General features: G+C 42.8%; 1 protein-coding gene across 2 annotated transcripts; it reads right to left on the reverse strand.

Annotated features, from left to right (window-relative positions):
* Positions 1–26,319: 26,319 nt before the first annotated feature.
* On the reverse strand, positions 26,320–54,321 carry HAVCR1 (hepatitis A virus cellular receptor 1). 2 transcript variants are annotated; one of them, XM_032155990.1, is made up of 8 exons: positions 54,269–54,321; positions 51,561–51,893; positions 49,136–49,342; positions 45,820–45,927; positions 39,160–39,215; positions 34,036–34,150; positions 29,671–29,704; positions 26,320–26,641 (listed from the first exon to the last, which is right to left on the reverse strand). In XM_032155990.1, exons 1-8 carry the CDS (start codon positions 54,312–54,314, stop codon positions 26,533–26,535), a joined length of 1,008 nt encoding a protein of 335 aa, XP_032011881.1. In that variant the 5' UTR covers positions 54,315–54,321; the 3' UTR covers positions 26,320–26,532. The 2 variants fall into 2 exon arrangements, with proteins under 2 accessions (XP_032011881.1, XP_032011879.1); XM_032155988.2 differs by lacking the exon at positions 29,671–29,704 and having other exon boundaries at positions 26,331–26,641; positions 54,269–54,314.
* Between the last annotated feature and the right edge of the window lie 17,768 nt (positions 54,322–72,089).

The following is a 72,089-nucleotide window of genomic DNA, read 5'->3' on the forward strand; positions in this document are numbered from 1 at the left end:
GAGTAGCTGGGATTACAGGCACCTGCCACCATGCCCAGTATTTTTGTAGAGACAGGGTTTTGCCATTTTGGCCAGGCTGGTCTCAAACTCCTGACCTCAGGTGATCTGCCCACCTCAGCCTCCCAAAGTGCTGGGATTACAGCCTTGAGCCACTGCACCTATCCAAAAACCTTTGCAGTTTATCCATCCAACCAAGGTGTAATATCCAGAATCTACAAGGAACTTAAACAAATTTACAAGAAAAAAAACAAACAACCCCATTAAAAAGTGAGCAAAGGACATGAGCAGACATATCTCAAAAGAAGACATTCATGCAGGCAACAAACATATGAAAAGAAAGCTCAACATCACTGATCATTAGAATCAAAACCAAATCAAAACCACAATGAGATACTATCTCATGCCAGTCAGAATGGCCATTATTAAAAAGTCAAGAAACAATAGATGCTGGTGAGGTTGCAGAGAAATAGGGATGCTCTTACACTATTGGTGGGAATGTAAATTAGTTAAACCATTGTAGAAGATGGTGTGAAAGAATGATCAAGCAAAATAAAAATTAAGAATACTTGTTTACAAAAAAAAAATTGTGATGATGGAAAGGTTCAACACTATACTGTTCAACAGGGTAGCTCCTAGCTATCTGTGATTATTGCACACTTTAAAAGCGGCTAATGCAACTGAGGACTGAATTTTTAATTTAATTCCATTTTAATTAATTTTAATTTTAAAATAGCCATATATGGCTAGTGGCTGGCTTAGTGAACAGCACAGCTCTAGAATCAAAATGAATGTATCTACAGCCTATTTCCACCACTTTCAAGTTATTTAAACACGAGAATATTTCTGAATGCCTCAATTTCTTCACCTATGGAATCTGGATGATAGGAATATTTTACTAGCAAAGTTGTTGTATAATCTCCTCAAAACTATACTTATATATTTATATAATTATTTCACCTCTTATTTAATACTTTGCATACTTTTTAAATTTTATATAATAAACATGTATTTCCTTTGTAAGTTTTATAAAATATATTTTTGAAAGCTAAAACTTTACTGGTTTTGTATAGTCTTTCTTCCATGAATAGAAAAAAATTCAATTTGAGTCCCACTTTTCCCTCTACCCAGTCACAAGTTAAGGCTGACATTATTAAATGGGCAATGGTGTAAAGTCAGAAATGGCTGACCTGTGGGTTCCTAAGAAGTCTGAGACTTCTCTGGCTTAAGCTCACATTTTTGCAGTGAGGCACTACTGGATACCTTCCTGGGCCTCTAAGGCTACTTATTTCCTTGAGCTATTTTCCTTCCCCTCTCACATACCTGAGATGTTCCACCCTTTAGAACTATCATGACCTGCTGTGTTCATGGAGCTTAGCATCTAGAGGTGGAGAAAGAGAAAACAAGTAATCAACTGATGTTGTAACAGATGCTATGAATAAAAAAAACAAAGCTGCAGATTAAAAAAAAAAGGTTGGCAGAAATATTGATCAGAAACGGTCTTTCTGAGAAAATGGCTATGATGGTTAATTTTATGTATCAACTTGACTTGGTCACAGGATGCCTACATAGCTAAACATTATTTCTAGGTCTAGCTGTGAGAATATTTCCAGACAAGATTAGCATTTGAATTGGTGGACTGAGTAAAGCAGGTGGCCCTCCCCAATATGAGTGGACACCCTCCAGTCTGTGAGGACCTGAATAGAACAAAAAGATGGAGGAAATTAACTCTGCCTGACCACTTGAACTGGAACATCAATCTTCTCTGTCCTCAGTGAATCTGGTTTGCAGGCCTTTAGGCCCAGACTGTCATCTACACCATCAGCCCTCTGTCTTTCAGGCCTTTGAACTACACTACCAGTTTTTCTATGTCTTCAACTTGTAGACAGCATACCAAGGGACTTCTCGGTCTCCATAATTGTATGAGCCAATACTGTATAATAAATCTCTTCCTTTATAGGTAGAGAGAGAGAGATGCCATGAAATGATCCAAAGGCATAGCCTTGCAGGTAGAGGAAACAGAATGTGCAAAGACACTAAGTCGAGAAATAACTTGGAATTTCCTAGACATATAAAGAAAGCCGGTATGACCAGAAAGCAGTGAGTGAGGGAAAGACGGTGTGGACCATATTTGAATTACTACCAGAAAAAAAGCCATGACACAGGTCAAAGGAAGAACTGGGGGTTTATTCTAAGGACTATGTATAGATGGATTGAGTAATGTAATTCACATTTTAAGGATATTGCTTTATCGGAAATGGAAGAATAATGGCCCTATAGTGCATCAAGCCCTCCTCTTGTTGGCTATTATTAAAAATGGCATCAGTGAGGATGGGCATGGTAGCTCACATCTGTAATCCCAACACTTTGGGAGGCCAGCAGTTTGAGCAACTGGGCAACAGGCAAGATCCTGTCTCTACAAAAAAATTTTATAAAATAATTTTTTTAAATGGCATAAGGGCTCTTTTCACTCTAAGGGGTCATTTCAGTTACCTATTGCTACATGCAAAACACATCAAAACTTAGTGGCTTAAAACCACATTATATTATTATCTCTCATGTTTCTGAAGCATTCTCATTTGGGGTCACTTATGCAGTTGCTATCAGATGATGGCTGGGACTGCAATCATCTGAAGGCTTGACTGGGCTAGACATCCAAGATGGCTCCCTCCCATGGCTTGCAGTTGATGCTGGCTTTTGGCAGAAAACTCAGCTGGGCTGTCAACTACAGTATCTACCCAGCCTCTTCATCTGGCACGGGCTGCCTTCATTATGACAGTTAGGTTCTGAATAAGAGCATCAAACAGAGAGCATCTTAAGAACAAGTGTTCCAAGATGTCCAAGTGAAAGCTGCAAGCCTTCTTTTTTTTTAGACAGAGTTTCACTCTTGTTGCCCAGGCTGAAGTGCAGTGGTGTGATCTTGGCTCACTGCAACCTCCACCTCCCAGATTCAAGCAATTCTCCTGCCTTAGCCTCCCAAGTAGCTGGGATTACAGGTATGTGCCACCACACGTGGCTAATTTTTGTATTTTTAGCAGAGACAGGGTTTCACCATATTGGCCAAGCTGGTCTTGAACTCCTGACCTCAGTTGATCTGCCCGCCTCAGCCTCCCAAAGTGCTGGGATTACAGGCATGAGCCACTGCACCTGGCCTGAAAGTTGCAAGGCTTCTTATGATCTAACTTCAAAAGTTCCCATAACATCACCTCTGCCGTATTCTATAGGTCGAAGATCACTGAGGCTAACCCAGATTCAAGGTGAGAAGAATTAGAGTTCACTTGTCAATGACTGGACACTGTATTAGTTATCTACTATTGGTAAAAACAAACAAACAAAAAAAACCCCACACAACTATACTGACTTTAAATCACATATATTGACTCATAGTTTCCATGGGTCAAGAATCTGGGCAGGGCTTAACTGGGTCCTCTGCTTTAGGGTCTCTTACGAGGAAGCAACCAAGGTGTCTGCCAGGGCTGGGGTCTTATCTGGAGGCTCAACTGGGAAAGGATACACAGCTCATTTGCATGGCTGTTGGCAAATTTTAGTTCCTAGTGAGCTATTGGACTGAGGGCCTCATCTTCTTGCTAGCTGTCACACAAAAGCTTCCCTGAGTTCCCTGCCATGGGGGTCTCTCCATATGATGATACCTTACTTCATTAAAGCCAGAAAGGAAGAGAGCTGTTAGAGAAACTGGTAGCAAAACAAAAGTTGCAATCTCATTTGCTTCATTCTGTTGGTCAGATGCAATTCACTAGGCTGGTCCACACTCATGACTAGGGGATTTCACAAGGATGTGAATATCAGGAGTGTGAATCATTAAGGACCCTCTGAAAGTCTGCCCACCACAAGTACAAAAGAATGCAGGGCTGTCTTTAATCTACCACAGGAGCTTCCTGCTAAAGACTAAAAGGAGACTGACAAATACTAATATATTCAACAGTGTTTACTGAGTGCCAGCTATGTGCCATCCAGGCATCAGAGCAGGCCCAAGAAATACAGGGATGAATAAGACATCACAACTGCCCCCAAGGAGGTAATAGGCCAAAAGAAGAGAAAGACCTTTAAGGAAATTGCAGCGTAATAAATGCAAGAATAAAAACACATGCAATGGAGCTGGGCATGGTGGCTCACACGTGTAATCCCAGCACTGTGGGAGGCCAAGGCAGGAGGATCACCCGAGCCTGGGAGTTCAAGACTAGCCTGGGCAACATGGCAAGACCCAGTTTCTATAAAAATAAAAATAAAAAACACATGCAATGTATAGATTGGCAAAGAGGATGATATAGAGAGGTCTGTCAGGAAAAGATGAAGCCTGACCAGGGTATTGAGAGGTGAATGGGAGTTTATGAGTTAAACAAAGTTATGCTAAGCCATGGAGCTGGCATTGCAATAGAGCAAAATGAGAAACAGCATTGTGTATGTATAGGATAACGAACCTTTTAGCTTGTCTGGAGGATAAAGTGAAAGAAACAGGAAGAACCAAGAGTGGACAGTGATCCAAGAAAAGGTGTAGTCCTAGGGGCCACATTAAGATGCATCAATTCTCTAGGTCATGAGGTAAAAGACAGAATCCTCAGCAGGAGAGAAATATGACACATACGTACTTTAAGGTCATCTCTGCAGGGGTTGCGTGGAGAAATAGCTGAAGGGAAGCGAAGGGAGCGGGAGAGTAGACAGGTGAGGCTAATGTAGTAATCTAGTCCAAGTTAACCAAATTAGAACTGAAAGCACAGCTGTGGGGAATGGAAGGGTAGTTATGGATTAAAGGCAGTCATGGGATATAATCAATAGGCTGAACTTATTGCTTGTAGTGGATGGAGGAAGAGCTTTGGGAAAGAATGAAGCAGATGGAAAAATCCAGGCTACATCTGGTTTTTGGACTCAAAGCTGTTTGTGGAAGAAGGAGGGGCTTAAAAAGGCTAAGTTCACGTCTGGACATAGAAGGCTGCAGCTGACTGTGAAATACCCAGGTGGAAATGTGAAGCTAGCAGTTAACAACTGGTTCTGGAGCTCAGGAGAGACATCTGACTGCAATAGAGATTTAGGAATCTCCAGTGAGTAGGGAAAAGATGCCTAGAAAGAAGTATGCAGTAGGTTGAGTCCTGAGGGACATAAACATGAAAGGACAAAGAAAAAGAGGAGCCAGCCACCGCTGCTAAGAAAAAATGTAGAGGATGTGTTAGTTTGTTTTACGTTGCTATAAAGGCATAATTGAGACTGGGTAATTTATGAAGAAAAATGTTTATTTTGGTTCACCATTCTGCAGGCTGTACAAACATAGCACCAGCATCTGTTTAGCTTTTGGTGAGGCCTCGGGAAGCTTTTACTCATGGCAGAAGGCACAAGGAGAGTAGGCATGTCACATGGAGATAGAAGGAGCAAAAGAGCTGCCAGCCTCTTTTAAATAACCAGCTCTTGCATTTACTATTAGAGCGAGAATTTCCTCATTACCACAAGGAGGGCACTAAGCCATTCATGAGTGGTCTGCCCCTGTGATCCAAATACCTCCCACAAGGAACCACTTCCAACATGGGGATCACATTTCAACATGAGATTTGGAAGGGACAAAAATCAAAATGATATCATTCTGTCCTGGCCCCCCAAACGTCATGTCCTTCTCACATTGCAAAATGTAATAATGCCTTCCCAATAGTCCCCCAAACTCTTAACTCAATGCAGCATTAACTCAAAAGCCCCAAGACCAAAGTCCAAAGCCTCATCTAAGACTCAAGGCAAGTTCCTTCCACCTATAAGCCTGTAAGTTCAAAAACAAGTTATTTACTTCCAAGGTACAATGGTAGAACACGCATTGGGTAAATATTCCCATTCCAAAAGAGAGAAATTGGCCAAAAGAAAGGGGCAACAGTTCCCATGCAAGTCTAAAACCCAGCAGGACAGATATTAAACCTTAAATATCCAAAGTAATCTCCCTTGGATCCATGTTTCACATCCCGGGCACACTGGTGGGAGAGGTAGGCTTCCAAGGTTTGGGCAGCTTAACCACTATGGCTTTGCTGGGTATAGCTCAAGTGGCTGCTCTCATGAGTTGGAGTCTGATGTCTGTGGCTTTTCCACACTAGGGTTGCTGTCTGCTGGTGGTGCCACCATGCTGGAATCTGGACAGTGGCAGTCTTATTCCAACAACTCCACTAGGCAGTGCCCTACTGGGGACTCTGTATGAGGGCTCCAACCCCACATTTCCCCTTGGCATTGTCATAGTAGAGGCTTTTTGCAGGGAAGGGCTCCATCCCTACAGCAGGCTTCTGCCTGGGCACCCAGGCTTTCCCATTCATCCTCCAAAACCCAGGTAGAAGCTGCCAAGCCTTCTTCACTCTTGCATTCTGTACACCTACAGGCTTAACACCACATGGGAGCTGTCAAAGCTTATGGCTTGTGCCTTCCAGGCTGTGTGCTCTGAAGTGGCAGCCAGAGCTGAACTTGCAGCCCTTTGAACTCTCTTTTAGTCATTCTAGTCTCTCTAGCAAGCCATCACTTTGTAGCCTGTTTGAATTCCTCTCCTAAAAAAGCTCTTTCCAGGGCCAGGCATGGTGGCTCACACCTGTAATCCCAGCACTTTGGGAGGCCAAGGCGGGTGGATCACAAGGTCAGCAGTTCGAGACCAGCCTGACCAACATGGTGAAACCCTGTCTCTACTAAAAATATAAAAAATTAGCTGGGAGTGGTGGCAGGCACCTGTAATCCCAGCTACTTGGGAGGCTGAGGCAGGAGAATCACTTGAAACTGAAAGGCGGAGGTTGCAGTGAGCCAAGATTGTGCCACTGCACTCTAGCCTGGGCAATGAGAGCAAAACTCCATCTCAAAAAAAAAAAAAAAAAAAAAAGCTCTTTCCTTCTATACACATAGCCAAGTTATACATTTTAGAAACTCTTACACTCTGCTTTCAACTACAAATTCCCACTTTAAGTAATTCGTTTGCTCCCACATCTGGTCATAGGCTGTTAGGAGCAGCCATACCACCTCTTGAATGCTTTGCTGCTAAGAAATTTCTTCCACCAGATGCCCTGTCATCACTCGTCATTTTAACCTTCCACTAATCCCTAGGGCACAGACACAATGCAGCCAAACTCTTTGCTAAGGTGTAACAAGGGTGACCCTTGCCCAGTTTCTCATAAGTTCCTCATTTCCATTTAAGACTACATCAGCATGGCCTTCACTGCCCATTAATTCTATGAGCATTTTGGTCACAACCACTTAACAAGTATCTAAGATGTTCCAAACATTCCCTGGTCTGCCTGTCTTCTTATGAACCCTCCAGATTCTTCCAATCTCAACCCAGTACCCAGTTTCAAAGCTGCTGCTACATTTTCAAGTGTCTTTATAGCAACACCCCACTCCTTGGTACCAATTTTCTGTGTTAGTCTATTTTGTATCATTATAAAGGAATACCTGAGACTGGATAGTTTATAAAGAAAAAGGTTTATTTTGACTCATGGTTCTGCAGGCTGTACAAGCATAGCACGAGCATCTCCTTGTCTTCTGATGAGGCTGCAGGAAGCTTTTATTCATGGCAGAAGGCACAGAGAAACAGGCATGTCACATGACAAAAAAGGAAAAAGGATTGAGAGAGATGCCAGCCTCTTTTTATAAACCTGCTCTGACATGAACTAAGAGTGAGAACTCACTTATTACTGTGGGGAGGGCACCAAAGCCATTCATGAGGGATCTGCCCCATGACCCAAATATTTCCTACCAGGCCCCACCTCCAACATTAGGGATCACATTTTAACATGAGATTTGGAGGGGACAAAAATCCAAACAAAGGCCAGGCATGGTGGCTCAAGCCTGTAATCCCAGCACTTTGGGAGGCCAAGGCAGGATTGCTTGAGCCCAGGAGTTTGAGACCAGCCTGGGCAAAATAGGAAGACCCTGTCTCTACAAGAACATTTAAATAAAAAGTTTTAAAAATCCAAACTATACTAGAGGGGTAGAAAGAAAACCAGGATAAATGGTGTCACTTCATGAGAGCAAAAGGGAAGAGACAGTTGAAAGAAAGATGGTGTGGTCACTGGGATCGAATGCTACTAAGAGATCAAATATAACAAGGAATGACAAATAGCCACTGCACTTATACTGAACTTTTGTTGGAGGGCTTCACTGGAAGGGGAGAAAAATTTTTAAAATCCTTTCTCTTATAGTGCCTAAGTCACATATATCCATCTATCAATCAATGCAAGTTCTTTTCCTACTCTTAATTTTGTTGAAATGCAAAAACCATAAAATTCACCAATTTAAACTGGTTCTTATATATCATAAAGTTGTACAATCATCACCACTATCTAATATAAAAATGATTTTATCATCCCAAAATGAAACTGCATATCCCTCCATATTTCATTAACAGTCACTCTTTATTCTTTCCTCTTTTCAGCCCCCACAAGCCAGTAATCTTCATTCTGTTTCTGTATTTTCCTATTCTGGATATTTTATAGAACATAACATATACTACATTGCCTTCTGTGTCTGGCTTTGTTCACTTAGCACAATGATTTTGAGGTTCACCTATGTTGTGGCATAAATCAGTATTTCATTTCATTTTATGGCTGAGTAATATTCATTAGATGGATGTACCAAGTTTTATTTATCCATTTATCAGTTTTGGACATTTATTTCTGTTTTTTTCCTCCTATAAGTAATGCTGCTATAAACACCTATGTTCAAATTTTAATGTGAACATATGTTTTTAATTCTCTTCGGTATATACCTAAAAGTGGAATTTCTGGATCATATGGTGACTCTACATTGAACTTTTTGAGGAATGACCAGACTAGACTGCTTCCCAAAGTAGCTGCATCATTGTACATTCACAACTGAAATGTACAAGAATGTTGTCTTCTGGTTTTTGTTTGGTTGGTTTTGATTTTCCTTAATTACAGCTACCTTAGCAAGTGTAAAGTAATATCTCATTGTGGCTTTAGTTTCTAGTTACCTAATAACCAATAATGTTAAGGAGTTTTTCATGTAATTATTGGTCATTAGTTTTTTGGTTCAGTTTTGTTTTGGTTTTGAGGCAGAGTCTCGCTCTATCACCCAGGCTGGAGAGCGGCGGCAAGAGCTCGGCTCACTATAACCTCTGCCTCCCAGGTTCAAGTGATTCTCCTGCCTCAGCCTCCCGAGTAGCTGGGATTATAGGCACCCTCTACCACATCCGGCTAATTTTTGTATTTTTAGTAGAGATGAGGTTTCACCATGTTGCCCAGGCTGGTCTCAAACTCCTGGCCTCAAGTGATCCACTCGCCTCGGCCTCCCGGAGTGCTGGGATTACAGGCATGAGCCACCATACCTGGCCTGGTCATTTGTTTATCTTTTTGGAGATACGCCTATTCAAGTTTTTGTCCATTTTTAAATTAATTATTTGTCTTTTGTTGTTGAGTTATAAGAGTTCTTTATATTATTAATTAATTAATTAATTTTAAAAGTTGTTTTCTTGTGGAGAAAAGATCTCCCTATGTTGCCCAGGCTGGCCTCAAACCTCTGGGCTCAAGCAATCCTGCCACCTTAGCTTCCCAAAGTGCTAGGATTACAAGCATGAGCCACTGTGCCTGGCAAGAGTTCTTTATATATTTGGGATAATAAACTCCTATCAGATGCCCTCTCTCACCACTCCTGTTCAACATAAGGTTGGAAGTTCTGGCCAGGGCAATCAGGCAGGAGAAAGAAATAAAGAGTATTCAACTGGGAAAAGAGGAAGTCAAATTGTCTCTGTTTGTAGATGACATGATTGTGTATTTAGAAAACCCCATCATCTCAGCCCAAAATCTCCGTAAGCTGATAAGCAACTTCAGCAAAGTCTCAAGATACAAAATCAATGTTCAAAAATCACAAGCATTCGTATACACCAATAATAGACAAACAGAGAGCCAAATCATGAGTGAACTCCCATTCACAATTGCTACAAAGGGAATAAAATACCTAGGAATCCAACTTACAAGGGATATGAAGGACCTCTTCAAGGAGAACTACGAACCACTGCTGGACAAAATAAAAGAGGATACAAACAAATGGAAGAACATTCCATGCTCATGGATAGGAAGAATCAATATCGTGAAAAATGGCCATTCTGCCCAAGGTAATTTATAAATTCAATTCTATCCCCAGCAAGATACCAATGACTTTCTTCACAGAATTGGAAAAAACTACTTTAAAGTTCATATGGAACCAAAAAAGTGCCCGCATAGCAAAGACAATACTAAGGAAAAAGAACAAAGCTGGAGGCATCACACTACCTGACTTCAAACTATACTACAAGGCTACAGTAACAAAAACAGCATGGTACTGGTACCAAAACAGTTATGTAGACCAATGGAACAGAACAGAGACCTCATAAATAACACTACACATCTACAACCATCTGATCTTTGACAAACCTGACAAAAACAAGCAATGGGGAAAGGATTCCCTATTTAAAAAATGGTGCTGGGAAAACTGGCTAGCCATATGTAGAAAGCTGAAACTGGATCTCTTCCTTACATGTTACAAAAAAAATTAATTCAAGATGGATTAAAGATTTAAATGGGCCGGGTGCAGTGGCTCACGCCTGTATTCCCAGCACTTTGGGAGGCCGAGGTGGGTGGATCACGAGGTGAGGAGATCGAGACCATCCTGGCCAACACAGTGAAACCCCCCTCTACTAAAAATACCAAAAAAATTAGGTGGGCATGGTCGCAGGCACCTGTAGTCCCAGCTACTCGGGAGGCTGAGGCAGGAGAATGAGTGAACCCAGGAGGCAGAGCTTGCAGTGAGCCGAGATCGCGCTGCTGCACTCCAGCCTGGGTGACAGAGCAAAACTCCGTCTCAAACAAACAAACAAACCAAAAGACTTAAATGGAGCTAGGTGTGGTGGATCACACCTGTAATCTCAGCACTTTGGGAGGCCGAGGCAGGTAGATCATGAGGTCAGGAGATCGAGACCATTCTGGCCAACCAACATGGTGAAACCCCATCTCTACTAAAAATACAAAAATTAGCTGGGCATAGTGGCGCACACCTGTTGACCCAGCTACTTGGGAGGGTGAGGCAGGAGAATCGCTTGAACCTGGGAGGCGGAGGTTGCAGTGAGCTGAGATCGTGCCACTGTACTCCAGCCCAGGCGACAGAGTGAGACTCCATCAAAAAAAAAAAAAAACAAAACAAACAAAAAAACGTAAATATAAGAAACCCTAGAAGAAAACCTAGGCAGTACCATTCAGGACATAGGCATGGGTAAAGACTTCATGACTAAAACACCAAAAGCAATGGCAACAAAAGCCAAAATAGACAAATGGGATCTAATTAAACTAAAGAGCTTCTGCACAGCAAAAGAAACTATCATCAGAGTGAACAGGCAACCTACAGAATGGGAGAAAATCTTTGCAATCTACCCATCTGACAAAGGGCTAATATCCAGAATCTACAAAGAACTTAAACAAATTTACAAGAAAAAAACAAACAACCCCATCAAAAAGTGGGTGAAGGATATGAACAGACACTTCTCAAAAGAAGACATTTATGCAGCTAACAGATGTATGAAAAAATGCTCATCATCATTGGCCATCAGAGAAATGCAAATCAAAACCATAATGACATACCATCTCATGCCAGTTAGAATGGCAATCATTAAAGTCAGGAAACAACAGATGCTGGAGAGGATGTGGAGAAATAGGAACACTTTTACACTGTTGGTGGCAGTGTAAATTAGTTCAACCATTGTGGAAGACAGTGTGGTGATTCCTCAAGGATCTAGAACCTGAAATACCATTTGACATAGCAGTCCCATTACTGGGTATACACCCAAAGGATTATAAATCATGCTACTATAAAGACACATGCACACATATGTTTATTGCAGCACTATTCACAATAGCAAAGACTTGGAACCAACCCAAATGTCCATCAATGATAGACTGGATTAAGAAAATGTGGCACATATACACCATGGAATACTATGCAGCCATAAAAAAGGATGAGTTCATGTCCTTTGCAGGGACATGGATGAAGCTGGAAACCATCATTCTCAGCAAACTATCACAAGGAGAGAAAACCAAACACCAGATGTTCTCACTCATAGGTGGGAGTTGAACAATGAGAACACATGGACACAGTGTGGGGAACATCATACACCGGGGCCTGTCAGGGGGTGGGGGGTCGTGGGACAATAGCATTAGGAGAAATACCTACAGTAGATGACGAGTTGATGGGTGCAGCAAACCAACATGGCACATGTATACCTATGTAACAAACCTGCACATGGTGCACATGTACCCTAGAATTTAAAGTATAAAAAATAAAATATAATAAAATAAACTCCTATCCGATATGTGATTCATAAATATTTTGTTCCATTCTTTGGGTTGTCTTTTCACTTTCGTGATGATGTCCTTTGATGCACAAAAAGGTTTACATCTTGATGAATCTTAAATTTAGCTGATTAAAAAATAATTTAAAAATAGGCTGGGCATGGTGGCTCATGCCTGTAATCCTAGCACTTTGGGAGGTCAAGGCAGGAGGATCCCTTGAGCCCAGGAGTTCAAGTCCAGCCTGTACAACATAGGAAGACCCTGTCTCTAAAAAAAAAATAATAATTTTTTTTTTAATTTTTAAAAGGTTTATATTTTGATAAAGTCAAACTTACCTGTTTTTTTCTTTGGTTGCTCGTGATTTTGGTGTCATAACTAAGAATCATCTCCTGTATATACCCAAAGGAATATAAATCATGCTGCTATAAAGACACACGCACATGTATGTTTATTGCGGCACTACTCACAATAGCAAAGACTTGGAACCAACCCAAATGTCCATCAATGATAGACTGGATTAAGAAAATGTGGCACATATACACCATGGAATGCTATGCAGCCATAAAAAAATGATGAGTTCATGTCCTTTGTAGGGACATGGATGAAGCTGGAAACCATCAATCTCAGCAAACTATCACAAGGACAAAAAACCAAACACTGCATGTTCTCACTCATAGGTGGGAATTGAACAATGAGAACACCTGGACACAGGAAGGGGAACATCACACTCCGGGGCCTGTTGTGGGGTGGGGGGAGGGATAGCATTAGGAAACATACCTAATGTAAATGATCATTTAATGGGTGCAGCACACCAACATGGCACATGTATACATATGTAACAAAACTGCACGTTGTGCACATGTACCCTAGAACTTAAAGTATAACAAAAAAATTAAAAAAAAGAAACTAAATAATTTCTAAAAAGAAAAAAAAAAAGAATCATCTCCTATTCAAGGTATTGAAATTTTACACTTATGTTTTCTTCTACATAAATTCTTTAAATGCCTTGCATGGCAAGTGCATAATAAAGACTTGTTAAATTTTGAATGAAAGATCAATGAGTGGGGGAGGTTAGAAAAATTAATGTAGGCCAGGCATGGTGGCTTATGCCTATAATCGCAGCACTCTGAGTGGCCAAGTCAGGTGGATCACCTGAGGTCAGGAGTTCAAGACCAACCTGGCCAACATGGTGAAATCCCGCCTCTACTAAAAATACAAAAATTAGCAAAGTGTGATGGCGGGTGCCTATAATCCCAGCTGGTCTCGGGAGGCTGAGGCAGGAGAGTCACTTGAACCTGGGAGGCAGAGGTTGCAGTGAGCTGAGATTGCGCCATTGCACTCCAGCCTGGGTGACAGAGCAAGACTCCATCTCAAAAAAGAAAAAAAAAATAAAGAAGAAAAAAGAAAAGTTAATGTAACTTTTTTTTTCTTAAAATGTTTGCAGCTGGAAGTGGTGGCTCACACCTGCAATTCTAGCACTTTGGGACGCCAAGGCGGGTGGATCACCTGAGGTCAGGAGTTAGAGACCAGCCTGGCCAACATGTTGAAACCCTGTCTCTACTAAAAATACAAAAAAATTAGCCAGGGGTGATGGCGGGCTCCTGTAGTCCCAGCCACTCCAGCGGCTGAGACAGGAGAATTGCTTGAACCTGGGAGGCGGAGGTTGCAGTGAGCCAAGATCACACCATTGCACTCCAATGTGGGTGACAAGAGTGAAACTCCATCTCAAAGAAAAAAAAAAAAGTCTGAAGCTGGGTGTGGTGGCTCATGCCTGCAATCCCAGAACTTTGGGAGGCCAAGGGGAGCAGATCACTTGAGCCCAGGAATTCAAGATCAGCCTGGGCATCATGGTGAAACCCTGTCTCTACAACAAAATACAATAATTAGCCTGGTGTGGTGGTGCACACCTGTAGTCCCAGCTACCGGGGAGGCTGAAGTGAGAAGATCGCCTAAGCCTGGGAGGTGGTTGCTGGAGTGAGCCATGATCGTGCCACTGCACTCCAGCCTGGGCAACAGAGCAAGACCCTGTCTCAAAAAAAAAAAAGTTTGACTCTATGGAAAACTAAACAAAGCAAAAAAGTGTGAATCTGGCTGGGCGCAGTGGCACTTTGGGAGGCTGAGGTGGGTGGATAGCTTGAGGGCAGGAGTTCAAGACCAGCCTGGACAACAAGGCAAAAATCCCCCTCTACTAAACTACAAAATAAAAAGCTGGGCGTGGTGGCATGTGCCTGTGATACCAGCCACTCAAGAAGCTAATGCAGGAGAGTTGCTTGAACCCAGGAAGCAGGGGTTGCATTGAGCCAAGATCACACCACTGCAGTCCAGCCTGGGCGATCTTATTCATTTGGAATGTACCAATGAACCAAAGACTCCTGGCCTCATGTAACTAACTTCCTTTTCTCTTTTTTTTTTTTTTTTTTTGAGATGGAGTCTCACTCTGTTGCCCAGGCTGGAGTGCAATGGCACAATCTCAGCTCATTGCAACCTCTGCCTTCTGGGTTTAAGCAATTCTCCTGCCTTAGCCTCCCTAGTAGCTGGGATTACAGGTATGTGCCACCACATCCAACTAATTTTTGTATTTTGATTTTTTAAATCTGCAAAAAACCTGCAACTAATACCATACATAATGGTGGAAAAACTAGATGCTTTTTCACTAAGATTAGCAAGAAGGCAAGGATATTCCCTCTCACTACTTCTTTCCAGCGTCACACTGAAAGTCCTCACTAAAGCAATAAGACAAGAAAAGCAAGAAAAAGGCATACAGATTACAAAGGAAGCAATAAAGCTCTTTGTTCACATGTGACATGATTGTCTATAGAAAATCTCAAAGACTTGACAAAAAAAAAACTCCTGGAATCAATAAGCAGTTACGTCAAGGTTCAGAATACTAGGTTAATATCCAAAGTCTAATGCTTTCCTATATGCCAGAAATTAAAAACTGGATTTTAAAATTAAAAACAATACATTAGCACCAAAAGAATAAAATAGGTACAAATCTAACAAAATATATGCAAGAGCTGTATGAAGAAAACTTTAAAAAACTGATTAAAGAAATTGAAGAACCAACTAAATAAAAAGGTATACCATGTTCATGGATAGGAAGAGTCAATATTGCTGTCAGTTCTGCCCAACTTGATGAATAGATTCCAATCAAAATCCTAGAAAGTTGTTTTTGTGAAAATTGACAAACCGATTCTACAGTATATATTGGAGAAGCAAAAGACTCAGAGAAGCCAATACAAAACTGAAAGGTTAGAACAAAGTCAGAAGACTGACACTACCCAACTTTAAGTCTTACCATAATTGAACTACAATAACTTTGAGCTACAGGAATCAAACTATTATTGGTGAAAAAACAGACAAAGAGATAAGTGCAACAGAATAGAGAACCCAGAAACGGACTTATATATAGTCATTTCACCTTTGACAAAGAAGTAAAAGCGATACAACACAGCAAATGGAGTCTTACCAGATGGTGCTGAAACAATTGGATGTCCATACATTAAAAAAGTGAATCTAGACACAGACTTTATTCCTTTCACAAAAATTAAATCAAAATGGATCATAGCCCTAAATGTAAAATGCCAAACTACAAAATTCATACAAGATAACAGAAGAATATCTAGATAACCTTGGGGTTGGCAATGACTTTTTAGATACAACACTAAAGACATGATCTATGAAAGAAAAAAGTGACAAGTTGGAATTTAATAAAATCAAAAACTTCTGCTCTGCAAAAGACACCATCAGTAAAAAGACAAGCTATGGACTGGGAGAAAATATTTGGAAAGGACATATCTGATAAAACCTACAAAGTACTCTTAAAACTCAACAGTAAGATAACGAACCATCTGATTAAAAAATGGCCAAAAAATCTTAATAAATATTTGTTCAAGATATACAACTGGCAAATAAGCATAGGAAATATGTTTAACATCTTATGTCATTAAGGAATGCAAATTAAAGCAACAATGACATACCACTACATTCCACTTAGAATGGCTAACATCCAGCACTAAATGCTGGCAAGGATGTGGGGCAATAGGAACTCTCAATCATTGCTGGTGTGAATACGAAATGGCGCAGCCACCTTGAAAAACTGTTTGGCAGTTTCTTACAAAACTAAACATTCTCTTATCAGACAATGCAATAATTGTGTTCCTTGATATTTACATAAATCAATCGAAAACTTATGTCTACACAAAAGCCTGTGTGCACATGAATGTTTATGGTAGTTTTATTCATAATTTCCAAAACTTGGAAGCAACTAAAGCAAATGAATAAACAAAACTAAGTTGTGATACATCCAGACAATGGAATATTATGTATCAATAAGAAGAAATGAGCTGTGTATCTACAAAAAGAATGGAGGAACCTTAAATGCATATCGTTACTTGGAAGAAATCAATCTAAAAAGGCTACACACTGTATGACTACAACTATATGACATTCTGAAAAAGATAGAACTATGGAGACAGTGAAAAGATCAGATCAGTGACTTCCAGGGATTTGGGGAGAGGGAAGGATGACTAGGTGGATCTATCAGGTTTTAGGGCAGCAAAACTATTTTGTATGATACTATAATGGTGGGTACATGTCATTATACATTTATCAAAACCCATAGAATGCACAACACAATGCATGAACCCTAATGTAAACTATGAACTTCAATTGATAATGATGTGTCTATGTTGATTCATCATTTGTAACAAATATGCCACACTGGTGGGGAATGTTAACAATGGTGGCGAAGTCATGTGCGTGTGCATTGTGCGAGGAAGGTGACTATGTGGGAACTCGTACTTTCTGTTCAACTTTGCTGTTAGCCTAAAACTTTTCTAAAAATTAAAGTCCATTAAGTAATGTGTGTATCAGTCATCATTAAAGTATTTTTTAGAGCTGGGTATGGTGATGCTTACCTGGAGTCCCAGCTACTCTGGAGGCTGAGGCAAGAGGATCGCTTGAGGCCAGGATTTCAAGGCTGTAGTGCACTAACATCATGCCTGTGAATAGCCACTGCACTCTAGCCCAGGCAATATTGCAAGACCTCGTTCCCAAATTTTTTTTTAAGTATTTTTAGGCTCAAGCAGGTGCAGGGACTTACAGGCAGAGCAAGCCCCATCTCAGCTGTCCACAGCACAAAATAGGGGTTACCCTAGAGCATTTCCTCGCAGTCCAAAGGGGACTTTCTTATTTATTTTTACCAGTTTGTAGGGGAAACATTTAGTTCCTAGGAGGCCCAGGGACAAAGTCAGCTGAACAGCTGTGAGCCAGCTTCCTGGGAAGCTTTCCAAAAGCATGGCGGCATTCAGCCTTCTTGTTCCCAGGGGTGCCACCAACATCATGCTCTTGTAATGGGTGCTAGACATAGGACACACCTGTGGTCACCAGCCTCTTGCCATTTTTCTTACTTGGTTTTTCCCCTGCTCTAGCCTATTGTGGACATTTTCCGGTTTAATTTTGTGTCTTTTATGTCCTTCCAGAGCACTTGACACACACAACATAGAAACATGCTGTCATCTCCCCTTCCCAAATCTCTCAAGATCGGTGGTTCTCAATCTCAGCTACACACTTAAATCTCCTGGGGAAGGCTGGTCACAGGGCTCATGCCTGGAAACCCAGCACTTGGAAAGGCTGAGATTGGAGGATCTCTTGAGCCCAGGAGTTCAAGAACAGCTTGGGCAACATAACGAGACTCAGTCTCTACAAATAAAAAAATTAGATGGGCATGGTGGTGTGGCCGTAGTCTTAGCTACTCGAAGGCAGAGACGGGAGACTTGCTTGAGCCCAGGTGTTTGAGGCTGCAGTGAGCCTTGATCACACCGCTGCCGTCCAGCCTGGACAATACAGCAAGAATCTGTCTCAAAAACATAAAAAATCTGGGGAGATTGAAAAAATTATAATACCTGCGACCCACCTCCTGAAATTCTGATTTAATTGATCTAGGCATGGGTAGTTTCTCAACCTTCCTAGATGATTCTAATACGCAGCTAAGGTTGCAAATTACTGATCTCAGAGAGTCACTGAGATTCACACCGGCTCCAGCCAGTAATATAAATGGACTTGTAAAAGAGACAGTCTTCCTTGCTCTATCCCATCCCTAGAGTACACAGGAAGGTTCTAAGAAACATTCTTTTATCAATTTATTTTTTATCTTTATTTATTTGTTTGTTTGTTTGAGACAGAGTCTCACTCTCACCCAGGATAGAGAGCAGTGTCACAATCTCAGCTCACTGCAACCTCAGCCTCCTGGGTTCAAGCGATTCTCCTGCCTCAACCTCCTGAGACTAGCTGGGATTACAGGCGTGTGCCAAGACATCTGGCAAATTTTTGTATTTTCAGTAGAGATGGGGTTTCACCATGTTGGCCATGCTGGTCTTGAACTCCTGACCTCAAGTGATTCACCCCCTTAGCCTCCCAAAGTGCTGGGATTACATGGGTGAGCCGCCGCACCTGGCCCTATCCATTTATTAACTAATTTTAATAGATATATATCAAACACCCACGAAGTATAAGCTAGGTGCTGAGAAAATACAGACACTTTCCTCAAAGTGTTGAGTAAAAAAAGCACCATCAATGTAAATATCTCTAATACAAGGGACAAAGTTATAGGATCACCATTTATGGTTTTAGTTTGCACAGCACAAAAATCCTAAGTCACACTCCTTTTTACAAGCTCTGTCCTGACTCAGGGCTGTGTCAGCCAGAAAGAAGAGGAAGGCCTCTTTGTAATTTACCCTAAGGTGCCCCACAGGCTAGGCAGAATCCTGGCCTCATGCAGACTAATCTCAGCTAGGTACTAGCACCATGCCTAGAATATGGGAGGTACTCTATTTTTCCATGTTTATTGAGTAATTAAAAAGGGCTGCCCAGAAGTATTCAGAAGAGGGGATTAATTCTATCCAGGAGGATTAGGACCAGAAGGGCTGAAGCAGTGACTCTGGAGCAGGACTTTGAGGAATGACATGCCCCTTGGAGAAACAGGGAACAAGCATTCCTGGCAGGTGGGATGGCCCATAGAGTAGAGAGTGGATATCTGAGGCACTTACAGCCTTTGGAACATAGCAGGAAGGGACTCCATGAAGCAAAGTGAGTTGGGGATAAGCAGTGGAGGGCTTGCTGTGGAGTTGAGAATTTTACCAAATTGGGAGTAGTTGCAGGATTTCCAGCTAAGATGTAACACAAACAGATCTTGGCTTTGAGGTTATGCTGGTGGCCCTGCAGAGGAAGGACTCAGGAGCGACTGGGGTGAGGCACAAGTAGCCACCCAAGACTCTAAGTAAGAGTTGGAAAAGTCCTTAGTGTCCATGAGAATCCCCAAGGGAACGTTACAATTAGATTCCCAGGAGTTCTGAGTTATAGACTGTTTTTCTCTCAGCCCCATGTACACCGTGCTCACATTCTGTGTCAAGGCTACCAAGGGCACCCTCACGTTTTCTGGTTGGCTATCATTACTTTTGCAGTGGGTAGAGCAACAGCCTTTGTGTATATATCCTTAGAAAATCTAATGCGATCAATAGTCAAAGAAGAAATAAAGTTTTGAGAGAGCCTGGGCAACATAGGGAGACTCTGTGTCTACAGAAAATACAAAAATGAGCCAGGCATGGTGGCACATGCCTGTAATCCCAGCTACCCAGGAGGCTGAGGTAGGAGGATCACTTGAGCTTAAGAGTTTGAGGCTGCGCTTAGGGTTAGCCATGATCACACCACTGCACTCCAGCTTGGCAACATAGCAAGACCTAATCTCTACTTAAAAAAAAAATTAGCCAGGTATGGTGGCTTTAAGAGGATATGAATTCTGAGACCCTCCAAAACTGTTTACAATTAATGGCAAAAGGGCCGGGTGTGGTGGCTCATGCCTGCAATCCCAGCACTTTGGGAGGCCGAGGTGGGCAGATTGCTTGAGCCCAGGAGTTTGAGACCAGCCTGGGTAACATGGTGAAACTACATCTCTACAGAAATCACAAAAATTAGCTGGGCAAGGCGGCACACACCTGTGGTCCCAGCTACTTGAGAGGCTGAGGTGGGAGGATACTTGAGCCCAGGACTTCAAGGCTGCAGTGAGCTGTGATCACAGCCCTGCACTCCAGCCTGGGTGACAGAGCAAGACCCTGTCTCAAAGGAAAAAAAAAAAAAAAAAAGCAAAAGGAAATCAATGACAGAAGAAAACCTTAATTAGAGGAAGATCAAATGACTAATTGTCATTCCTTTCCTTCCAGAGAGCACTACGAACCTGCAAGAAACATCCACAAACTAGACCATGAAAACCAGAGTATAAATAAGCTCCCCCTACATTTTTTGGGTCTTCCTATATTTTGGAGACTCCAGGTAATTTTATTTAGCCTCAGAAGTGACAGTGCAAAGCTGGGCATGGTGGCTCAAGCCTGTAATCCCAGCACTTTGGAAGGCTGAAGTGGGTGGATCACCTGAGGTCAGGAGTTCAAGACCAGCCTGGCCAACATGGTGAAACCCCACCTCTACTAAAAATACAAAAATTCGCCAGGCGTGGTGGCAGGCGCCTGTAATCCCAGCTACTTGGGAGGCTGAGGCAGGGGAATGGCTTGAACCCAGGAGGCAGAGGTTGCAGTGAGCTGAGATTGAGCCATTGCACTCCAGCTTGTGCGACAAGAGCAAAACTCTGTCTCAAAAAGTAACTAAATAAACAAAAGTGGCAGTGCAATACCCAAAGTCCCCTGCAAGAAAGACTTTGGGTTCATTTCCTGAGATTTACATCTGAAATAAGTAAAAGTAAAGGATGATTGTATGCTCTTATTTCCTCATGTTCTTTCATGAAGTCAATGCTTTTACTGAAATGTAAAATATTTTATAGTAGCCTGTCTTCTGTCATTTAAACAAACAAAAATTCTCAGGTCCCATCTGTATTGCTAAACCAGAATGTCTAGAAATAGGCCCAAGAAATATGTATTTTAACAAGCTCCCAGCTGATTTTGATCTATTGACTCTCCGACTTCAGGCATCTACATAACCTTTGCCGTATTCACATGCTTTTTTGCTATTATTCACTCAAATTATTTTAGATTAATTAACTTTAACATTTTACTCATTCTAATCAATACCCATTAAATCATGGGTTTGATGAATCTTAAAAAATATACATCAAAAAACTATTTTAAAAATCCATTTGTGGACTGGATAAAATCAGCTCCTGTACCACCCCACTACTGCCTCCCAAAGCAGCAAGTTTGGGCCCAAACCAATTAGAGCCAAACGTTGGTGCCATTTCCCTCTTTTTTCACAACCCCTCTTGTAAGGCCTGGGAGTGTCTCACAGCCCTGTGGAAAGCCCCTTGCTGCCAATAGGTTCCCTTCTCCCCCTCTTTTTCCCCTGCTTATACCTTTCTGTCATCCAAACAAACCTGACTCTCAGGCTATACCTGACTTAGAATAGTGTCACTGAAGCATGTTAGTGAATGTTAACATAGAATTTGGTGATGGGTAGCAGGTTTAGCCTTTAATATGCAAAAGTGGTTTTCTAAGAGTGGGACTCTTTTCCAAACAGACATCTTCATAAAGCCCTTTTCCTTTCTTTTTTAAATTTTTAATAAGATGGAGGCTCACTTTGATGCCCAGGCTGGACTTAAACTCCTGGGCTCAAGTGATCCTCCAGCCTTGGCCCCCTAAAGTGCTGGGATTATAGGTGTGAGCCACTGTGCCTGGCCTATAGATTCCTTTTCATCCAGCACCTGGTCAGACCGCTTGCGCATCTCTTCAGCCTCGCTTCTCTTCATCTCTCTTCACTCCCTAGTTTTTTACTCATTGGAACACAACGTCCTCTCTTTTAATACACAAGCTTCCTGCTGCCCCGCAGCCTTTGCATTTGTTTTCCTTCCACTAGATTCTCATGTGGCTGCTACCTACACATTTTCCTTGGTTTCAACTTAAATGTAACCTCTTTCCTAGAAGCAGCCGCTGACCAACCAGCTAAAGCTACACCACTTCCTACTCCACAACAAACACCCTCTACCTCAGTGGTTCTCAGCTGTGCCTGCGGGGACATTGTCAGTTGTCACCACTGGAGGATGTGACTGGCATCTAGTGGGTGGAGGCCAGGGATGATGCTAAATACCTTACAATGCACAGGACAGCCCCCTACAACAGAGACTTCTGTCCCCAAATGCCATAGTTGAGAAGCCAGTCTCTATCACAAGATTCTTTCTCTTAGTAATAGTCAATACCAGAAGTGATGGGTTTTGTATTTCTTCCCTACTAAGCTCCTTAGAACCTGGAGTTCAGGGTTGTTTCCTGAAGAGCACCTGACACCTATGTGACTTGCCACAAATTTGATCCACTTTGACTAGAGCTCATGGCAAGTTGAAGATGCCTGATCCAAACTAAATGATGAGCCAGAGAAAATATCGAGTCGGTTTTCAAATTTGTTCCATTGTTGTTTTGTTAAAACAAAGCTGTTTTGTTTTCAAGAGACAAACAAAAAAACACTTTTATTAATGAGTATGCATACAAATAAACCTAGACAACCACCAAGAGTCCCTCACAGTTTCATGTATTCACAGAATTATTTCATCTTTAAAGCCATCAGTGAACGATTAGTTCTGCTACTTGTTAAAGTTGTGCAAAATTTCTCAATTTAAACATACAGTCTTAATTATACCAGTGTTCTAATGTCCCAAGACTGATTGTAGGTAATGGAATCTCAACAATATCTTAAATAGTAATTTAAAAAACTCAATGTGATCCTCAGGACTAATATATTTAAAGGAAAATAATTCATATTCAGTAATTCCTCCCCTTTCTTCCTTCTTACCTATTCTCCCTCTCACTTGACAATTTTTTTCTACAGTATATGATGATGGCCAAATTACCCAATATCAATTGTTTCAAAAAAGAAATGTTATTTTAAAAGACACCACACAGCAAGAGACTTATAGGTGTAACACCATTGAAATTATTTACTAAGCCCTGGCTGGGCACGGTGGCTCACACCTGCAATTCCAACACTTTGGGAGGCTGAGGCAAGCAGACCACTTGACATCAGGAGTTCAAGATCACCCTGGCCAATATGGTGGAACCCTGTCTCTACTAAAAATACAAAAATTAAGTGGACATGGTGGCTATCCCAGCTACTCAGGAGGCTGAGGCAGGAGAATTGCTTGAGCCCGGGAGGCAGAGGTTGCAGTGAGCCAAGATTGTGCCACTACACTCTAGCCTGGATGACAGAGCCAGACTCTGTCTCAAAAGAAAAAAAAAAATTATTTACCAAGCTGTGTTTTCGTAGTGTTTTTTAATCCAAACTGTTTCAGTATCTGTAGTGTTTTTTACATTTCAAAGACTTCTCACATGTAACATTTCATTGGAATTACCACTGTACATCATAGTTCATACGGAAATTATTACATCTAACAGATGAAGAAAATGCAGACATAAAGAACCATTTGCTATAATGTCATCCAGTGTAACTGCTAAGAGTTAGGATTAGACTCAAGTCCTATTCCTAATCCTGTATACTACCCTAAACTCCTAAGCCCCCATACATCGTACTTTACAGAATGCTACTAGTGACTGTACTCACGCATTCAAACAAGTTTTGGAAATGTGTTAAGCAAAGCTAACCTGATTCCCAGAGTATTATGCATCATAAATCCCCAAGAAGGATCCAGAGAATAGAGCAGTTCCCATAAAGTTAAAAGCCCCACAGGTGTCAGGCAGGTAACAAAGGAGGGCATGCAGGTAAAGTAAGGACTTGGGGATTAGAGGATGCAGCCCCATCTAGTGGGACCCTGGTCACATAGCAATCCAGTCCAATCTTGTCAGGTCTTTCCAGAGAAGCTACAAATCTTGCCTTTAATTTCAAATCTCCAATTTTGTGCATGTTGCCCCAAATTTAAGAAAAAAAGACACTATAGTTTTAAAAAAATAAAATTCTTGACCAGATCGGGCTGGCCACATTGGGAAAACTGAAATACCATGTATCACAATCTTATTTGCCCGCAGAATTTTCCTTCAAAGGACTTATAAAGTTCCTAGAATGATAACAGTGTTAAAAAATGTTGCCTCTGGCTGGGCGCGATGGCTCATGCCTGTAATCCCAACACTTTTGGGAAGCCGAGGCGGGTGGCTCACCTGAGGTCAGGAGTTGGAGGCCAGCCTGGCCAATATGGTGAAACCCTGTCTCTACTAAAAATAAAAAATAAGCTGGGCGTGGTGGTGAGCATCTGTAATCCCAGCTACTCAGGAGGCTGAGGCAGGAGAATCATTTGAACCCGGGAGGTGGAGGTTGCAGTGAGCCAAGATTGTGCCATTGCATTTCAGCCTGGGTGACAAGAGCAAAACTCCATCTCAAAAAAACAAAAACAAAAAGTTTCCTCTGAAAGCAAGCATCCTGTTGCCCCAGACAACTATGGTATGGGTAGCTCTGAACCTCAACCATGAATTATTTCAGAGTTTACTCAAACTGAAATTGAAATTAATACCCAGCCTTAACTGTTCATGTAGAAATGTTTCTTTTCTGACAAATCTAGCCCTTGCAAATCTATACTTAGTAGAGACGGGGTTTCTCCATGTTGGTCAGGCTGGTCTCAAACTCCCGACCTCTAGTGATCCGCCCACCTCAGCCTTCCAAAGTGCTGGGATTACAGGCATGAACCACCATGCCCGGCCGGCAAAAATATACTTCTAAACAATTATACTGGTTTAGTATAGTTGTTTTTTATATATTTTTATACTGACTAAAGATATCCTTACAATAAGCCTAATTTAATTGTAAAAAAAAAAAATACAGGAATTGATTAGATATGAGAAAGACACTTTGCCTTTCCAAAACAATTTTATCTTTTTTTTTTTCTTAAATTTTTTTCTTAATAGAGATGGGGTCTTGCAATGTTGCCCAGGCTGGTCTCAAACTTCTGGGCTCAAGCTATCTGCCCACCTTGGCTTCCCAAAGTGCTGGGATTACAGGCATGAGCCATGGCGCTAGCCTCCAAAACAATTTTAAACATAAAAGTGGTTTGGAGACGATTTAGAATTTGGGTCAAAACTAGTGAGTTTCAAACACTTATATCTGCAATATAACTTATAAGGCAGAAAAGGCAGCCATTTCCCTACTCACGCCTTTTTTTTTTTTTTTTTGCTTTTATTGCTGACCTTCTTGGTTCTAAAAATTTGTTCAGAAAGCCTGATGGTTGTTTAAATGCTTAGCACCATGACACACATGTAATAAAAATTGCATAAATGGACCGGGTGCGGTGGCTCGTGCCTGTAATCCCAGCACTTTGGAAGGCCAAGGAGGCTGGATCCCCTGAGGTCAGGAGTTCGAGATCATTCTGGCCAACATGGTGAAACCCTGTCTCTACTAAAAAAATACAAAAAATTAGCTGAGCATAGTGGCGGACACTTGTAATCCCAGCTACTCGTGAGGCTGAGGCAGGAGAATCGCTTGAACCCGGGAGGTGGAGGTTACAGTGAGCCGAGATTTCACCATTGCACTACAGCCTGGGCAACAAGAGCAAAGCTCCATCTCAAAAAAAAAAAAAAAAAAAAAAAAAAATTGCACAAATATGTTGAATCACCTGGCAAATTATTTTCTTCCCTTGGTGTCTACGTGTTCCATACTATTGTAGCCTCTTTAACTAGTAAAATAGCTACCCCAATTCAGAGATCCAGTACTTAATGCATCACATTTCCAGAGTTATGAGAAAACAACTAAACCTGTGAGTTAGACTCACTTTGTTTCCCCATGGAGGAAATAAAAACCCATGATTTGAAACCTTTGGAAAACATAGGAAATGCAACATTTGGAAGTATAACATAGAAACAAGACATAATCATACAATGCTTCCAAATGAAGTCTCACATTGGATTTGCTGATTTTTAAGACAGATTCCCCTCTTCTGGACAGCTCTGATGGCCAAGATAGAAGTTCATTTGCTATGTTTCCAGGGACTACCCTCTTTGATGTATACAGGATTTATGGGGTCTAAAGAGAACGTACAATTCTAAAGTGTTCATATTTGAGAAAAAACTGCAATGACCAGAAGGATTGAGCCAGTTTTAGCATAAAAAATTAGGACTACATTAATGATGAGGTTGACTATACACAGTTTGGAGTGAGAGAGTTACTCTACCCAGTATCACTGACATGTTGGAATGGCAGATGAAACTGAAACAGAAAAATTGTCTTGGGGTCTAAAAGATGTCTGATGTGCTGATATCTGTTCAGTCTTCCGCAGTCACGGGTGTAAACTTTCAAAGAGCACCACTGGGTCTTAGGCCGTGTCATAAAGACTATTCTCAATGTAGATATTTTCTTCTGCTTGGACTTCCTTTTCAACTGAATTTTGCAAAGCTTTAATTTGAAGGCTGCTAAACGAAACACTGTAGAAAGAGTTGTTGAAGAATAACATGAGTAAGAAGAAAAGCAGACCACTTCTCACATGAGCTGCACTTTTGTTTATGATCAGGCAATATCAGGTATTCGAGACTCCAGGAGCCCCGTTCACACAAAGTATAAAATAAATAGTGCCTTCCAGAGTTGTAAAAAGTGTGGCTCTTATTATTAAGTTGAAGAAAATTCTGTTTAATAAGCATGTAGATAGACAATCTAAGAAGTATTCAAAAACTCAGACTGGTCTCTTTGAAACTCGCATAATAGAATACAAAAATGGAAAATCTAAAAATACAGAGCTCTGACATCAAACTAAGTGGCTGAATCAAGATGCACATTTTCAAATGTGGCTAAGAATTGGATGACTGGTGCTTTTCCAACTGTAGCTTGTGATCCTTTAGAGAGGGTTGTTAAATCTACTTAGCGATCTACATCCTATACTCAAGATAAAAACAGAATAGAGAAACATTGAATATAGTTAAATAGTCCTGTTTCACAAGTGTACGCTGGATCATAGTGTTAAAAATCTTCCTGTGCTGGGTGCAGTAGCTCATGCCTCTAATCCCAGCACTTTGGGAGGCCGTGGCAGGAGGACCCCTTGAGGCCAGCATGAGCAACATAGCGAGGCCCCGTCTCTACAGATTTTTTTTTTTTTTAATTAGCCAGGTGTGGCGGCTTGTGCCTATAATCCTGGCTACTTGGGAGGCTGAGACAGGAGAATCGCTTGAACCCAGGAGGTAGAGGTTGCAGTGAGCCGAGATCACACCACTGCACTCCAACCTGGGCAACAGAGTGAGACTCTGTCTCAAAAAAAGAAATCAGTAGGAAGAGTGGAAATACCAGTGAGGGAAGAAAGTGGACTTAATTTTAACTTATGTGTAGCATTTTGATGTAACTGGTTATTTTTATATATTTGCATATAGTGATTATTTGTTACCAAAGCCTGCCCCCAAAATACAGAACTTGTCTTCATTCAGCTGCAGATGAAACACATGTGCACACATTTAAAGAACTGTGAAAAACAAAGCTCCACTATGGTCCCTAAACAGGCCAGTCATACATGTGTTAAGACACTTAATTTAAGTGTCAATGAGCTCAAATGACTCAGTGTGATATAACCGCCGAGAAGATAATGTCATGAAAAAGTGTTCATAATTTGTTAGTGTGGGGTTTTGTGTTTTTTTTGGCTTTTTTTATACTTTACACATTTCTCTTCCATTCCAGAAATATTTATGAGCACAGATTCCTGAGATTGAGTCCTTTATATGCTATGTGATGTGACCTTAGATGTCACTCAACATTTCTGAAACTGTTTTCCAATCTGTAAAATGAGAATAGTGCCTCTCTCGCAGTTTATTGCTGTGAAGGGCTTGACTGCAATAACACAAGTCGATGTGTATTGAGCACTTATAATATGCTGGCACTGTTCAGACAGGTTCTGTGGATTGGCTCAGGTAATTAACTCAGACTCAGGAAAGTCTGTGTACAAGCATCCAATGAAGGAGAACTAGACTTAATAGATGGCAGCCTAAGTAAGAGGGATGGATTCTGAATCAGAGAAAGTCCTTACTTAAAGCTCAGCCTGAACCAAATGAAGCAGGCTGGCTGGCTTTAGAACTAGGTAGTCTCCTACCATTACCGGCAATGGGGCAGATGGCCTTGGGGCATAGATGCAGTAAAGGGGATTTAAATTGTAACTGGGGCCAGGTGCAGTTGCTCATGCCTATAATCCCAGCACTTTGGGAGGCCAAGGTAGGCGGATCACCTGAGGTGAGGAGTTCGAGACCAGCCTAACATGGCAAAAACCCCGTCTCTATTAAAAATACGAAAATTAGCCAGGCATGGTGGCAGGCGCCTGTGATCCCAGCTACTCAGCAGGCTGAGGCTGGAGAACTGCTTGAATCTAGGAGGTGGAGGTTGCAAATCGCACCATTGCATTCCAGCCTGGAAGTCTCAAAAAAAAAAAAAAAGAAAAAGTAACTAGGCAGCAGGGTAGACTGAAAGGTCTTTACAGGCAAATTCAAGTGCCTGCAAGGCTACACAGCTAATATAGATCAGTGGAGCAGGCTGGGTAGGGAGCAGCAGGGAATAATGGAAGCTGTGGAAAACTGGAGGCACTTGCCCTACCTCAGTGCCTTTGCACTCCCTGCCACTGCAGCCAGGAATTATCTTCCTCCAAATTAGCTGCTTTCTTGGCACTCATTCAAACAGACCCTTATCCTGTTCTATAGTCCCCATGGTGTTTATCTGTAAGCATGTAAAAGAACCATGCTTATTTGCTTACATGGTTTTTGTCTGTTTTATTCATCTCTTTGAAATAGCCAGTAACACTCAGTAAGATAAAGCATTGAATATGGTGAAACCCTGTCTCTGCTAAAAATATGAAAAAATGGCCGGGCATGGTGGATCAAGTCTGTAATCCCAGTACTTTGGGAGGCCGAGGCAGGCAGATCACCGGAGGTCAGGAGTTTGAAACCAGCCTAACCAACATGGAGAAACCCCCTCTCTACTAAAAATACAAAATTAGCTGGGCATGGTGGCGCATGCCTGTAATTCCAGCTACTGGGGAAGCTGAGACAGGAGAATCGCTTGAACTCAGGAGGCGGAGGTTGTGGTGAGCCGAGATGGTGCCATTGCTCTCCAGCCTGGGCAACAAGAGTGAAACTCAGTCTCAAAGAAAAAAAAAAAAAAGACAAAGCATTAAACGAAATAAAAGAACAAACTAAAGCAACTCATTAAATGTTTAGTTCCATCGAGCAAATCTTGCAATTTAGTTATCTTGCCCATGGGGTTTGCTTAGGATAGAGGTGCTCCCTCTGTACCAGCTCTGCCACAACTCCAGGGAAATACACAAAGCTACAAATATCACTGGAAGGTGTAAATAATAGAATTGCTCATTAAAGTAGACTGTCAGGATCCAAGGTATACGATGGAGAGTTTAGGAGAGAGACAGAAATCTAGTTTTATTTTACCAGAGTAGGAACCTCAAAAGTATTGACAGAAATATTTTCAAGCTTACCTTGGTTGTTGAACCTCCTTTTTGAAGAAATACTCTAAATTGAAGGGGTGGGGAGAGAGGAGTTGAAGAGAAAGTTAAACATCTCAGCAAGAGTTTATAATCTTTTTTCAATCAAGTGTATTATTTCTGTTATTACTTGGATTTTTCCCCAGTACCTTGAGGTGTCTCCTTCCCATGTCCCTTTTGATTCTGCAGGACCCAAACAAGCCATTTACTGTCCAGTATCTCAATTTCATTAATGGTTTGGTGTATTCATCCACATATCCTCCCTAACTTTAATGCAATTCTTAAATTATCTTTCTTTTTTAAAAAAAAATGAGTAAGTCCAAGATCCTTCTGATAGGCTGCTGAACAACAGGCATCAACCAAGATTTGTTTTAGATGAACTGGGTCATAAAGCCATATACTTTAAGAGTCACCTCTATGAAAGCATACCTTTGCAAGAGTTTGTACTACCAGTCATCTCTCTCCTAAAGAAGGAAATAATGAGTTATTTTTGCTTAAGGAGGAAAGTATATTTTGAGGTCGTTAGGGCTCAGAATACAATACCCTCAAATAGGCTTCTTTGGAATTCAAAGTGAGAGCACCTGGGGAGGAGCATATTTAGGGAAGGGCTTTCTCTGAAGCTCCCCTATCTAGCTAAAGGCCAGATCGTCCAGAAGATATTCTGTTGTTGTGAATCCTTTCCCCGGATATCTCAATATCTCATCAATGGCAGGGCGGGGGCGGGTGGGGGTGGTGGGGGAACTGATGCACATCACAGGAAGGAGACTAGAGCTGACAACACATCCAGAGTCCAGAGGAATTTGTCCTGCCCTATAGTCTGTTCTTTGGGCCCATTCATCTCCCCTAAAAATCATTTATTCTTCCTCTAAAATTGCCTACATCCATCACTTTTTTCTCCCCTAAGAAAAGGGTATTTAAGGCCAGGTGCAGTGGCTCACGCCTGTAATCCCAGCACTTTGGGAGGCAGAGGCAGGCGGATCATGAGGTCAGGAGTTCAAGACCAGCCTGATCAACATGGTGAAACCCCATCTCTACTAAAAACACAAAAATTATCTGGGTGTGGTGGCATGAGCCTGTAATCCCAGCTACTCAGGAGGCTGAGGCAGGATAATTGCTTGAACCTGGGAGGCGGAGGTTGCAGTGAGCTTGAAGGGGGCCAGCCCCTCCACACCTGTGGGTATTTCTCATCAGGTGAGACGAGAGACTGAGAAAAGAAATAAGACACAGAGACAAAGTATAGAGAAAGAACAGTGGGCCCAGGGGACCGGCGCTTAGCATACAGAGGACCCATGCCGGCACTGGTCTCTGAGTTCCCTCAGTATTTATTGATCCCTATCTCTACTATCTCAGTGAGGCGGATGTGGCAGGACTATAGGGTAATGGTGGGGAGAGGGTCAGCAGGAAAACATGTGAGCAAAGGTCTCTGTGTCATAAATAAGTTTAAGGAAAAGTGCTATGCCTTGATGTGCACGTAGGCCAGATTCACGTTTGACTTTACACAAGCATCTTAGTGCAGTAAAGAGCAGTAGTGCTGCCAGCATGTATCACCTCCAGCCATAAGGCGGTTTTCTTGTATCTCAGTAAATAGAATGTACGATCGGGTTTTACACCGAGACATTCCATTCCCAGGGACAAGCAGGAGACAGATGCCTCCCTTCTTATCTCAACTGCAAAGAGGCCTTCCTCTTTCACTAATCCTCCTCAGCACAGACCCTTTACGGGTGTCGGGCTGGGGGACGGTCAGGTCTTTCCCCTCCCACGAGGCCATATCTCGGACTGTCTCAGTGGGGAGAAACCTTGGACCATACCCAGGCTTTCTTGGGCAGAGGTCCCTGCAGCCTTCCGCAGTGCATTGTGTCCCTGGGTACTCCAGACTGGAGAATGGCGATGACTTTTACCAAGCATACTCCCTGCAAACACATTTTTAACAAAGCACCTCCTGCACAGCCCTAATCCATTAAACCTTGAATCAACACAGCATATGTTTCTGCGAGCACAGGGTTGGGGTTAGGGTTACAGATTTACACCATCTCAAGGCAGAAGAATTTTTCTTAGTATAGAACAAACTGGGGTTCCTTATGTCTTCTTCTTTCTACATAGACAATAACAGTCTGATCTCTCTTTCTTTCCCCCACAGAGCTGAGATCACACCACTGCATTCCAGTCTGGTGACAGAGCAAGAGACTCTGTCTCAAAAAAAAAGAAAGAAAAGGGTATTTAAGCTCCAGGCATCTGGCCCTTTCTTCCATCTCATATTTTGTGTGGCTTCTGTACACATAATAAATATGTATTCCTTTTCTCCTGTTAATCTCCTAATAATCTATTCTTTTCGGTGTACTCAAGTATCGAAATTTCAGAGGGAAAGTTTGAACTTCCCTGCAAGGTATTTTAGCCAATTGCTAAATAACTTTGACTAACCAAGCTCCAAAATAATTACGTTAAAACTTCCTCAAATTTGCCAAACAGACTCTTAATTTTCTGATTCTCCTCTGCCCAGACCCATGAACTAAATCAGTCATGGCTTCAAATACCACCTCTTGCAAAATAGCTAACTAGGGTTCTTTTATGGGAGGCAGGTTATACTGAGACAAACACACACACACACAATTAGCAGAAGGGAGACATGAAGCCCGGGGTGGTTGCTTTTTGAAGACTTTTGTTTTACTTTTTTAGTCGGTGTCTTGCTATCAGTTTCCTCTCCCAGTGTCTCATGTGCCTCTTCTTCTAAATGAGTGTTGCAAAATTTTAACAATATCACCCCCACAGGGAAAAAAATTAGATCTTGTAGGGGAGAGAATAAATCTTATAAACCACAATGGTGTGTTGACTTCCAGATCGCAACACTACCCAACAAACTCCTATTTCTTGATACAGTTGGCCCTCGATATCCACAGGTTTGACATCCTCAGTTTCAACCACTCACAAATTGAAAATTAAAAATAAAAATAAAAATAATACACAACAATAATAATACAGATAAAAAACAATACAATATAACAACTATTTACATGGCATTTACATTGTATATTAGGTGTTCTAAGTAATCTAGAGAAGATTTAAAGTATACTGGAGGAAGTGAGTAGGCTATGTGCAAACACTACACCATTTTTTAAGGGACTTGAGCATCTGTAGATTTTGGAATCGAGGGGCTCTGGAACCAATCCCCCAGGGGTACTGAGGAACATCTGTATTTAATTTTTCTTGGTCTGGCATTGTGGCTCATGCCTGTAATCCTAGCACTTTGGGAGGCCGAGGCAGGTGGATCACCTGAGGTTAGGAGTTTGAGACCAGCCTAGCCAACATGGCAAAACCCCATCTCTACTAAAAATACAAAAATTTGGCTGGGCGCAGTGGCTCATGCCTGTAATCCCAGCACTTTGGGAGGCCGAGGCGGGCAGATCACGAGGTCAGGAGATCAAGACCATCCTGACTAACATGGTGAAACCCCATCTCTACTAAAAAATACTCTACTAAAAAATTAGCCAGGCGTGGTGGCGGGCACCTGTAGTTCCAGCTACTTGGGAGGCTGAGGCAGGAGAATGGCTTGAACTCAGGAGGTGGAGGTTGCAGTGAGCCAAGATCGTGCCATTGCACTCCAGCCTGTGAGACAAGAAACTCTGTCTCAAAAAAATTCTTATAGAATTAAATGTTTTCCATAGGGGAATAATAATTGAAAAATAACAAGTTTAAAAAATCGTGGTTTTAAGTGAAAACTTCACTAGAATATAAGTTCTATGAGATTTATAGATATTTATGGCAAAAGGATCTTTCTAACTACAATTACAGTTTAAGATTGCTGTGCACTTGTCACGTGCCAGGAACCATTCTCAGTGCTTTTTTTTGTTGTTCTTTTCCTTTTATTTTAGAGACAATGTCTCACTATGTTGCCCAGGCTGGTTTTGAACTCCTGGGCTCAAGCAATCCTCCTGCCTCAGCCTCCCAAAGTGCTGGGATTACAGACATGAGCCACTGCTCCTGGCTGGTGCTTTTTTAAAATTTTTTTTTTTTTTTTTTAAGAGATGGGGTCCCACCATGTTTTTCAGGCTAGTCTTTAACTCCTGGGCTCAAGCAATCCTCCTGCCTCACTCAGCCTCCCAAGTAGCTAGGATTACAGGCATAAGACCCCACACCCAGCTCCCATTCTTAGTGCTTTGTAGGTACCAATGCATTTAAACTTCATTTCCCTTCCCCCCTGAGGTAGATGGTATTACCATGTGCCTTTTACAAATGAGGATTTGGGGAGACAAAGGGAAGTCGTGTGAAATCAAAATCACGTGACTTAGGAAACTAGTGAACCCAGGCAATTTGGCTGTACATCCCCTGTTCTAGTCCCTTAGGAACAATCTTGAAATGACTTACTTTTGGCAATGATGACACCCAAAATAGCAAGAAGCACCAAAACAGAAATAGAGACTCCAGCATAGATTCCTTTAGTGGTGTTGGCCGTCTGTAGACTATGTGCTGGGGACAGTTGCTGAGGAAACAACAACAGATCAAAAAAGCATCTTGTTAGAAAGTTATGAAGAGAAAACATTTCCCAGAATCACTTACCCAGCCACATTTACCTGTATTGGTGCTTGGGGACTTCTGGAACATAAGGGTAAGACCAAATGATCTGAGTTTATAACCATATGGTGAAAATCTAGGACGACTTGAAATGCAAAACATATTTTACAACGATGGAGGTGTTTTCTAGCTTGCTTGAGGTTGTATTTACATAGGTGTACACATTTGTCAAAACTAAAACTGTATGCTTAAAGTGGGTTTGTGTGTAAATTTTTTAATTTACTGTTTTAAAAGTCAATAGGCTATTTCCACAAATACATCATCTTGTGATATTAAAAAAGAAAAAATGTCAGGCGTGGTGGCTCACGTCTCTAATCCCAGAACTTTGGGAGCCCCCAGGCATCCTGAGGTCAGGTATTCGAGACCAGCCTGGGCAACATGGTGAAACCCCATCTCTACTAAAATATACAAAAATTAGCTGGGTGTGGTGGTGCATGCCTATAATCCCAGCTACTTGGGAGGCTGAGGCAGGAAAAATTGCTTGAACCCAGGAGGCAGAGGTTGCAGTGAGCCAAGATTTCGCCACTGCACTCCAGCCTGGGCAACAGAGTGTGATTCCATCTCAAAAAGAAAAAAAAAAATAAGAAAAAAAAATTGTTTATATAAATTGACTTGATGTGATGTTATCTTAATGTGCTCAGTTATTGAATTTTGTCCTTGATTACAGTCCTTACTTGTCTTTTTACCTGTAATTGAAGATTCTGTCTCTATCTAAATAAATAGATTTGAGAGTAGCTGCACACAGACATAGCCATGATTAACAATTCAATGCTATGCAATCATGAAGAAATGTAAAATTGTTTAAGTCTTCCGGTGCCTATCACAAGAGATCATCACCTCCTGGAATAGGCCTGAAATGTGCCTGGCTTCCTGCTGGTCCCCCTTTCATGGCTTAGTTCTAATCCTAAAGAGAGCCCACCGGGTAGGTATTTTAATAGAAGGAAGGGGGAGAATCTGAGTGAAGGACAAGTCTTCTCATTTGTAAAATCTTAATCCCTGGAGTCAACATCCCAGGTCTTCTACTTAGTCACTGTGTGACCATGGACAAGCTGTTTAGCCTCTCTGAATCTATTTCTATGTCTAGCAACAGTAGATTCAATAGAGTTCTTTGCAAGGGTACTTCTAGGTCCTTCCTGATAAACACTATGAATATAGTGGAGTAACAGCATTTGAGCCATGCTTGCTTAGAAGCGGCATAGCCAGTGTCTGGGAGTGCAAAACTGTGTTATTATTTATTACCTTACCTATGGGGTGGGAGGGAAGTGTAATGTGAGTAGATGGAGAATGGGGTTTCAGGAGGCAGGCTTTGCTTTCATTTTTTAATTACAACACACAAATACTGCATGCTCATTTTAGAATGTGCAGCTAAGCATAAAAAAGGGAAACTAAAAAAAACCATAACCAGGTCAGGGACAGTGGCTCACACCCATAATCCTAGCACTTTGGGTAAGGCAGGAGGATAGCCTGAGCCCAAGAGTTTGAGACCAGTTTGGTGAGACCCTGTCTCCAAGAAAAAGATAAAATTGGCCAGGAGTGGTGATGCGTGCCTGTGATCCCCGCTACTTGGGAGGCTTGGGGTGGAAGGATCACTTGAGCCTGGGAGGATGAGTCTGCAGTGAGCTGTGATCATGCCACTGCACTCCAGCCTGGGCAATGGAGTGAGACTCTCTCTCGAATAAATAAATAAACCATAACTTTAACATCCAGAAATGAGCACTTTTGCCATTTCGCTTTATATGCTTTTCTAGAAATTTATCCTTCTAGGATTTTTTCTTAACAGAAATAATTACTATATTCTATATGAACTATAGTACATCATAATTGTATACTATTTTAAAAGTTGCTTCTTTCACTTAATAATGTGTTATAACCAACATGCTATAACCTATGTCAGTAAATGCACCGCAATGACTACATTCTTATGCTCTGTTGCCCAGGCTGGAGTACAGTGGTGCAATTTCAGCTCACTGCAATCTCCACCTCCTGGGTTGAAGTGATTCTCCTGCCTCAGCCTCCCAAGTAGCTGGGATTACAGGCACCCGCCACCACACCCAGCTAATTTTTCTATTTTTAGTAGAGACGAGGTTTCATCATATTGGTCAGGCTGGTCTCAAACTCCTGACCTCAGGTGATCCACCTGCCTCAGCCTCTCAAAGTGCTGGAATTACAGGCGTGAGCCACCGTGCCCTGCCAATGACTACATTCTTTACAGCAATATGTGCACATGCTTAACTAAGTAATCCCTTACTATTAAACATTTAGGTTGTTTATAATATTTTCATGATTATAAGTATTAACAATGAACATCCTCCTCATACATTTCTATTTATTAGTTCAATTTTTTCCTTAAGATAGAGCCCAGGAAGGTGACCTACTGGGTCAGAATGTATTCTGCATGTTTTCAAGATACCCGGGAGAAGACATCTTGATATCTTCAGTCAAGGCACAGAAAGCCCAAGTTTCTGCTACTGCCAACCTTGAACCTGCCTCTAAATTGTTTTCTCTTGCTTCTAAACATACCTATTCTGTAGGTAACTGAGACCAAGAATAACCTCACAGGCCAGGCACGGTGGCTCACGTCTGTAATCCCAGCACTTTGGAAGGCCAAGGCGGGTGGATCACCTGAGGTCGGGAGTTCAAGACCAGCCTGACCAACATGGAAAAACTCTGTCTCTACTAAAAATACAAAATTAGCCAGGCGTGGTGGTGCATGCCTGTAATCCCAGCTACTCTGGAGGCTGAGGCAGGAGAATTGCTTGAACCCGGGAGGTAGAGGTTGCAGTGAGCCAAGATAGCACCATTGCACTCCAGCCTGGGCAACAAGAGTGAAACTCTGTCTCAAAAAAAAAGAAAAGAAAAGAATAACCTCACTATTCTGAGGGTTTTTTTTTTAAATCCAGCACAAGTCTACACATATGTCAACATATTAAACATATACATGGTGGTAGTTCTGATATTTAGCCAGTATGTTGGATCAATCAGTGCATGCCATACAAGTTGCTAAATTTTTAAATCTTACGCCTATGTAATGGCATTCACAATGTCACTAAGGTATACAGCATAAGGCCATTTGGCTCTACACTAAATAGCCCCACTTTGATCATTTTGAATTTTTTATACAATGACCATGTTGTCATTTCTTACAACTGGCTATCAGAAAGATTATTCTCGGGCCAGCTGTGGTGGCTCATGCCCTGTAATCCCAGCACTTTGGGAGGCCAAGGCAGGCAGATCACTTGAGGTCAGGAGTTCCAGACCAGCATGGCCAAGGTGGTGAAATTCCATCTCTACTAAAAATACAAAAATTAGCCAGGCGTGGTGGTGGGTGCCTATAATCCCAGCTACTTGGGAGGCTGAGGCACAAGAATCACTTGAACCTGGAAGGTGGAGGTTGCAGTAAGCTGAGATTGTGAAACTGCACTCCATCTGGGCAATGAAAGTGAAACCTTGTCTCAAAAAAATAAAAAAATAAAATAAAAATTAAAAAAAAATCTCAGAAGGATTATTCTCATAACTTCAGATTTTTTTTTGTTTGTTACTTCAAAAAGTTACTTGCACATACCAAAAGGCAGATTGTTTCTTACAGAAGCCAAAAGAAAAGATCTTATTAATAAATCTATCTAACTTACATGGAGGTAGAAGACTTTGATGAGCATCATAAGACTAGGTCCCCTAATTTTTTTCCCAAGTTCACTGAGAAAAAAAGTATGGGAACATTTTACAGAATCAAAGTTATTATCTAGAATTTTGTTATCTTAAAAAGTCATCCTGGGCCGGGTACGGTGGCTCACGCCTGTAATCCCAGCACTTTGGGAGGCCGAGGTGGGAGGATCACTTGAGATCAGAAGTTCAAGACCAGCCTGGTCAACATGATGAAACCTCATCTCTACTAAAAACACAAAAATTAGCCAGGTATGGTGGTGTGCACCTGTAATCCTAGCTACTTGGAAGGCTGAGGCAGGAGAATCACTTGAACCCAAGAGGAGAAGGTTGCAGTGAGCTGGGATCGCGTCAGTGCACTCCAGCCTGGGTGACAGAGCAAGACTCTGTCTCAAAAAAAAAAAAAGAAAGAAAGAAAGAAAAAAGTCATCCCATACGGAGGTTTATGTATAGAAAAAAATCAGTAGAAGTTTTAAAATTTCTACATAAAATGGTCATTAGGTAGGGGAAATATATTAGGGAAATAAACATATTATGTTAGTTTCACGTACATTTTACTTTTGTTCGGGGCAGCCTCTACTCCACCCCATCAAAGCATGCTGTTTCCCTATTGATAATTGAATTCCTCCTTGGTGTGTTATCTTAACTTGTTCTCCTTAAATTAGCTCATTCGGGCCTGGGCATGGTGGCTCACGCCTGTAATCCCAGCACTTTAGGAGGCCGAGGCGGGTAGATTGCCTGAGGTCAGGAGTTTGAGACCAGCCTGGCCAACATGGTGAAACCCCATCTCTACTAAAAATACAAAAATTAGCCAGGCGTGGTTGCATGTGCCTATAGTTCCAACTACTCAGGAGGCCAAGGCAGGAGAATTGCTTGAACCCAGAAGGCGGAGGTTGCAGTGGGCTGAGATTGCATCACTGCACTCCAGACTAGGAGACAAAGTGATGCTCTGTCTCAAAAAATAGCTCATTCTTTCTTCCCCTATTTTCTCCCAGCAGAAAGTCTGTGTACTATGTATCTAAGTACGCTATTCACTAACATATTCTCTTTGGGCATCCCTAACAAACTGGGTCACCTAAATAAACCTTTCAAATTAAAGCATCCTATTTAAGAGTCAAATTATTTTCTTCATCTTTTTTTTTAAGAAGAAGAGAAAAATCTGTGGGCTAGTCTTACAGAAATAGTCTTTAAATGTAACTTGCTTCCAGGGAGATATACAAGTGAATCTGGCTAATCAAATGGGGAGAATATGCTTACAGTTTGATTGTTATTCCAAAGGCCATCTGAAGACTCTGTCACGGTGTCATTCCCATCTACTCAACAAGAAGGAAATTTAATTAGAATTACAAAAAATATTGAATTTTCACTGCAGACACTAAATATATTCACATTCCCTTCTGGTGATGAAAAGTTGAATGATAATATGATCAAATGCTGCAGGTATTGCAAGAGTCATACCAAGTTATTAATGTTGTATTAATTTCTCCTGTAAAGTTGTATTTCTTAACCTTTCTGTCACAGGCTCTTTGAAAATGGACTTTTTTTTTCTTTATTAAAAAAATACTGCATGTGCACACACATGAATTTTATCTACTATTTTATGGTCATCACAGAAGCCCACTCATGGAACCAGGTTAAGAATGCCATTTAAAGGCAATCAATACTTTTATGCTATCTAGACAGCTGTAAATGAATGGTCAGAGGCATGTACATCCAAAAACCAGAACCATCCTCTTCAGAATGGACATCACATTGGTTTTATATTCAGAAGGAGTAAAATATGCTGTAATATCAAAAACAGGTGGCATATAACTCCTGTGTTGTTGCCAATGTGCTTACACTTTGATCTAGAAGTGCTTTAGAAAATATAGCAGCCACCAGATCAATGTGTATTATGCCATATAAGGATTAAGATTTTATGTAATATATAAGATACATTTCTCTTAGAGTTGAACATTTAAAAATTTCAACATGTTTTAAAATATCTGCTTTGTAATAGACAATATATTCTCAGCCAGGCACGGGTGGCTCATGCCTATAAATCCAAGCACTTTGCGAGTCCAAGGCAGGCAGATCACTTGAGGTCAGGAGTTCAAGACCAGCCTGGCCAACATGGTGAAACCCCATCTCTACCAAAAAATACAAAAAATTAGCCAGGCATGGTGGCACATTCCTGTAGACCTAGCTGCTCAGATGGCTGAGGTAGGAGAATCCCTGAACCTTGGAGGTAGAGGTTTCAGTGAGCTGAGATGGCACCACTGCACTCCAGGCTGGGCAACAGAGTGAGACCCTGTCCCAAAAAAAGAGTATATTCTGTTGGCCTTCCTAGACAACTATAGGTCAAATACAGAACTGTCTTCTTACCAAGCATCTACCATGTAGTGAACACTTTATATTCTAACAACCAGTTAGTTCCTTAATCCCATTTTTATGGATGAAGAAATACACAGAAAATGGTTAAATGATGATTTCTAATTAAGTGACAAGAGCCTCTGCTGATAACCTACACACACATTGCACTTCCATCAAATGGAAATACTTAGGCCTATGAAATTCTGTAACTGGTGACAGTGCTATAGGGCTCAACATGAATAAACTTGGACTAATATCTCCTCAACATTTACATTACTGTGTTTACATTTTACTGCTTCTGAGGCTTCCTAGAAAGCCAAAGGCAAGGCCGGGCTCAGTGGCTCAGGCCTATAATCCCAGCACTTAGGGAGGTTGAGGCAGGCAGATCCCTTGAAGTCAGGAGTTCAAGACCAGCCTGGCCAACATGGTGAAATCCCTTCTTTACTAAAAATACAAAAATTAGCCAGTGTGATGTTGCACATCTGTAATTCCAGCTACTTGGGAGGCTGAGACACAAGAATTGCTTGAACTCAGGGGGTGGAGATTACAGTGAGCCAAGATTGTGCCACTGCACTCCAGCCTGGGCAACACAGTGAGACTGAGAAAGAAGGAAGGAAGGAAGGAAAGAGGGGAAGGGAAGGGAAGGGAAGGGAAGGGAGAAAGAAAGGAGGAAGGAAGGAAGGAAGGAAGGAAGGAAGGAAGGAAGGAAGGAAGGAAGGAAGGAAGGAAGGAAGGGAGAAAGAAAGAAAGAGAAAGAGAGAAAGAAAAGAAGAGAGGAGGAAGGAAGGAAGGAAAGAAAGGAGGAAGGAAGGAAGGAGAGAGAGAAAGAAAGAGAGAAAGAAGGAAAGAAAGAAAGAAAGAAGAAAGAAAGAAAGGAAAAAGAAAGAAAGAAAGGAGGGAGGGAGGGAGGGAGGGAGGAAGGAAGGAAGAAAAAAAGAAAGCCAAAAGCAATATGTAGTTTTATGCAATATACAGAATCTCAGCCCTGTTTGTGACAGGTATTATCACCTTAAGGAAGAGGATGGGGTGATGCAGAAAAACAGCATGGACTGGAGTCAGATAAAATTTGAGTTCAATGCTGACAATGTCTGTTAGCAATGTAACTTTGATACTCAAGGTCCTTTTCATACACACAGTTATGTATGTATGTATAGGTATATAAAGGGGTGAGTGTATGTGTGTGTATGTGTGTGTGTGTGTGTGTGTGTATACAGTAGTGCCCCCTTATCCACAGGGGATATGTTCCAAGACCCTCAAGTAGATGCATGAAACCAAGGATAGTACCAAACCCAATAGAGACCATGTTTTTCCTATATATACGTACCTATGATAAAGTTCAATTTACAAATTAGGCACAGAAAGATATTAACAGCAATAAATAATATAATAGAACAATTATAGAAATAAACTGTAATAAAAGCTATGGGAATTTAGTCTCTCTCTCTCAAAATATCTTAGTATTTTAGGAACATAGTTGACTGCTACAGAAAAGCAAAACTGCAGATAAGGGGAAAACTACTATATATATATTTCTAGCTACAGTACACATGAACTACAACCTATTAATCATACACAGCCCATCAAGTTGTTACAATTAAATTAGATGATGCATGAAAAGTGGTTGGCACTAAGCTATTATTAGTATATAATGGGAAGAGGAGTGGGGAGGAGGGAGGGATAGGTACTATGCAATGCACTTTCCAAATATCATATACTCTAATCATCCAAAGAGGAATGTTCAAAAATTTTCCTATGGGCACAGAACTAGTAACTCATAGCTGAAATGGGAGTTGTGTGTCTCCAAAGCAGATTTATAGGGCCTCCTCAATCTGGCAATAGCATTAAATATGGCCTGCCTTAAAAGAATTAAACAAGATAATATATCCATTTCCTGGCACATACATCTGTCAAAGGTGGGTAGTGGGCCATATGACAGCTCCAATCCTTTTCAGACCTAATATTTTTTGCTTCCATGAGGCTTTAGGCAACTGAGGGCCAACCCAGGCACAGCACGAACTTGGCCCAAGAGCCTTAGATCCACAGCCAAAATGGCAGCAGCCACACAAATCCTGAGGATACAGCGGCTCCACTGTCTGTTCCACCTTGGAAAACTCTACCTTGACCAGGTTTCACTGACATAGTATTTCAGAGAATGATTCCCCACTCCTACTTTCTTCCTCCTTACACTCTCAAAGAGTGGGGTGCAGCTGCTCCTACCACTGTTACCTTGTGTTTTTACCTATTTTCATTTTGCTTTTCTGCCTGGAAACAGTTCGCGCTAAGGATTACACTTTCAAAATGAAATGTCACCATTATCTAATCCCAGCTGAATGAGTCCCTCTGTGAATCACACTGTAGGTCCATTTTAAATTAACCAGCTACCAGGAATGATTGGCAAAAAAGGTAGGCCATGCACGCTGGGGAGCAGCTGCCTACAGATTGGCAACTGCTGAGTACAATGAGTCATACACACAAGGAGGCCTGCAAAGCGTGACCTTGCTTGGATATCACACAAGGACACAGAGCCAGCTCAGCATCAAAGAGGAGCTCAGCACAGGTCACTCCCAGAGCTTGCCACTAAGGGAAACAAGGAGAGTTAGCTGGGAAAGATGACAGGTTTCAGCATCACCTTTCTCCATCACAAGGAAAGACAGGTCAATTCCACACTTCCAAGGAGCAGAGACTCTAAGAGGCCTGTTCAGACTTGAAAGAATAGGAAGGATTGTTTGGGGCAGAGTAGCAGGATCTCAGAGGGGCGTGCCTCTTTGTTGTTGGTGTGGGTGTCCTCAACCCATCTGTCTTAGTCTGTTCAGGCTGCTATGATAAGATAGCTTAGATTGGGTAATTTAAACAGAAATTTATTGCTCACAGTTCTGGAGGCTGGGTCGTCCAAGATCAAGGCACAGGCTGATTACTCAATCTAGTGAGGGTCCTCTTCCCTATAGATGTTGTCTTCTATTTGTTCTCATATGGGGGAAGGAGCAAACAAGTTCCCTTGGGCCTCTTTTTGTTTAACTAATTAATTTATTGTTTCTCTTCCATCCAGAAAATGTACCTTGGGCCTTTTATAAGAGCATTGACTCCATTCATGAAGGCGGGGCTCTCATGACCTAATCATGCTCCGAAGGCCCCAGCTCTTAATACTTGCATTGGGAATTAGCTATCAACATGAATTTAGGGGTGTGGTGTTATGAGATTATACATACATATATAGATAGATAGATGTCTGTGCATGGTTCCTGGCTCATAACTCCCATATCCCTGATTATAGTCTTTTGTTATCATGATAAGTATGTTTGACCTCAAGAAATAATCTTTGACTTTCTCCTGCTCTCCTTTCACCTGACAAGGCAGAACTTTAATTTCCCCTGCCTTTCTGACTGTGGGTCGTAAGACACTTCCCAGAGAGAGTCCTTCCCTGTGCCCCTGGGGGATGGAATGTTGATGTCTTGAAGTTTCCATAAAAACCCAAAAAGGGTGGGTGCAGTGGCTTACGCCTGTAATCTCAACACTTTGGGAGGCTGAGGGGGGTGGATCACCTGAGGTCAGGAGTTTGAGACCAGCCTGGACAACATGATGAAACCCCATCTCTACTAAAAATACAAAATTAGCCGGGCATGGTGGCGCATACGTGTAATCCCAGCTACTTGGAAAGCTGAGGCAGGAGAATCACTTGAACTTGGGAGCAGAGGTTGCAGTGAGCCGAGATTGTGCCACTGCCCTCTAGCCTGGGTGATGACAAAGCAAGACTACGTCTCAGAAAAAAAAAAAAAAGAAGAAGAAGACTAGGTTTTGAGAGCTTCCAGATAGTCAAACACTTGGAGGTTCCTAGAAGGTAGAGTTCCCAAGGAAGGGCATGGAACCCTTTCCCATATACCTCATCCTGTGCATCTCATCATCAGTATCTTTTGCAATATCCTTTATAATTATCTGGTAAACGTTAAGTGTTTCCCTGAGTTCTGGAAGCCACTCCAGGAAATTAATAGAACCCAAAGAGAGGGTTGTGGGAACCCCAACTTGAAACTGGCCGGTCAGAAGTTCCAGAGACCCGAACTTGTGACTGGTGTGTGTGGTGGGGGTGGGAGGGGCAGTCTTGGGGACTGAGCCCCTAACCTGTGGGATCTGACCCTCTCTCCGGGTAGACATTGTAAGAATTGAATTAAACACACAGCCGGTGTCCACTGCTTGGTGTATGGGGGAAAAACTCCACACATTCGGTCACAGAAGTCTTCATCTGAGTTGATGATTGTTATTGACATGGTGTGAGAAGAGAGAGAAAACCCAGTTTGGGAGTTTTCCCTTAATAGCAAGGACACAAACATTCAAATCATAGCCCCATCTGAGAATGCTCGTGTAAATACAAATTTGATGAGTCAGTGGAAGCCTCCTGGTACTTTTTGGGGTCTGGGACTTGTGAGAAGCATAGGGTCTGGTGTTTGAGCTAAATACCAGAGAGCTGGATTTAATTGTTTTAAGGCCCTGGCCCAAGGAATCAAGTCAAAATAATACGTTTGGATTCAAGACTGGTTGATTTGATTTCTAAAAACAAGGTAATATGCATGTGGATGTTTCCAAATCACATAAGCTAACTGTGGCAGTCAGGCATTTGGATTCTTGATGTTCTAAGGAATAATAATAATAGCTGCTATTATATTTATCACTTACCCCCTGTAACTATGTCCCAAATCTTTCATCCCATTTGATCCTCACAAGCATTCTGCAAGATCATGGTATTACATCCTTTTTACAAATGACAAAACAGCTGGGCACGGTGGCTGATGCCTGTAATCCCAGCACTTTAGGAGGACAAGGCAGGAGGGTTTCTTGAGCTCGGGAGTTTGAGACCAGCCTGGCCAACAAGGTGAAAGCCCCTCTCTACTAAAAACACAAAATTAGCCGGGCATGGTGGTGCATGCCTGTAATCCCAGCTACTCGGGAGGCTGAGGCAGGAGAATGGCTTGAACTCAGGAGGTGGAGCTTGCAATGAGCCGAGAGCATGCCACTGCACTCCAGCCTGGGCAACAGAGCAAGACTCAGTCTCAAAAAAAGAAAAAAAAGAAAAAAAAGGCTGGACACGGTGGCTCACGCTTGTAATCCCAGCACTTTGGGAGGTGGAGGCGGGCGGATCACGAGGTCAGGAGATCGAGACCATCCTGACTAACATGGTGAAACCCCGTCTCTACTAAAAATACAAAAAATTAGCCAGGCGTGGTGGCAGGCGCCTATAGTCCCAGCTACTCGGGAGGCTGAGGCAGGAGAATGGCATGAACCCGGGAGGCGGAGCTTGCAGTGAGCCGAGATCATGCCACTGCACTCCAGCCCGGGCGACAGAGCGAGACTCCATCTCAGAAAAAAAAGGAAAAAAACACACACACACACACACACACACAAATGACAAAACATTCAGAAAGGGTAGATACTTGTACAAGTCAAATGACTGATCTGTGTGGCTGGTGTTGGCACTCAAGTCAGATCAGTCATATTCCAGAGCGTGTGCTCTCAACAAAGTCAATGGTTATCAAGGTTTGAATGATCCCAGGTGTTCAGGAAAGAGAACGCAGTTACCTGTTGTGTAAGAGTACAATGGTGAGCTGGTGGGTTGTATCCTTATTGCTCCCTGCAGTGTCGTAGGGTGAGTTTCTGCTGGCTGAGGTGAAGATGGTGAAGTGGCTACTGGAATGAAAAGAAGAATTGTTCCATTTGTGGAGGAAAATGTGCACCCCAAGAAAAATAAAGAACAAAACTAGAATCAGGAATTACCATCAACTTTCCATGGGCCCTTCTCCTGGCCTTCCACAGTGGGCATGCAGGGCTCCTACCCACCCACTTCTGAACCTTTCGGCTCCTCTTAGAAATGTGTTCAAAGATGGCCTTCAGGCATTGCCCTGCTATCTAATTATCTCATTAACACGAGGAAATGCAATCTAGATAATGTTCTACATAGTCAATATATACGATTATCTCAAACTTTCTATACTCGCAGGTTCCCTCTAAGTAGACAAAGCCAACAACAGGGCATTTTACGTAGAACATCCAATTAAGCTTTATTTTATTCATACAAGTGATATTTCACTTTCAGAAAATGGGGGCTTAGGAATTTGCACTAACATGCCCTACCCCCTTCACAACAGCCCCATTCTGGGTTTCCTGGCGTCACTCAAGTTCAATTATCCACACATCCAATAACTAACAGAATAGATACAATATTAATTCCTTGAGGTCTCTTAAAGCTGACAATATTGCCCAATGTCAGCCTTGGTAATGATTTGCAACCCTAAAGGTAAGGTTCCTGGCAGGCCCTGACCCCAGCTCCTTCCACATCTGCATTCTAGTCATTCCTTTAGGGGTGATTTCCTGTGTTTTCTGACTCATCTTACACTTCTCACTGTAAAGCTTCCATTAGGAATTCTCCAGCATAGGGCTACATTCCCCTTTCCTTTCCTGAAATCCCTCCTTTATTTCCTATCAGAGATCTCACCTTATTTGCAAAGTTGATCACTTGCCTCTTCACAAAGCATTTATATGATTCCCTTCTCTTAGAGCACCACAGACATTTAGAGTCAATTAGTGACGGTGACTGGATGAATTCCCAAACCTGGGCTTTCCTTATTGCCTCTCACTGGTCTGTTTCTCCTTCCCCACCACAGTCTCCATAACTTCACTTTTCAACATCGCTCTTTCTTCTGTTCTCAACTTTTTCCTGTTTTCCTCTAGTGCTCAAACCTGTAAGAGGATGTGGCTCTCTTTTGGAACGAAAAACAGAACAACACAGGAGAGTCATGTGGGCAGTCTGTACCCAGTTGAGTTCTGTGCAAAAGATCTCTTGAGCTTAACTTCTTTCCTAAGTTTGGGTCCTTATGGCATCTTTCTTTTCTCCACTGCTCCTACAACCATACATACAATTGTTCCATGGATGTTTTAGGCAGCAAGCAGGTACTAGGGGCACTGAGCAGGGAGGATTGGATGCAAAGATAAATGTCCCTGCGTTCTATTTGCTCCAGGGTTCTCTCATTCCTGGACTGCAATGTTCAACTCACGCAAACTCTTTGGAAAACTATCCAGATAAGAATAACCTCAATTGATACCATCCTCCAGGTTATAGCCATATAAACCAACTCTTAGGAGAAAGGCAACTTTCTCCCAAATCTCGGCTTTAAATGAAGTCAGTGACTTAGGGATGTTCTCCAAAACAAGTCCACTAATCCATCCACCTTAGCAGACACAAGCTAAGTATTAAAAAGTGAAATCAACATTGAGAAAGTCTAACAGACTCTAGTGTGTGCGGCTGCCTGGAACAAAACTGTTTTTCTTACAAAAGCTTTATGGCTCTAAAATCCAAGATATGACCTAATTGACACCCTCTCTTCCAAACTGAGCTACTAGCCCAATCCTTCAGATCTCTCCTGGTTAAATACACACACAATTCAATGGGAGTCGAGGGAAATCAATATGTTCCATCAGATTTTTCCAGCTAAGAGGTTGTGACATTTGTTACTCCTCAGAATCCAGAGCCACCCTAAGGGGTCAATGGATTTCTGAGGGCTTTGAGAATCTCCACTAAAAGTTATCTTTTAAATCCCGGAAATGGAAGATTTGAACCTATACTTGTCCTCAGAATGACAAGCTATTTCCCTACCTATAAGTCAAGTTATCCTCCACTTGTATTAAATCTAATGTCTTATTTACAGGGAATTTGAAGTATCAACTATATGGCCTGAACTGAAAAAAATAAACCTGTACATTCTAAATCCCTAAAGCCCTTAAACCCAATGTTACTTTTTCCTAAGTATAAATCACACCTTTTGCAATTTCCACTGTACATAAATAAATTAAAGGACCTTTGAAGTAAAAATGTGTAAGTCATTGACTACCCTGAAAAGACAGTGTGGTTGTTTAAGGGTTTTTTTCAGTAAAAATATTAGATCAGGGCAAACTCATCCAAACAGAAAACTCAGTGCTCACAATAGGAGGCATGATCCAGTAGTTAAAAGTACTGGCCCCATTTCAAGCTAACAGAGATCAAAACCTGACTTAACCACTTTCTATCTGTGCAAATTTCTTTTTTCTTTCTCTTTTCTTTCTTTTTCACTCTGTTACCCAGGCTAGAGTGCAGTGGTGCAATCATGGCTCACTGCAGTCTTGACCTCCCGGCCCCAAGCGATTCCTCCACCTCAGCCTCCCAAGTAGCTGGGACTAAAGGCATGCACCACCATGTAGAGACGAGGTCTCACTATGTTGCCCAGGCTGGTTTTGAACTCCTCAGCTAAAATTACAGTCATGAGCCACCGCACCTGGCTTCTATCTGTGTAACTTTCAACAATGAACTTTTAGACTCTGTCTCAGTTCTCACAATTATAAACCACACCTACAGTGGATATAATTATCCTAAGAATTACATGCATGAAGCATGGTGCCTGGTAGATAGAAAACAGTAAATGTTAACTTATCTGAAATTAAGGTCTTTCAGAATGGACTAAATGATCTCTCTTCAGAGCTCTTTGTGAGGACACAATCTCATTTATCTGACCTTGGTTCTCTGGCATTCCCTGTGTTTTCATCATAAAGCCATACCTAGCTGAGTCAGATCCACAGTATCCCTGTTAGATGTTCTACATCAGTGGTCCAGCTATTTTTGGTTAATAATCAATTTCTTTGAGAATCTGACAAAAAGCAATGGGTCCCCTCACTCAAAAAATGCTTATTGGTGCAAAAGATGCATATAACTTGGGAGTTGGGGAGGATCACAAACCTGAGGAGACCCTGATTGAAACCCAGGTAAGACCCCTCCCTCTAGACTGTCCTTCTACCTTGATACAATGCCCTGGATGGTCTGCAGCTCCTCATTAGAAGGCCTTTGGGCTCCCAAACACATCTGTTTTACCTGGTTCATGGTTCTGCCTGGGCAAAGGCATTGGAGGAACAAAGGTAGAGACCATTGTTGTCATTGGAACACTTGTCGTTGGAATGCTCGTTGTCATTGGAACGCTCGTTGTCATTGAAACAGTCGTTGTCGTTGGAACAGTGGTGCTCGTTGGAACAGTCGTGACGGTTGGAACAGTTGTGACAATTGGAGTAGTCGTGACCATGGCTGGAGTCAGAAATCAACATGAGAGTGAGCATAAGTCAAACAAGAAACAAGAGCCTCAGGCTGGAACTGTACCCTAGCACACCAATGACAGACTGTTCCTAGGTGGAGTTAACTTCCTAAACTGTCAATCTTGGTCATTGCCCAGCTAGAAACTGTGACAGGAGAGGGCCTTGGAGACATACCCCTCCTTCCAAAAGAAGAGTAGATGTATTGAAAGGTACATGCATATTCAGCAAATAAGAACAGACACTTCATATTTGCACTGAAGCACTTTTTTGGGGTCAGGGTCTCACTCTGTCATCCAGGCCAGACTGTAGTGGCATGATCAACTCACTGCTGCCTCAAACTCCCAGGCTCAAGCAATCCTCCTGTGTCAGCTTCCCAAGTAGCTGGGACTACATGCAGGCATCACCACACCTGGCTAATTTTAAAAAAAAACTTTTTTTGTAGAGACTGGGCATGGTGGCTCATGCCTGTAATCCCAGCACTTTGTGGGACCAAGGTGGGTGGACTACTTCAGCTCAGGAGTTCAGAGTTCGAGGCCAGCCTGGGCAACAGGGCGAAACCCCATCTCTACAAAAAATAGTCAAGTGTGGAGACACATGCCTGTAATCCCAGCTACTTGAAAGGCCGAGGCACAAGAATTGATTGAACCCCAGAAGTGGAGGTTGCAGTCAGTAGAGACTGGGCCACTGCACTCCAGCCTGAGAAACAGAGCGAGACCCTGTCTCAAAAAAAAAAAAAAAAAAAAAGAATTGACCGCATCTTGCTCACCCTTATAAGGGAAACAATCCAAGTCCAAAAGCCAAGAGACTGCAAATTAAAGTTCCTCTTAATTAAAACGAAAATAGAGACACAGCTTATTAAGGTCATAGGTATTGGGTTCTATTATCATTGTAAGACCTTAGTGGAAGAAGATTCATTAAGAAAAAGCAATGGCCGGGCACGGTGGCTCACGCCTGTAATCCCAGCACTTTGGGAGGCCGACACAAGTGGATCGCCTGAGCCCAGAAGTTTGAGACTAGCCTGGGCAACATAGCGAAACCATATCTCTACAAAAAAAATTTTAAAAATTAGCCAGGCATGGTGATGCACTCCTGTAGTCCCAGCTACTCAGGAGGTTGAGGCAGGAGAATCACTTGAACCTAGGAGGCGGGGGATGCAGTGAGTATCGATCACACCACCGCACTCCAGCCTGCTACCTGGGCAACAGAGTGAGACTCCATCTCAAAAAAAAAAAAAAAAAAGGCCCTGCGTGGTGGCTTACACCTGTAATCCCAGCACTTTGGGAGACTGAGGCAGGCAGATCATTTGAGGTCAGGAGTTCGAGACCAGCCTGGCCAACATGGTGAAACCCCATCTCTACTAACACAAAATACAAAAATTAGCTGGGTATGGTGGCGCCTGCCTGTAGTTCCAGCTACTCGGGAGGCTGAGACAGGAGAATTGCTTGAACCTGGGAGGCAGAGGGTTGCAGTGAGCCACAATTGTGCCACTGCACTTCAGCCTGGGCAACAGCGAGACTCTGTCTCAAAAAATAAAAAAATAAAAAAGGACAGTTCAAGGTGAATAAATTCAGCTTGATAAAAATATTCACTGTATTTTACTATGGAACAGTAAATGCTATTTCTTGGACCAACTACTGTGTTTGAAGTACATTTGACCCTCCATATTTGTGGGTTCTGTATCCGTAGATATAACCAAGACTTTGGATGGAAAATGTATGGTGGAAAAAGAAGGATATGTTGTCTGCTGTACTGAACAAATATAGACTTGTTTGTCATTATTCCCTAAATAATGCAGTATAACAACCAAATGCATAGTATTTACATTGTATTAGGTGTTATAAATAATCTAGAGATAATTTAAAGCATATGGGACTATGTGCATAGTTTACATGCAAATACTACACCATTTTATATAAGGGACTTCAGCATCTGCAGATTTTGGTATCAAGGGGGTCCTGGAACCAATTTCCCGTGGATATCAAGGAACAATTGTACTGCTTTAGGAGCTAGTTTGCTGATTCTAGCCTGACCTTGAATTATGCTTGGCCTTGCAACTTCATCTACACAAAAGTTACTCAATTTCCCAAGAACAAGAGTTTATTTAAAAACAGGACTTACAGGAACCTCCTCTTTCCCTATTAAGAAAAAAGAAAATTACTACCAAACAGAAAATTCAATTAACTAGCAAGAAATATCAAAGAAAAACTTACGTGGCACAATCTCCAATGATATGGTGATTGTCATGTCATTGAACCACCCACGGTGCTCAACGCGGCAACAATATATGCCATTGTCAGACACAGCTGTATTTTCTATAGTCAGAGAGACATCCCTTCTTGAAAGGTCCCCCAGTAGCTTATAGCGTGTGTCCTTCTGATAGGTGATGTGGGTTCCATTGGTCCAGACAATGCCAATTCTGCATGTGAATAAAGAACATGCGCCTCTATTCCAGCACATGGATGTGACAGCTCCACTGTAGTGGCAGGGTAGTGTGACAGACGAACCTGCCACTCCATCAACCTTTACAGAACCAGCTACAGAATCTGCAATGAAGAAAAGACAAACTGAGAATGAGTCCTCAATATTTCATCTTGGCCGGGCACAGTGGCTCACGCCTGTAATCCAAGAACTTTGGGAGGCCAAGGCAGGCAGATCAACCGAGGTCAGGAGTTCAAGACCAGCCTAGTCAACATGGCAAAACCCGATCTCTACTAAAATAAAATACAAAAATTAGTGGGGTGTGGTGGTGTAATCCCAGCTACTCAGGAGGCTAAGGCAGGGAGAAGTGCTTGAACCTGGGAGGCGGAGGTTGCAGCAAGCTGAGCTCGTGCCACTACACTCCAGCCTGGGTGACAGAGCAGACTCTGTCTCCCCCACCACAAAAAAAAAAAATTCTCTTAATTTTTTTTTACTTGTTTTACTTTCTTTAAAAAAATAATTTATTCATTTTTTAATTGTTTATTTTTTATTTTTTTGAGACAGAGTCTTGCTCTGTCACCCAGGCTGTAGTGCAGTGGCGCAAAGATCTTGGCTCACTGCTACCCCCGCCTCCCAGGTTCAAGCAATTCTCATGCATCAGTCTCCTGAGTAGCTGGGATTACAGGCACATGCCACCACGCCCAGCCAATTTTTGTATTTTTAGTAGAGACAGGCTGGTCTTGAACTCCTGACCTCAAGTGATCCACGCACCTGAGCCTCCCAAAGTGCTAGGATTATAGGCATGAGCCACCATGCCCAGCCTTGTAAATAGACATTATAGCAGGAAGGTTTTTCCCCTTTTTCCAAGTTAGCTGATATAGCTGGAATTTTTTAAATTTGAGATTATAAGCATTTTTCTATGTTAGCATTCTTTTAATTTTTTCTTTTTTAGACAAAGTCTTGCTAAAAAGAACTTCTTTTTTTTTTTAGACGGAGTCTCGCTCTGTGGCTCAGGCTGGAGCACAGTGGTGCGATCTCGGCTCACTGCAAGCTCCACCTCCCAGGTTCACGCCATTCTCCTGCCTCAGCCTCCCCAGCAGCTGGGACTACAGATGCACGCCGCCATGCTCGGCTAATTTTTTTGTATTTTTAGCAGAGACGGGGTTTCACCATGTTAGCCAGGATGGTCCTGACCTCGTGATCCGCCCACCTCAGCCTCCCAAAGTGCTGGGATTACAGGTGTGAGACACCACGCCCGGCCGCCAAGAAATTCTTATTTAATTTTGCCTAATACTAGTATCATTTTCTTTGGATTACACATATAATGCATGCTATTACAATTTGGTTATAGAAGTATATAAGGAGAGATTATTTTTCCCCCATAATCCCAAAGGCATATATCACTCCAGAAATTTGTGTTTAAAAATTAGGATATGCCTATTTTAATCTTTCCTTATCTCATAGAATGTTTTGAATTAAAGTGTTTATTTCAAAATAAAATACTTAGGCCAGGTGTGGTGGCTCACGCCTATAATCCCAGCACTTTGGGAGACTGAGGTGGGAGGATCACTTGAGCCCAGGAGGTCGAGGTTGCAGTGAATCAAGATTGCCCAACTAGGTCAGGTGCGGTTACTCACGCCTGTAATCCCAGCACTTTGGGAGGCCGAGGCAGGTGGATCACAAGGTCAGGAGTTCAAGATCAGCTTGGCCAAGATGGTGAAACCTTGTCTCTACTAAAAATACAAAAAAATTAGTTGGGAGTGGTGGCAGGTACCTGTAATGCCAGCTACTTGCGAGACAGAGGCAGAGAATTGCTTGAACCCAGGAGGCGGATGTTGCAGTGAGCCAAGATCGTGCCACTGCACTCTAGCCTGGGCGACAGAGCGAGACTGTCTCAAAAAAAAAAAAGATTGCCCTACTGCACTCCAGAGTGAGACCTTATGAAGAGAGAGAGAGAGAGAGAAAGAAAGAAAGAAAGAAAGAAAGAAAGAAAGAAAGAAAGAAAGAAGAAAGAAAGAAAGAAAGAAAGAAAGAAAGAAAGAAAGAAAGAAAGAAAGAAAGAAAGAAAGAATTGAATGTGGCTGAAAAAAATTGGAAGGCACAAAAGAATACAATAAGGATTAACCCTCCCTCCACCTCCCACCCTCTGCCCCCATCCCACAGTACCTACCGTCACTATTTCCTACTACATGTATCTATGCATATACATCTAACCACTCCCTTTTTGTTTAAACACAAATGGCAGCATGTGACACACTGTGCTGCATCTTGCCTTGTTCATTTAGCCATGAATGTTGTAATTCATAGCAGTTAAGCAATTTCTTTGGCCTAAAACTTTATTCTGGTCCTGCTCACTAGTTAACTCATAGCCATACAACAGTGCCCAAAGAACATCTACATTCATCCACCACCACCATCCCCTCCCCTTCCCCTACCCCATTCTCTGGCTTCTAACCCTCCTCTACTCCCTTCTTCCCACCCAGGGCACCTACTCACTTACCTGCCAGATGTAGGATGAGGCTTAAGATGACCACTTGAGGATGCATTATGGGATCAGCCTGAAGGAAAATGAGCAGACAGGCTGGTTGGTACCCCCCACCAGATGGTATCTGATCAAGTCTTAATTCTCAGATTGCAACTTATCTTTTCACCCAATTGGTTGATTCATATGAGCCTGCTCTGCTGGAAATGAGAGAAGACCACACATAACGGCATGAGAGCTCTGTTCATTCCCTGCAGCTGAGAGCTCTGTGCCTTCCAAACGACCGGGAAAGCTGTCCACAGAAACAGCCCCTGACTTCCCAGCTTCTTCCCCACACATAGCCTCCAAACTGACTCCTGGTCCTGATACAGGGGATCAGGGAACAAACAAAAAGGAAACTGGGCCGGGCGCGGTGGCTCACGCCTGTAATCCCAGCACTTTCGGAGGCCGAGTCGGGCGGATCACGAGATCAGGAGATCGAGACCATCCTGGCTAACAGGGTGAAACCCCGTCTCTACTAAAAATACAAAAAATTAGCCGGGCGTGGTCGCGGGCGCATGTAGTCCCAGCTACTGGGGAGGCTGAGGCAGGAGAATGGCGTGAACTTGCGGGAGGCGGAGCTTGCAGTGAGCCGAGATCCCGCCACTGCACTCCAGCCTGGGCGACAGAGTGAGACTCCGTCTCAAAAAAGAAAAGGAAACTGGAGGCAGAGAACCAGCGTGGCTCAATGGCAGCATGAGAGCAAATGCCAGCCTTCCAGTGGCAGAGATGCACTTGCTTTTCAGAGTAAACTGGGCCTCTGGTGGACGTGGAGCTTTTCCTGCTCAGTGGCCACAACGACTCATCCCTAGCCTTAGCAGTCACATTGCCAAGTTTGCCATTAGCAAGAGAAATTGATAGTGAATGTGAATCACTGTGCCTACCTTTATGCTCCTGGACAACATGATTCAGACTGCACCTCCTTACCAAGGGATTTCAAGAGAATGCTTCAGGAAACAGCAGTCTGGAGCAGACTTAACGCTCAGATCCAAGCTCTGTCACTCACAATGCTGGGTAACCCTGAGAGTTCCTGAGTTCTCTTCAAACCTCTATTTCCTCAGTTGTAAAATAGCACTAAAAATGCTTCCTCTATCTCCCACCAAGGATTCATATAATAAGCAAAAAGGGCCACGGAAGAACTTCGAAAACTAAATCTACATCATATGCACTAATAGTACTAGCTAAGGTTTTTGGAGAATACTATATAGCAGGCTCTGTGTCAAGCACCCACATGCGTTAAATCGGGCTGTTGACTTCTGCTCTTAATCATTAAACCATACAAACATGAGTAAGCTTGCCTAGTACTTCATTAACTCCTCTTCTGGTCTAAGAATTCAGTAACTTCCAAGGAGGCAGTGGTGCTCTGTATCTTGCAGCTTATGACAGGGTTCATGGGGAAATGGATGGTCTTAGCATAGTGTTTTGTATGGCAGCCTTTAAAAATTCATTTCTTGACTGGATGTGGTGGCTCGTGCCTGTAACCCCAGCACTTTGGGAGGCCGAGGTAGGCCAGTCACCTGATGTCAGGAGTTTAGGCCAGTCACCTGATGTCAGGAGTTAAGACCAGTCTGACCAGTCTGGCTAACATGGTGAAACCTCAACTCTACTAAAAATACAAAGGTGGGGGTGGTGGCGGGCGCCTGTAATCCCAGCTACTTAGGAGGCTGAGGCAGAAGAATTGCTTGAACCTGGAAGGTGGAGGTTGCAGTGAGCCGAGATCAAGCCATTGCACTCTAGCCTGGACAACAAGAGCAAAACTCCATCTCAAAAATAAAAATAAAAATTCATTTCTTGCCAGGTACAGTGGCTCACGCCTGTAATCCCAACACTTTGGGAGGCCAAGGCAAGTGGATCACCTGAGGTAAGGAGTTTGAGACCAACCTGGGCAACATAGCAAGACTCCCTCTCTGCAAAAAAACAAACAAACAAAAATAGGCCTGGTGTACATGACTGTAGTCCCAGCTACTCAGGAGGCTGAGGCAGGAGGATTGCTTGAGCCCAGCAGTTGGAGGCTGTGATTGTGCCACTGCACGCCAGCCTGGGTGACAGAGCAAGACCCTGTTTCTCAAGGAAATAAAAGATTGAAAAATAAAAGCTAGTTCAATTCAACCAGTTATTACTAACATATTGAGCTGATGGGACATGACTCAATATACTAAGGACGTCAAAAATCCAGAATTGTGAAATCGGGCAGGGGACATGGGTAAGTAAGCAACTAATGAAATCAGCATGAGTAAGGTAGAGGTAAATATATAATCAGACTACATCATTCCCCCACTGATAACCCTCTCATACCTCTCTCAGAAAAATAATAATAATAATAATAATAATTCCTAAATCTTTACTCAAATTACTGAAGCCCTGGTGATCTGGCCCTGACCTACCCCATAGATTTCTTCCACCGCTCTCTCCCCTGCTGACTCAGCCCCAGCCACCAGAGCTTTCTTTCCAACTTGCCTCAACCCTAAGGCCTTTTCCGTGGCTGTGTTCTCTATCTAGCTCCCTGGCCCCACCATTTTCACTTTTTTCCTTTTCATTTTTATCCCAGCTTAAATGTTACCTCCCTGGACATTTTTCACTGGTCCTTCAATCTAAAGCAGCCAACCAGTCCCTTTCACTATTATTATCTTGTCTTCCTTAATGCATATGATCTGTGTGTGCAATATATGTGGTGTCTGTCTCTATTCCCTCCTATAGAGTGCTGCCCAGTAGAATTTTAGTAATGGAGTTATTCTGGTAACGGAGTTATTCTGGAACTGATGAGCCAGAGAGAGCCAAGACAGGGATGTGGAGCCAGTGCTCTGAGATGTTACATAACTGTACAACTCCATAGGATTTGAATTTGAATTCTATAGGATCGATTCTGTCTCCAGTAGAATATTGGTAACGGAGTTATTCTGTGTGAGTGTCGTGCACTACAGCAGCCACTAGCCACATATGATTATTGAGCACTTGAAATGTGGCTAGGGCAACTAAGGCATTTTTAATTTTTTTTTTTTCCAAGACAGAGTCTGACTCTGTCACCCAGGCTGGAGTTCAGTGTCACAATCTCGGCTCAGTGCAACCTCCATCTCCTGAGTTTAAGCGATTCTCTTGCCGCAGTCTCCTGAGTAGCTGGGACTACAGACACGCGCCACCATGCCTGGCTAATTTTTGTATTTTTAGCAGAGGCGGGCTTTCACCATGTTGGCCAAGCTGGGCTGGAACTCGTGGCCTCAAGTGATACGCTCACCTCAGCTTCCAAAAGTGCTGGGATTACAGGTGTGAGCCGCCATGCCTGGTCTAAAAATTTTTTATTTAATTTCATTTTAATTAAAATTTCAGATTGCTTGAGCCCAGGAGACAGTCTTTGGGGAGTTGAGATGGCACCGCTGCACTCAAGCCTTAGATGACAGAGCTTTCAAAAAAATAAATTAATCAAAAATAAAAAATAAAATTTAAATTGTCACACATAGCCACTGTGTCGCATGGCACCCAACTCCAGACCATAAACTCCTTTAAGGCAATTTAAGTGTTGAGGCCAGGCATGGTTGTTCACACCTGTAATCCAAAGGAGGCCGTGGCGGGAGGATCACTTGAGGTCAGGGGTTCCAAACCAGCCTGGCCAACATGGTGAAACCCCGACTCTACCAAAAATGCAAAAATTAGCCAGGCTTGGTGGCGGGTGCCTGTAATCCCAGCTACTCAGGAGGCTGAGGCAAGAGAATCGCCTGAACCCGGGAGGCAGAGGTTACCGTGAGCCGAGATTATGCCACTGCACTCTGACCTGGGCCACACAGTGAGACTTCTCAAAAAAAAAAAAAAGTTATTAATTGAATAGATAAACAAATGGAAACACAAACCCATAGGGAAAGACCATTGATTTTGATGGTGGAATGTGGGGGGTGGGAAGAATTTCTTAAAAAGTGACATGTGAGAAGAATGGGTGGATGGTGTTTCAAGTGGAGGAAATCATGAGCCAGAGAGAGCCAAGACAGGGACGTGGAGCCAAGGCTCTGAGATGTTACATAACTACGATTCCATAGGATTGAATTTTCTGACACAGGACCATCTCCCATGAGAGATGCCTGTGTTCTAAAGACTCCCAAACAATATAGCACAGTGGATTTTTTTATGAGCTATACAACCTCCATGAATCACTACTCTTTAGGGCAAACTTCATGACCCACCGAAGGATGCATCCCAGTTGTGGGGTAAAGCTGGAGGTGACAATACTTGGGCACCAAAGCTGAATTTCCAGCTGCACACTAGAGAGCTGCATCTGTGTAAGCCAAGATTAACGGCAGTGAATTGAAATGATTCAGAATATGGGCCAGGTGCGGTGCTGGGTGCCTGTAATCCCAGCTACTTAGGAGGCTGAGGCAGGAGAACTGCTTGAACCCGGGAGGCGGAGGTTGTAGTGAGCTAAGATCACGCCACTGCACTCCAGCCTGGACAACAGACGGACACCCTGTCTCAAAAAATAGAAAGAATTCAGAAAAGAAAATAATTCAGCGTTCTTTATTGCAACCACCACTGACTTCCCTGCTATCTCAGCACACATCATACCTCCAGCTCCAGCCTCCTGCAAAACAGTTCAGCTGTTCATATTCCCCATGCTTTCACCACAGCAAGATCTCCTTAGGCCCCCTCCACAACTAGGGACTCACCAACTCCACAACATTGTACCTGTCAGTCTCTCCCTCATCCCCATCACTTTATATTAGGCCTCTATAATCCATACTTCTGCAATTCCCTCCGAAACTGTCTTCCTACCTTTCACTTCTCTTACTGCCCTGCCCACTGCCCTAAGCTAGTTATTTTCCTTCACCTACTCCTCTGATTTCATAACAAGTAATATGATGCTTCTGTTTTTTTATATCTTTTACAAAGATATAAAAATTACAAGGTACCACTTATGTTTACCATAGAATATATATAAAAGGCCAGGCATGGTGGCTCACACCTGTAATCCCAGCACTTTGGGAGGCCAAGGCAGGAGGATCACTTGAGGTCAGGAGTTCAAGACCAGCCTGGCCAACATGGCAAACCCCTGTCTCTACTAAAACTACAAAAATTAGCCAGGTGTGGTGGCACGTGCCTGTAGTCTCAGATACTAGGGAGGCTAAGGCAAGAAAATCGCTTGAACCTGGGAGGTAGAGGTTGCAGTGAGCTGAGATCACACCACTGCACTCCAGCCTGGGTGACAGAGTGAGATTCTGTCTCAAAAAAAAAAAAAAGAAAAGAAAATATGTAAAAATACCAAAAGTGTACTCATTTAACAATTATTTGTTGATGATCTGCAATATGTTAGAAATGATCCTATTCATCTGAAATGTACCAATGAACCAAAGACCTCTGGCCTCATGTAACTCACATTTATTTATTTATTTTTTTTTTTTTGAGACGGAGTCTCGCTCTGTCGCCCAGGCTGGAGGGCAATGGCACAATCTCAGCTCCCTGCAACCTCTGCCTCCTGGGTTCAAGCGATTCTCCTACCTCAGCCTCCCAAGAAGCTGGGATTACAGGCATGCGTCACCACACCAGCTAATTTTTGTAATTTTAGTAGAGACGGGGTTTCACCATGTTGGTTAGGCTGGTCACGACCTCCTGACCTCAAGTGATCTGCCCGCCTTGGCCTCCCAAAGTGCTGGGATTATAGGCGTGAGCCACCACGCCCGGCCTCATGTAACTTACATTTAACTGAAAAATAAATACACAGATTTTTAAAACATCACTAAAATGTAATTTATCAGCATATTACAAGTTGATGAATGCTAATGCAAAAAAGGCAAAAGGATACACAAGAGCAGGGTGAAGGTGGTTGGGAGTGGAGGGTTGAGGAGGCACTGAGTTGCAATTTTAAACAACGTGGTCAGGTTTGAATAGTGTCTATTACTTTCACCAAGAAGGTGATTATTTGAACTAAGACAAAGGACAAGGGAGTTAGCCAAGACAGGAAAAGCTTTCCATGGAGACAGACAGGAAGGGCAAAGGCCCTAAGGCAGGAGGGTGCCTGGTATGTTCACAGAGCAAGAGAGGCCAGCGTGACTGCAACAGAATGAGGGACAGGGATCACAGAGGAGTGAGGAAAGAGGACAGACATATGGGGCTTAGGAGCCATATTCTGAGGACATAGGCTTTCACCTCACATGAAAAGAAGCACCACTGCAGGGGCATAGGGTGATAGGGTCTAACTTCGTTTGAGAAGGACCACTGTGGCTGCTAGGTTGAGAAGCAGGGAGACCTGTCAGGAGACTATGGCAAGATTCCGGAAGAGATGGGTTAGCAGTGGAAGTGGTCAATGAACTTTCCTCACTCAAGCTAGAGTAGCCAGATGTGATGGCTCACAGCTGTAATCCCTGGACTTTGGGAGGCCAAAGCGGGAGGACTGCTTGAGCCCAGGAGCTCAGGACAACATAGCAAGACCCCGTCTCTCTACAAAAAAAAAAAAGAAAGAAAGAAAAAGAAAAATTAGCCAGGCATACTGGCATGCAACTTGTAGTCCCAGCTACTCAGGAGGCTGAGGCAGGAGAACGGCTTGAGCCAAGGAGGTGGAGAAGGTGGAGCAAACAGGATTTCCTGTAGGATATGAGGAGAAAGGGCCTAAGATGACTCCAAGGATTTCGGCCTGAGCCACTGGAAGAGCTGGAGGTTCCAACCAATTAAGACAAGGAAAGCTGCAAAGGCTGGGCTCAGTGGCTCGCACCTGTAATCCTAACACCTTGGGAGGCCAAGGCGGGTGGATCACCTGAGGTCAGGAGTTCAAGACCAACCTGGCCAACATGGCAAAACCCTGTCTCTACTAAAAATACAAGAAATTAGCCAGGCATGGTTGTGGGTGCCTGTAATCCAAGCTACTCAGGAGGCTGAGCCAGGAGAATTGCTGGAACCCAGGATGCAGAGGTTGGAGTGAGCCAAGATCATGACACTGCACCCTAGCCTGGGCAACAGAGCAAGACTCCACCTCAAAAAAAAAAAAAAAAAAACAAAAAACCTGCATGACCACAGGTTTTAGAGGAAATATTCAGGGTTTTAAGTATGTTGAGTTTGACATGTCTTAGAGCCATGTGGAGACTGCTGGAGTTCAGGAGTGAGGTCTGAGCTAAAGATACAGTTACAAGTTATTGGCTTAGAAATGGTATTTTAAAGCCAGGAGCCTGAATGAGGTAGGAATTCAAAGGATGAGATTCAAAGGAATGCTTGATGCTAAGGACTAGGTCCTGGGGCCTTCCAGTATTAAAAGGTTAAAAGGGGCACAAGCATGTTGACTCATGCAGGTAATCCCAACACTTTGGGAGACCGGGGCAGGCTGATAACCTAAGGTCAGGAGTTCCAGGTCAGCCTGGCCAACATGGTGAAACACCATCTCTACATAAGAATAAATTTTAACGCCGGGCATGGTGACTCACACCTGCAATCTTAGCACTTTGGGAGGCCAAGGCGGGCTGATCACTTGAGGTCAGGAGTTCCAGGCCAGCCTGGCCAACATTGTGAAACCCCGTCTCTACTAAAAGTACAAAAATTAGCTGGGTGTGGTGGCGCATGCCTGTAATCCCAGCTACTCAGGAGGCTGAGGCAGGAGAATTGCTTGAACCTGGGAGACAGAGGTCACAGTGAGCCGAGATCATGCCACTGCACTCCAGCTTGCGTGACAGAGCAAGACTCCGTCTCAAACAAACAAAAAAAAGTTAATTAATTAATTTAAAAAAATTTTGTTAAAGGCTGAGGTGGAAGAGGCACCAACACAGAAATGGAAGCAGCCCAAGGAGGTAAGAGAAAAAGCAAAAAGGTCCTAGAAGCCAAGTGAAGCAAATGCATCAAAGAACAGGCCCAATCATGAGGCAAATGCTGCAAAGGAAAGAGATAAGATTTGTCATAGATTGAGCAAGCTGGAGATTATCAGTGAGCCCAGTACTTTATACTGCAGTAAAAAGTTTACAAAGAGGAAAATCAGGAGATAATTGAATACAGGAAACGCTTTCAAGGAGTTTGCATTGAAAAACCTAGTTGGACGTGAGTGCCTATAGTCCCAGCCATTTGGGAGGCTAAGGGGGAGGGATCACTTGAGCCCAGGAGTTTGAGGCTGCAGTGAGATATGGTAGCACTACTGCATTCCAGCCTGGGTGACAGAGTGAGTCCCTGTCTTCCAAAAACACAAAAAGTTTTGCAAAAATGGAAGGAGAAAATCCTGGGTGTTTTTTTTTTTTTTAAGTGATAAAAATAACAGCATGTTTTTATGATCTGGAGACAATCAAGAGGAAGAAAGGGAAAATTTGCTGGGGCAACAAGTCAACAGAGGAGTGTGATCCTTTGCCCAAGTAGAAGGTCTAATTCACAACCAGGGATATCTTGTTGATGCACACGCTAAGTGAGCACATAATGTCTGGGGAAGCTCCAGGTTGATTGCTTCGTCAGTGAAAAAGGAAACAGTTAAAAGCAGTAAGGGCTGGGTGCGGTGGCTCATGCCTGTAATCCCAGCACTTTGGGAGGCTGAGGCAGGCAGATCACTGGAGGTCGGGAGTTCGAGACCAGCCTGACCAACAGAGAAACCCCGTCTCTACTAAAAATATAAAATTAGCCAGGCGTGGTGGTACATGCCTGTAATCCCAGCTATTTAGGAGGTTGAGGCATGAGAATCACTTGAACCCGGGAGGCAGAGGTTGTGGTTAGCAGCAAGGATTGGGGAAGAGGTTTGGGGAATTTGAAGAGAGCTTTAGGTGAGCAAATTAAGTAAGGACAAATGTTCCACCATCTGGCAGCACTCAGGTATCACTGGAAGTAGGAGGTCATGAGGTTGATGCTCTGCAGCTACCTGCAGGTGCAGGCTATGGGGGAGGAAGAGGACTCATATCAGCAGATAACTTCTTAATCTTCCCATGTATTTCTCTAAACATCATTTCCACTTCAAAGGCATTTAATGGCTTGCCAGTGCCTTTAAGGCAAAGTCCAAACTCTAAAAGCTGCCCACCTTCCCAGGCTGGTCACACCCGTCACTCTAAGCTTCACAAAGTTCCAAACAAACCAAATTGCTTATACTCACTAATCTTTGCAAGCTCAATAATTTCTAACACACGAGCCTACTACAAACCTTCAAAAATCAGCAGCCCAGCCTGGGCAACGGAGTGAGTCCCCATCTCTACAAAAAATAAAAATAAAAAAATTAGCTGTGCATGGTTGCACAAGTGTGTGGTCCCAACTATTTGGAAGGCTGAGGTTGAAGGATCGATTGAGCAGGGGTCAAGGCTGCAAGGAGTTGTGATTGCACCACTGCATTCCAGCCTGGGCAGCAGAACCAGACCCTATCTCTCTCTCTCTCTCTTTCTCTCTCTTTCTTTATATTTATTTTTATTTTTATTTTTTGAGACAGAGTTTCACTCTTGTTGCCCAGGCTGGAGTGCAATGGCTCGATCTCAGCCCACTGCAACCTCCGCCTCCCAGGTTAAAGCGATTCTCCTGTTAAAGCTGGGATTACAGGCATGTGCCATCACACCCAGCTAATTTTTTGTATTTTTAGTAGAGACAGGTTTTCACCGTGTTAGCAAGGATGGTCTCCATCTCCCAGCCTCAGGTGATCTGCCTGCCTCGGCCTCCCAAAGTGCTGAGATTACAGGCGTGAGCCACCGCTCCCGGTGAGCAAGACCCTTTCTCAAAACAAAACAAAGCAGCCGGACGTGTAATGCCAGTACCTTGGGAGGCCGAGGTAGACAGATCACTTGAGGTCAGGAGTTCCAGACCAGCCTGGCCGACATGGTGAAACCCCATCTCTACTAAAAATACAAAAAGTTTAGCCAGGCATGGTTGAGGGTGCTTCTAGTTCCAACTACTCAGGAGGCTGAGGCAGGAGAATTGCTTGAACCCGGGAGGCGGAGGTTGCAATGAGCTGAGATGGAGCCACTGTACCCCAGCCTGGGCAACAGAGCAAGACTCTGTCTCAAAAAAAACAAAACAAAAGTCAGCAGCAAGGCTGGGTGCTGTGGCTCACGCCTGTAGGCCCAGCCCTTTGGGAGGCCGAAGCAAGTGGATTGCTTGAGCCCAGAAGTTTGAGACCAGCCTGGGCAACATAGCGAAACTGTATCTCTACAAAAAAAATTTTTTAAATTAGCTGGGCATGGTGATGCCCTCCTGTAGTCCCAGCTACTCAGGAGGCTGGGGTGGGAGGATCGCTTGGGCCCTGGAGTTCGAGGTTACAGTGAGCTATGATTGAGCCACTGCACTCCAGCCTGTGTGACAAAGAAAGACTGTCATAAAAGTCAGCAGCCAGTACTAGGCTTCTGCTTTACTGAGCATCATATGGGTTTTTTTTTTTTACAATTTTTTTTGAGACAGAGGTTTCTAGCTCACTTCATCCTCCACCTCCCAGGCTCAACCCATCCTCCTGCCTCAGCCTCCCCAGTAACTGAGACTGCAAGCATGTGCCACCACACTCAGCAAATTTTTCTATTATTTTTCAGGTGGAACTCACTATGTTGCCTAGGCTGGTCTCAGATTCCTGGGCTCAAGCAATCCTCCTGCTTCGGACTCCCAGCGCATTGGGATTACAGGCATGAGCCACCACGCCCTCTAATATTTTTCCTTTACAAATCATAAAACTACTAACAGAGCTATGCCCTCAACACATTTCCATATTATTACGTAATAACCATTTTACAGATAAGGAGAAGCTCACCAAAAGTACGTATTGCACCTAAAGTCACAGTTCCAAGCCAGCCTGAATAAATACGGCTTAACACAAATGTACCACACAATTTTCTGCAGTTTTAGTTTTTCCTCCTATTTCTCACACGAAACTTGCCCAGGTAAAGTTTAAATAAGGCCGCTATGGCAGTCCATGATTCCATTTAAATAAAAGTCAATTTCTCAGGAAATCCAAAAAACTCTATTTTACGTAAATTTCCCCTAAATTTCTTGGCTCAATCATTATTGTCCTTATATCTCATATAAAACTACCAAAGTCCAAGCAACTATATCCTGATTTTCTCTTTGTCATAAGTTTCCAGAGGACTGCACTTACCAGTTAGTTAGAAGGCAGTTTTCCAGCTTCTCCTCCCTCCTCCTGGTCTGTTTGTAGCCCTCCTCCAAAGATCTTTATAGATTGAGACTACTTTCTCCCAGAATTCCATTCTTTATCTCTTTGCCACACCTTTACATAAGAATACGGGGAAGCACATTTGAACATTACATTTCTCCAGTCGGCTGATCTTTTTACTGGATTTGCTCCACTTACAAATTTAAACAGATTACAAGGAGATTGTTACAGTACTTGTTCTCTACTGGGCATTTGTTTTGTTTGGTTTTTGGTTTTTGTTTTTTTTTTTTGAAATGGAGTCTTGCTCCATCGCCCAGGTTGGAGTGCAGTGGCCCAATCTCGGCTCACTGCAACCTCTGCCTCCCAGGTTTAAGCGACTCTCCTGCCTCAGCCTCCTGAGTAGCTGGAACTACAAGCACTCGCTACCATGCCTGGCTAATTTTTGTATTTTTAGTAGAGTCGGGGTTTCACCATGTTGGCCAGGCTGGTCTCTTAACTCCTGACCTCCAGTGATCCACCCCTCCCTGACCTCCTAAAGTGCTGGGATTACAGGCGGGAGCCACCATGCTCTGCTGGGCTATTTTTAAAGATTCAGCCAAGATCTGGATGTTAGGTCAGACTCCAGGCTTGAAAAATTATACAGACTTTGTGAACGCTGGTGAAGGAAAGGACTTTAAAACTACCTGGGGCCAAGTTTCTCGATTTATAGTGAATAAACAAACCAAGGTCCAAACAGTGGAATAGAGTGTGGGACCCACAGAAGCCACTGGGGGCAGAGGCAGAAGTAAAAGCCAGGCTAACTTTTCCTATTCCACTGTTCTTGTTACTCAACAAACATTACTTCAATAAATATTTATTGAGCACCCTATGCTAAGAATGGAACATTTAGATTTTTCTTTCTTTCTTTCCTTTTTTTTGAGACATGGTCTTCTTCTGTTGCCCAGGCTGGAGTGCAGTGGCACATTCATGGTTCACTGCAGCCTTGACTTCCTGGGCTCAAGCGATCCTTCTGCCTCAGCCTCCTGAGTAGCTCAAGCACTCATCCCGCCTTGGCCTCCTAAAGTTCTGGGATTATGTGTGTGAGCCACCATGCCCAGCCTTCTTATTCATTCTTTCTATTTTTTTTTTTTAACCCATTAAGCATTCTCACCCCTAAGAACAAGGTGTATGTTCTTGGCACCTTTGTCGAAAATGAGTTCACTTAAGTGTGGCATGGGGCTTTTACCAGATGGGATTAGAGAAGTTTTTAAAGAACTCTGTACACTCCCAAACCAAGACCACCACACGACCTGGACACCAAATTGAACTACTCACGACAGTAAGTAACGACAATGTAAAATGTATGCTGAGTTCTATCAAAACCTTTATCAAAACGTTGTGCTAGTGGTGGGCATTGTGGCTTTAAAAAATGTTGACTCTGCTTAATAATGATATATGTTGATAAAATGCCAACTTTTTATTGGGAACTATGACATGGAAATATTTTCAAGAAATATGGCTGGGTGCGGTGGTTCACACCTATAATCCCAGAACTTTGGAGGCTGAGGTGGGAGGATCACTTGAAGCCAAGAGTTCTAGTCCAGCCTGGCCAACATGGTGAACTTAGTATTTAGTATTTTATTTTATTTTATTTATTTTTGAGACAAAGTCTCACTCTGTTGCCTAGGCTGGAGTGCAGTGACACAATTTCGGCTCATTGCAACCTCCGCCTCCCAGCTTCAAGCGATTCTCCTGCCTCAGCCTCCCGAGTAGCTAGAACTACAGGCTTTTGCCACCACACCCAGCTAATTTTTATATTTTTAGTAGAGATGGGGTTTCACCATGTTGGCCAGGCTGGTCTCTAACTCCTAACCCCAGGTGTTCCACCCACCTCAGCCTCCCAAAGTGCTGGGATTACAAGTGTGAGCCACTGGGCCTGGCCAGTATTTAGTATTTTAGACACTACTAAAAAAAGAAAAAAATCAGCTGGCAGTTGTGGCACATGCCTGTAATTCCAGTTACTCTGAAGGCTGAGCCACAAGAATTGTTTGAACCCGGGAGGCAGAGGTTGCAATGAGCCAAGACTGCACCACTGCACTACAGCCTGGGTGACAGAATGAGACTCTGTTTAAAAATAAAAAGAAAAGAAGTATTTCCAGGAAATATTAAATTAGGCCAGGCATGGTGGCAGGTGTCTGTAGTCCCAGCTACTAGAGAGGCTGAGGCAGGAGGATCGCTTGAGCCCAGAGGTTGAGGCTGCAGTGAGCCATGATTGCAACACTGCACTCCAGCCTGGGTGACAGAGGGAGACCCTGTCTCAAAAAAATACAAAAACAAACAAAAAAGAAATATTAGATAAAAAAAAAACAACACGTTGGCTCATGCCTATTATCTCAGCAATTTAGGAGGCTGAGGTGGGAAGATCACTGAGTCCAGGAGTTTGAGACCAACCAGGGCAATGCAGTGAGACCTTCTATCTACGAAAAATAAACAAAAATTAGCTGAGTGTGGTGGCATGTGCCTGTAGTCCCAGATACTTGAGAGGCTGAGGTGAGAGGAAAACACAATTTAAAACACACACACACACACACACACAACAACCACCACCTAGTTTATAGGAATCCATTTTTGCAACAACACTACAACAAAATGACAGCATATGTATGTATATACGCATATGTACCTATACGGAAAAGTTACAGGAAAGAATCTATGAAACTAGTCAGGTCAGAGTATCCTATCTGGTAGAGAAGCCAGCTGAGACAAGAGGAACTTTCAGTTTGATGCTATATATTGATGTATCATTTGTTTGTTTGTTTGTTTTGAGAGGGAGTTTTGCTCTTGTTGCCTAGGCTAGAGTGCAATAGCACTATCTCACCTCACCGCAACCTCTGCCTCCCAGGTTCAAGAGATTCTCTTGCCTCAGCCTCCCAAGTAGCTGGGATTACAGGCATGCACCGACACGCCCAGCTAATTTTGTATTTTTAGTAGAGACAGGATTTCTCCATGTGGTCAGGCTGGTCTCGAACTCCCGACCTCAGGTGATCTGCCCACCTTGGCTTCTCAAAGTGCTGGGATTACAGGTGTGAGCCACTGTGCCCAGTCATTTATGTATTATTTCAGTATTTTGCAAGAATGTACCAAGGTACTGTTTATATAATATAATGCATGCAAAGTGTTTTAACAACAACGACAAAAAGCAAAACCCAATCCCAAAACTGTACATTCTTGCAAAAGTAAAGTTCTTTTTTTTTTTTTTTCTTTTGAGACAGGGTATTCGTTTGTCACCCAGGGTGGAGTGCAGTGACACAAACATGACTCACTGTAGCCTCGACCTCCTGGGCTCAATCAATTCTCCCACCTCAACCTCCCGAGTAGGTGGAACGACAGGCACATGCCACCAGCCACCACACCCTGCTAACTTTTTTTATATTTTGGGGATACAAGGTCCCACTATGTTGCCCAGGCTGTTCTGAAACTCCTGGGTTCAAGCAGTCCTCCTGTCTTGGCTTCCCAAAGTGCTGGGATTACAGGTGTGAGCTACCTTGCCCAGCCATAAGTGGAAGTTCTTTTACATTCACATAATATGCTTCATTTTTCACTGCCTAATTACAATCATCCTTTTCTTTAACCCAGAAAGACAGAGAGAAAAGATAGCAACTGAAGTTGCCAAAAGCTAGACTTGGACATCACCAAGCATCTAGAAAGATGGAAGATTATGAAATAATGCTTTAATAAACATAAAAGCGCTACACCACAAAGCACATGTTCTTCTACAAAGAAAATACATCTGGTCACTATAGTCCACCCTTGAACAACATGGCTTTGAACTGCAAGGGTCCACTTATTCGCAGATTTTTTTCAATAAAAGTTATACCAAGTGTGCCTGGCTTTCCTGCCTCACCTTCCATCTCTACCTCTTTGACCTCTACTCCCCCTGGGACAGCAAGACCAACCCCTCCTCTTCCTCCTCCTCCTTCACATTGAGTTTACTCAATGGAAAGACGATGAGGATGATCCTTATAATGAGCAGGAAATATATTTTGTCTTCCATAGGATTTCTTAGTAACATTTTCTTTTCTCTAGCTTACTTTAAGAATATAGCATATATATATATATAATATACAAGAATGTGTTTTAATAGACTGTTTACATTATCAGTAAGGCTTCCTGTCAACAGTAGGCTGTTAGCAAATTTTTTGGAGAGTCAAAAATTATATGCAGCCCGGGCACGATGGTTCATGCCTGTAGTCCCAGCACTTTGGGAGGCCAAGGCATGAGGACCACTTGAGCCTAGGTGTTTAAGACCAGCCTCAGCAACATGGCAAAACCCTATTTCTACAAAAAATGCAAAAATAAGCCAGGCATAGTGGCACACACATATAGTTCCAGCTACTAAAGAGGGTGAGATGGGAAAATTGCTTGGCCCGGGGAGGTCAAGCCTGCAGTAAGCAGTGATCATGCCACCACACTCCAGCCTGAGCAACACAGTGAGACTGTCTCAAAAAAAAAAAAAAAAGAGAGAGAGAGAGAGAAAAGTTATATGCATATTTTCAACTGCACGGGGTATCAGTGCCACTAGCCCCCATATTGTTCAAGATTCAACTATATATATTTATTTGAGGGACTGCTGTTAGAATCTGCATCACCTCTGTCACTTTATGCATTCACCCATTTATATTTACTGAGCACTTGCTATGTGCCAGGCAACCTTATTCTGTGAGACTCATTTGGAGTTTCACAGGGTTAAGTTAGGCAAGTGGTAAAGCTAAAGATTCGTGTTTCCAGAAATTTTTATTCTGAATGATACAGAAAAGGGCTTTTTGGTGATGTCTTTAAATTTTTATTTATTTAAAGACATCACCAAAAAGCCCTTTTCTGTATCATTCGGAATCTAGTGTGTGGGTCTGCTATATGCTTATTGCCTTTTATTATAACTATATTCTTGGGGATCAGGCTGCCCTGCCATATTCTGACTTCCTTGAAGGAAAAACGTAAACCTTTTTGTGGTGCCTGTGTCACAGCTTGTGTTTGCAATACAGCAGGCATGTGTTCATTCATTCAGTCAGTCAACAAATACTTATTTCACACCCACTGTAAGCCAAGCATTGTACTAGGCCCCTGGGATAGAGGCCATGAATGATAGAGTTTATTTTCCAGTTGAGGGTTGGGGTTGATAGATCACACACATAGAAAAATGTAAGCAAGAGAATTTCAGATTGGAACAAACTATGTAGGAAATAAACTGAATTAGAGATGGGAAGATAGTTACTTAGATTTGGTGGTTGGGGAAAAGCTCTTCGATGAAATTTAGGCTGGGGGCGGTGGCTCACGCCTGTAATGACAGCACACTGGGAGGCCAAGACGAGCAGATCACTTGAAGCAAGGAGTTTGAGACCAGCCTAGGCAACATGGGGAAACCCCATCTCTATTAAAAATACAAAAAAAAATTAGCCGGGCCTGGTGGTGTGTACCTGTAGTCCCAGCTGCTCGGGAGGCTGAGGCAGAGAATCGCTTGAACTTGGGAGAAGGAGGTTGCAGTGAGCTGAGATCACGCCACTGCATTCCAGTCTGGGTGACAGAGCAAGACTCTGTCCCAAAAATAAATAAGTAAAATTAAAAATTTAAATTAAAAAAAAAAAGAAATTTAAACTAGAAACCAAAAGATGAGAAAGGGGAAGCTTTCTACAAACAGTCTTAGAGAAGTATTCTGAAGAGAGGAAATGGCCTGAAAAGGGGCTGGAATCAGAAAGAACATGGGCTGTTCTAGAAGCAGAAACATCAGTGTGGCTGAAACAGAGAATAAGGAGTGGTTGGTGAGGTCAGCAGAATTTCAGTTCAATGGCAAGCTATTGAAAGATTTTAAATAAGAGTAATTGAATCCAGTGAATGATTTAAGAAAGAAAAAGAACGACAGGTGCAGTGGCTCACGCCTGTAATCCCAGCACTTTGGGAGGCCTAAGCAGGCGGATCACGAGGTCAGGAGTTCGAGACCAGCCTGGCCAACATAGGGAAACACCATCTCTACTAAAAATACAAAAATCAGCTGGGCAGGCATGGAGATGTGTGCCTGCAGTCCCAGCTATCTGGGGGGCTGAGGCAGGAGAATCACTTGAACCTGGGAGGCGAGGTTGCAGTGAGCTGAGATCGTGCCACTGCACTCCAGCCTGGGTGATGACAGAGCAAGACTCCGTCTCAAAAAAGAAGAAAGAAACAGTGAAAAAGGAAATAGGCTACTGTGTGAGGAGAATGAACTACCAGGAGAGCAAAAGTGGACCAGGCGGCTACCAATTAGGAAGCCATGTCTTGGATGGATGCATAGACAGATGGATGACAGGAAGGAAGGAAAGAGAGAAGGGAGGAAAGACAGAAAAAAATGAATGAGAGATAAAAATAACTCTGATTACAGGTTGGGGCCGGTGACTCACGCCTGTAATCCCAGCACTTGGGAAGCCGAGGCGAGAGGATCACTTGAGTTTAGGAGTTCAAGACAAGCCTGGCCAATATGGTAAACCCTGCCTTTAGAAAAACTACAAAAAATTAGCCAGGCGTGGTGGCAAGCACCTGTAGTCTCAGCTACTTAGGAGGCTGAGGCTGGAGAATTCCTTGAGCCCAGGAGGCGGAGGTTGCAGTAAGCCATGATCAAGTCCCTGCACTTCAGCCTGAGTGACAGAGAGATATCTTGCCTCAAAAAGTAAAAATAACTCTGATTACAAAAGAGCAAGCCTCATGAGACTCACTTGACCTAGATTTTTTTAGTTTAAACTGGTTTTTAAGTCAACTTTCAAAAATCAAAACCAAATTATTTTTAAT

This window comes from Hylobates moloch, unplaced genomic scaffold (assembly GCF_009828535.3).
Source record: "Hylobates moloch isolate HMO894 unplaced genomic scaffold, HMol_V3 SCAFFOLD_6, whole genome shotgun sequence".
NCBI lineage: Eukaryota > Metazoa > Chordata > Mammalia > Primates > Hylobatidae > Hylobates > Hylobates moloch.

Coding starts and splice junctions, on each gene's coding strand:
- HAVCR1 (XM_032155988.2), bottom strand. CDS start 54,314: ATGCATCCTCAAGTGGTCATCTTAAGCCTCATCCTACATCTGGCAG. Junction 45,928..49,135: donor CAGGCAGAACCATGAACCAG/GTAAAACAGATG, acceptor TTTTCATTCCAG/TAGCCACTTCACCATCTTCA. Junction 34,151..39,159: donor TTTGGAATAACAATCAAACT/GTAAGCATATTC, acceptor TTGTTTCCTCAG/CAACTGTCCCCAGCACATAG.